We start from the raw sequence: 72,089 nt of genomic DNA, 5'->3' as shown, positions 1-72,089 counted from the left end.
TGCAGTTCTGATCAACACGTCCCTTTTCCCTCCACTTCCTTTCTTCCTTGGGAAATAAGTCCCAAATACCTGCGGTTGCTTTCTCTCCCAGCCTATGTGGTCAACATTTAATTACATTAGCATTTGTTTTCACTAAAAAAGTAATCATATTACTGTCTTTCATGTCACATTAGTGAAAATGGATACCAATATGATACATATTAATAGACTATGATGGGAAATTGCTAATACAATTAGACTTTCACATTTTATTAGTTCTGGAGTGACACCATACGCTGAGAACAGCTCACTTTAGCAGTGAGGAGGAGCAAGGTGGAAAGTGGTGGACGCCTTTCTTTCCTGCACGGACGGACAGGCTCTCTGGTCCCTGGGGCACCCATGGGGTTCCATGCTCAGTTCCTGCTCCTTCCTGTAATCTGAGCACCTTTTGGATTTGGGCTGGGAAAGGAGTTCCTCCTTCACAGCCAGGCTGTGTTGCCTGAGTTGTGGTCATTAAAGTATCATGTGACATGATCCTGCTTGGGTGGCCCCAGATCAGATAGAATTAATATTTCATTATCCCTTCTGTGGCGGGTGCTGGCAGAGAGGGACACAAGATGGGGAAAATGTCCCCAGGGGCCTTCTCAGCTCTCTGATAGGTCTCTGCCTTTGGCTGGGTGCCCCAGGAGTAACATTTGGAAGCTTTGTCTTCACAGAGGTCTCCACCTTCCATCCTTCTCTTATCACCCACTCCCTTTTCCCCCACTCACTCACATGAGAGTGGAAAACCTCTTTCCTGCATCACTAGTGACGTGCATAGGTGGAGGTGTGTTTGAGGAACTCCTGTGGTTTGTGGTCCTGGGTAATTGCTGCCACATTGGATCTTATTCCTGGGACTTTTTCTCCTTCTGTCTTCTTGAAACACTCTGTACAGATCCAGTCTGGCTTTCCAGACCTGTTTCAAGTCCACTTTCTTCCCCTTCCACCATAGGTAAACATCATCCCTGATTGTAACTCATGCTGGACACCTGCTTATGTGTTCTCATAGGACTTCCCTAATACATTACGGTGGCCTTGTTCAAAAGGAAAAACAATTCCAAACTCTGGGCATGAGGCAGACAAGACCCAGTGGAGTGACCATTAGACATGGAAGGGGATGAGGCATAGAAGTAAGATGCCATACCCGTGGGTGGCCACTGCGGATCTGCCAGTACGTGGGGCGTGGTGCAGTCTGGGAAGTAAGCACCAGGACTCAGGGACGGGCAGGGCTCCTGCTGCCTTCCCTCTGCACCTCACCTCCTTGTACTTGGTTTTATCTCTCCCTGGCACACCATCTAGAACTTGGGATCTTAGACTGAAAGTCAGTGATGCTCTAATTGGGGAGAGAAACTGTGGCAATTAGGGAAGACATCTCTTGCCTTGACAAAGATTGATTTAGGGGAGAGATGGGAAACAGAGACAAAGGTGGTATGAGGACAATCTGGCTTTTAAATAATAGGTAATTTACTTGGGAGAAAGCTATACATTGGGGGTAAAAAGAGAATTTGTAGCCGGAGTTGCCAGCCAACCTAAATCAATATGGCAGGAGGAATTTTATTGTCCAGCTCTGTCTTCTCTGCAGGGAAAGGCACCAGGGAAGCTTCAGAAAGAACAGAGAGAGACAGCAGACTGGACACTTTCCTTCTAGAAGCATATGAAGCTGCAGGGCCAGGGGCAGGATCACTGGTCATGATCCTACCCTTTGGCTTTCTCCACTGAAGAATGATGGGGGTGGGTACTGCATTAGATGAAGGGTAGGGCCCCTTCCCACTCTGAAATTCTGTAGCTCCACTGATGAGGGTGTATTCTCAGGGTTGAATGAGAGACCCTGGGCGTCAGCCTTGGTGTGGAGTTCTGGGAGGTCTGGGGTGCTGTGAGTAGGCCCTGGTGGGGTCTAGATGGATAGAGCAGGAGGGCTGAGGTGTGCTCTCAGAGCAGGCGGAAGGGTACAAGCAAAGGTAGGTGGCAGCAGGATGTGGGGGATTGTGAATAAGAGGGGTGTTTTTAGGGAGGATGAATTACAAAACTGGGGCCAGGGTGGGCAGCAGAGGATGGCAGCCTGCATGATGTGGCTTGGCCCTGTAGGTAGCAGGAAGCCAGGGAAGGCAAACTTCACCTCTCACCTGGAGCTTGCCTCACACTCAGGGCTCACTAGGCACTCCAAGGAAGGCAGCCTACTCTGTCCAGACAGACCATCCTCTGGGCCTTAGAGAGCTGACGAATGTCCCTCTGTCAAAGTCAGGGGCCCTGTGGGTGGTGGATGTGAAGGAGGCCACAGGGTGGGGGTCGGGGGAGGAAATGCTGAGTGAGAAGTTTTGCTAACAGATTTCAAAGTGAAGGGAAGGCTGAGGTCATATCAGGGATCTCTTTTAAAGTTCATATCCAGTCTGCCTCATAGAGGCACCATCTGGGTGTCTTGGTGGCTTTCACTCTGTCTCTTTCCTGAGCCCCTTCAAAACACACACACATGCATGTATCACACTTGACTTGAGGTGACTTGTAAGAGCCTGTGTGGCTCGGATGGAGTCCTGCAAGGTCCCAGGCCTGGAGAAAGTAAAACTGAGGCAGTAGTGAGTCATTTAGTGAGCCTAATGTGTCCTGACCCAGTGTTCTAGGCCAGGGAGTTCTGGCTGCAAAATGTTCCCAGGATGGAGATAGCCGTCTCAGAGCAGATGACCCAGGATCAAACATGCCACTGACCAGTGTGGTCCCTTTTATGCGTCCCCCTTCTTACCGGTGTATTTCCTAAACATACTTATAAAATGGTGTTTGTAAGCTCCGCGGATTACATATTGAAACCGTTATCACCACTCAGTCCACTGTAACAAACAATACTGATTATAGGGCAGGAGTATATTTTGTAATTATAATGTTCTTCAAACTTCTCTGATTGACATGCAGCATATTTAAACAGGAATGATCAAAAATTATGTTCCCAGTGCGGCCCTTGTCTTCCCCTGGGCAGCACAAAAGCTCTCCTCAGTAGGTAACAGCCACCAGGCTGCCTTTGAGCAGCTGCGTGGATTCAGTTTCTTGTGGGGGTGGGGTGGGGGAAGACACCCTGGCTTTTAAATCAAAGACAATTCAGTTTGGAGAAAGATGTACCTTGTGGAAATAAATAAAAGGAGGCGCAGTGTATTGTCAGCTGGCGTCTGAAATCAATAATGCAGGCAGTCCATCTTGCATGCCCCTTCTGCTGCGAGGGGGAGGAGCACCTGCCTATAGGCTGGTTCCGGAATAAAAGCCCTTATCGAGAGACGTCCAGGGGTGTGAGTGAGTCTTGCTCTGCTCTTCAAGGCCTTTCCGGAACTGGCCTGGCAGTGTGCCTGCCAGGGGTCTGAGGATGTTAATGTCCTTTACCTTCAGATCACATCAATCTGCGTCCATTATTTTGCCAAGCAGGGACACCTGGATGGGAGGCTCTATTTTCTTTCAATGGCCCCTGGCTTATAAAACAAAACCAGCAAAGAGCACGTAATCCCTTTGAGTATTCTTCTGGTGTGCCTAATGGGTTTTTTTTTGAGAGTGCCAGGTACTGTGAGAAGAGTCTTGGTTTAAAAAAAAAAAAAAAGGACGGCAGCATTTTTTAATCATCTTCTTTGTTTACTAAGTGGTGACATTCAGTCTTGAATCAAAGGGAACAGTTTCCAGGTAGAAAAGTCTTATGTTTGTTTTCTGTCAGCTACCAACTACCAGTATGTCTCTCCTCCAAACTTTGTGCAAAATCAACTTACCTTGATTTAAGCCACAAAGAAAAAGACCTGAGAGTTGGAAGGGTGGGAAAGGGGGAGGCTTTTAAAAGATTATCCTTTTGGAGTCTTGATAGATTAAGAGGGTGATCAAACCTGGCAGCATCTTAATAATAGGGCCATGTGAATTTTGGCTAGGCTAATGGAAGCTCTTTTGTCAATTTCCTGTAACCATACTTGACAGGGCTCAGGAAATGGCATGACTGGGCCACCTTTGATACCTAGAGGAGGCTTAATGAGATTTAAAGGTGTGGTACCATGACCGGAGTTTCCCACATTAGGTGTAAGTTACACACAAAGTTCTTCTCCGCACCAGTCTCTAGCTGCCTTTGTCACTTGTCTGCTGGAATTTGGAATGTGTTTTCTCTCTAGAAGTAACAGCTTAAAGCCGGGCAGCCGAGTTTCCGAACAGAAATTGTCTTTCTAAAAAGATTTTTTTTTTTTGTTTCATTCAGGACCGTGTCTCTGAAATATTATCTATCATAAAAAACATGACATGAATTTACTATGGCAGTCAGCTGCAATTTTTAAATACATTTGTTAGGTTAGCGAGTAATGTCTTCCCTTCCCAAAGAGACAGGGATGAAGGGCAGGAACATCAGACTGTCATATCTTAGGAGTGGGTGGGGAGGGGTGTGGGTGAGGCCATGCCAGGACATGTGAGCCCAGATGGGGCCTACACGTTTCTGATGGAATGTTCAAGCTGGAACTATTTAACATGAAAAATCCTGCCTGAAGTTTCCCTCTGTCAGCTGGGAAAGGGCCAGGGACTCAGGGTGAGTCACGTGTGCTCGGTATGGGGTTCAGGGTGTGGTGTGGGAGTTACAAAGTCAATCTTGCCTTATGTGCAGTGGCCTCCTTCACAAGACCTTAAGGGAGGCTCAGCGGTTTGACCTTGGCATCCATCCTGGCAATGCTGTGCTGGAATAGGACAGTTAAAGTGGGTGAGAAATGTTCTTAGACTCTTGTGTGGCCTTGTCTGGTCCGATGTGCATTCAGCCTGGTTTCCTAGATGTAGGAACTCCTCTGCTGGCCAAAAGCCTGGAGACAGTGCACCACAGCACCTACTAAGTGTGACACTACTCCCTGGGAATCTGCCAACCAACACTTGAATGTCCTCCTTGAGCTTTCCATGAATTCTGTTCCTTCATTAGGGATTGGAGGTGAACTTGACTGTACCATGCTTTCTGGTCCATGCCAAATGAAACCTGAAGTTGTTGGTCTCCTTCAGAGCTTTGGTTATCTGCACACCTCCAGTGGCTGTGGCACCCTGCCTTATGTCCAAGAAGCACATCAAGAATGCTCTTTCCAGTTTCCCAGTCAGGCAGCAGCATGTTCCTGCTCTCTGAAGAATCAAGGCCTAAGCTTCTTAGGACCCATGGATTGAAATTTAAAGGGGCAAAGCTCCCAGGAATATTTAAAACTGATCTTCAAGCTATGTAGTGTCCATATTTTAGTTTAGAACTGATCATAGACACCCTTCGGGAGTCGCTGGGAATAGGTGGGATAGATAGGTCTTGTTAGATTTCAGGTTTTTCTGTTTTACCTCATCTGCCTTATAAGAATGGATTCTGTTTCCTTTTTCCCCATCAGACCTCCCATTTGCCATTGGTGGCCTGGCATTAGCTAACCTTTCTCTCTGGGCTTTTCTTCCATGGTACTTTAGGCATCACTTGGGAGAAATCAGATATAAACTGATGTCACGACTAAGAAATAAGTTGTAATGTGGAGGTATTTTATAATTATCCATTCCCTTCCCAGTATATTGAAGGCCCAGCACCTTTATTGATTAGGATATGATAAGGTGTGCTGCACACACAAGCTCTGACATGGCTGTAGCATACCACTGTGAATGTTTCTTCTTGCTCCATAAAGTCCACTGTGGGCTGGGCAGCTTTTGAAGGCAGCTCTCTTCTGTTGAGATTCAGGTAGCTTCCATTTATCACTTTGTCATTTCCATGTGGCCTTCCCAGTTGCAACCAAAGGGAAACAAGGATGGATCATCTCATGAATGCTCTTGAGGATTAGATCTGAAAGTGGATGTGTCACCATCATTGAAACTCTGATGGCCAGAACTCAGTGACATGGTTCCAACCCAGCAGTAAGGGAGGCTGGAACATGCAGTCCTTAAGAAAACTGGAAAGAGCTCAGAGGGTAATGGCATAAACCATATAAAGGAGAATTTAGGCAGGACACAGAGTAGCAATCAAGTTAATAAAGATGGAGGATGGGTCTGATTTGGAGTATTGCTGCCTGGCCACAGTGCAACAGATTGAATTAGTGACTTCAGTGGGTCTTGTTGTGCTTTATTATAAGCCACTCTTGTGATTTTAAAGTTTCATGAACTCACTTATGGATATAGATACCGTTTTCTGTAACTAGTTTGCCTATTGCTTGATCCTGGAGCTCAGGGATGACATCCTAACAGGACAATGGAATAGGATTGAAAGTTCGATTTCAAGCTGGTGAGACCAGACTGTACTATCACTAACTGATAATGATAGTAAATATTTATTGAGTGCTTACTGTGTGCCAGTTATTGAGCTAAGCACTCCAAAGCTTTATCTCAATTCATCCTTGTCACATTATTAGACAGATTCTTAGACATCTTAGTCCCCTCCGAGATCATCTGTTCTGCTGCCCTCACTTCACAAGTGGAAAAGAGCTAAGTTCAGATACATTCAGTGATTTTTCCTGGGTTGCACAGCAAAGTAATACTTATGCTAGGATTGAAAGCCAAGGTCTTGAAATTCCTATGATGAGCAACACAAAGTTACTGGGGTCACATTGGATATTTTAGAGGCTTTAGTGAAGTGATAATTGAATCTTCAATTTCAGGATCTCCAGTTTTACCCAGGTGTATACCAGAAATATTAATTTGTGCAGGGATAGAAGGCCCCAAACTCTGTGACTACTATTAGTGTTCTAGGAATAGTTATAACTCGTCATTTCAAGCAGAAATAACCAAATTTTTCTCCATCAATTCAAGTATGGGCCAGGTTACTTACGCTGTAAGTTAGAAACACAAGTGATGATTGTAGCAAAAGCTCCTTAATCATGATTTTTACTTATTTTGCATGTAAGTCTTCATGCTGTCTACCTATTACCAAGTGGTTCTTGGTTACTCCCAGTACTGAAAAGAAAAATTAGAATTTGCCAAAAGAAAGCAAATGTGCTTCTGATAATGATAGAATAGAGGGAGCTTGTTTAACCTTTAGCTTATGAGTAATGAATGTAAGTTTTACTTACAAGGAAGAACTTCCTAGTGAAGAAGCTGTTAAGCTTTCCTACAGGTGACTGAGTAGGGTGCTAGCATGTCTCTCTTTGGAGGTTTGAAAAGGTGCTTCTCCCGGCTGGCTCAAGCCAGCCTGACCAATGGCTTTCTGAGGTTTTTCTCCTGGGTCGAGGAAGTCTATGATTTCATGAAATCAATTCTTCTACTTTTTGGTGTAAAAAAATGTCTTCATAAAAAAGTTATAGAAAATTATAATCTGTACCATGTGTGTGCATGCATATTTGTAGTTTGCCCACATATGGCCCTAATCCAAGTGTCCTTTAGAATGCCTTCTGGAGGAGGGCCACGAGGCCTGGATATTCAGAATGAGGTGTTCCTAGCCTAGCTTTGTTGGAATTTGCAGTCTTATTGTCCGTTAGCGTGCATTTGCAGCTAAGATGAGAAACTCTACCTTACCTTGCCCCCTGACTTTTGTATTTTAGGATCAAGGGAAGGGCAAAAATGTAACTAGTCTGGTAGGTGCTTCCAGCGTCCCTGCCATTCTTCCTTCCACTCTGCACACGTGGATGTTCCTCCAAGCTCACAATTCATCAAGTGTCCTGAAGGGTAGAGGGAGGTTTGCAGGTGGAGCGGCATCTCACAGCTTCACTATTAACTGGTGTTTAAAGGGGTGTGCTGCTTGGGGGTGCCCGAGCTCCTAGGGTTTACCCTGTGGTGTGCATGCGGCCAGGGAGGGCATTTTTGTGCTATGTATGTACTGATAATTTTATTAACTGGAAATCAAGTCTTTTCTGCCTCCACACGGACTGCCAGTATTCTCGCATAATGTGTTTGACATTTCTGAGAGGGTGCAGTCTGTGGAGAATGAGCACTGAATAGGGAATCAGGAGTGCTCGTTTTGTCCTGATTTGGCTGCCGACCTGCGTCTTCTCCCTGGGCAGCCCACCTAACCTCTCTGTGCCTCATTACCTTCCTTTCCCCACTTGGAAAATCAGGACCATTTCCTCTACCTGCTCTAACTCGGAGATGTCAGGTGCGTCCCGGCAATTTGCTTGGTGATGTCGACAGGGAAGTTATGCTATACATTTATGATGGTGTTTTTTGTCTTTGTTATGATCGCAGTCATTTTATTTATTTTTTAATGGCTCAGAAGAAACCGCTGTGAACCTAGTATTCGAGGACACACTCTATATTACAATGATCTACTGTTGAGATGCAATCTTTCAGAACAATGATATAATTTTCAAGTGCCACCCACCCAGCATTCTGTCCTAACTCACAAGATCCAGCTATTTGGGCCCCCAATTCTGAGAGATGTGTTCATTCTTCTTTCACCTTTTTGCTGGACAAGGAAGGCCTCATTTTTCTTTTTCATTATAAAGATTTAGAAGCTTTTTTCTTCTGCCCCAGTCCTACGGGTTTTAAATCTTTTTATGCCCTGAGTAGAGGAAAACCCCCGAGGCTCATCTTCTACAAATGTTGCTTCTGTAAAGGAGACTATTTCAGAAAGTTCTAAGCACTGAAAACGGGTGTGTAATGAATTCTGTTTTACATCTTTAATTATAGCATTTTCCACCACGCATGCTATAATCATATGCTTTCTGTAGAGCCAAAGCAATGTGCAATTCCAGGTTCATTCATTAATGAACTGGCAAATCAATCACAGGTCTTGTGAAGAACATTACTGCAGTGTGGGTGCCTTTGGATAAACCTTGATATAAAATCTATGGTGGATCCCTTTTCCCCAAAGACAATCAAAGACTTTCTTAAAGAAAGTCTTGTTCAAATGTCTGGGTTTTCTGATGTGATATCTGTCTCCCATTTTATATAGTGACTGCTGGTTTCTAGGAGAAAATGAATTGCTTCTGAAATTTGGCAAGTGAAGGATGCAAAGGGAGACTGAGGGGCAAACCTAGGAGGCAGGGACAGAGATTTATATGATCCCAGGAAAGTACCCAGAAAGCCTCTTGGTTTCAAAATAGCTTGCTTATTCAGGTTTCATGTAGTCTGAAATTCCTCCACTAGAGATAGGCTTTGGGATTAAGCATTGCTCTGGAGAGGGAGTGGGGGGATTCATTTAAAAAGCAAATACTTTCTCACTTTCTGCAGATGACATAATCTTGTATAAATATAGAATCTTAAAAGCTCCACCAAAAAACTTAGAACTGATAAATGGATTCTATAAAATTTAAGGATACAAAATCAACATACAATAATCAGTAGCTTTTCTATACACTGACAGTGAACTAGCAGAAAAAGAAATCAATAAAATAATTATATTTATAGTGGCTACAAAAAATACCCATGGATAAATTTAACCAAGGAATTTGGTTTATCTCTACAAATTGAATCTCTAAAAGGAAAACCACAAAACATTGATGAAAGAAATCGAAGGATACACACACAAAAAAATGGAAAGACAACTCATGTTCATGAATTAATATTGGGAAAATGATCATACTACCAAAAACAACTTACAGATTCAATGTAATCTCTATCAAAATACCAATAACATTCTTCACAGAAAAGCAATCCTAAAATTCATATGAAAACATAAAAGATTTTAAATAGCCAAATAATCCTGAGCAAAAAGAACAAAACTAGAGGCATCATGCTACCTGCCTTCAAAGTATACTACAAGGTTATAGAAACCAGAACAGCATGGTATTGGTATAAATGAAAATACACAGACCAATAGAACAGAAATAAGTTTACATATTTGCAACCAACTGATTTTCAACAAAGATACCAAGACATTTATCAACTCTTCAATAAATGGTGCTGGGAAAACTAGATACTCACATGCAGAAGAATGAGACCAGACCTCTATCTGTCACCATATTACAAAAAATCAATTAAAATGAAATGAAGAGTTAAATAAATGTCAGACCCACAACTATAAAACTGATATAAGAAAATAGAGGGGATACACTTCAGGACACTGCTCTGGGCATAATTTTATAAAGAAGATCTCAAAAGTACAGGCAACAAAAGCAAAAATGGACAAATGAGATTATATTAAACTAGCAAAGCTCTGTACAGCAAAGGAGATAATGAACAGAGTGAAGGGAAAGCAAGGAGAAAGGGAGAAAATATTTGCAAGCTATTCTTCCAAGTAATTAATATCCAGAATACACAAGGAAGTCAAACAAATAAATGGCAAAACCCCAATACTCTGATTAGAAAATGGGCAAATGAGCTGAATAGACATCTGTCAAGAAATGACATGCAGATGTTCCACAGGTGTATAAAAAGTGCTCAACAGTAGTCACCAGGGAAATGATAGATTTAATGAGATGTCATCTCATCCTAGATGGAATGGCTATTATCAAGAAGACAAAAAATAACAGGTTCTGGTAAAAATGTAGAGAAAGGGGAAATCTTATATGTTGTTGGTGGGAATATAAATTAGTATAATCTCTGTGGAAAACAGTGTGGAGGTTCTTCAACAAACTAAAACTGGAACCTCCATATGATCTAGTAATTCTACTACTGGGTATATATCCCAAGGAAGAGAGATATTTGCAATTTCATGTTCATTGCAGCACTATTCATAATGGCTAAGATATGAAATCCACCTAAGTGTGCATCAACAGATGAATGGTGTAGAAACTCAATGGAATGCTATGCAGCCATAAAAAGAACAATATCCTGTCATTCATGCCAACAGGGTGAACTTGGAGGGCGTTAAGTTAAGTGAAATAAGCCAGGTACTGAAAGACAAATATTGCATGTTCTCACTTATGTGCAGAAGCTAAAAAAATTGATCTCTCATGAAGTAGAGAGTAGAATCATGGTTAGTAGAGGCTGGGAAGGGTGGAGTGGAGGTGCGGAGACAGCCAGAAGTTGATTAACAGGCACAACATTTTTACAGGTAGATAGGAGGAATAAATCTAGTGTTGTATGTCACAGTAGAGTGTCTATAATTAACGACGATTTATTGTATGTTTTCAAATAGCCAGAAGAGGAGATTTTGAATGTTCTCAATATAAACAAATCAAATAATCAAATAATAAGTGATTGAGGTAATAGATATGCTAATTATACTCCTTTGATCATTACACATTATATAAAAATATACATACTGTATCCTGCAAATATGTACAATTATGTGTCCATTAAAAATAATAAAAGGCAATAAAAGGCAAACATTTGTGAGATGCAAGCCAGAGCCCTTTCAGTGGCGAGCTGTGTTTGTCAAACTGTGTTCTTCTTGACCTGAGGGGTTGGAGGGCAGGAAAGTGAGGGTCTCGCTCATGCCTGTGGGGAGATTCAGTTTTCTTGTCTTAGGAAAAGGAGGGCCTGGAGGTCAGGGAGAGTCACTCTGGCCTCCTTCCCTGTTATGCTAGATGGAGATCAGCCTCAGTGACCAGAGATTTGGGCCAAGTTCATGAGGAGGAATGAAGAGGTGATAAAATCATATGAAATGACTGGACAGTGTCAAGTTAAGTCCTGGGGTTCTCTTTAGGAAAAGTCTTGAGTTAATATGTGAGACACTAGAAGTTTCTCTAACATATTATTATTATTGTTAACATATTATTAATAAACATATTAAATATAGCACATTATCAATTATTATTTATTGTCTGCTTCCTCTCACTAGAATGTAAGCTCCCTAAGGGCAGGGTCTTTGTTTTGTTCACTGATGTATTCAAATCCCTAGAACAGTGCCTGGCACACAGTGGGTGCTCAAAAAGCATTTGTTGATAAATATGAACATGTTTGATCTTTTCCTTGGTGTATGAGAATTCGCCCTGCTCCATTTTAACCCCCAGATACCACTCACTTCTGCCCCAGGAATTCTTAGACTGCTTGGCACCATTTACCTCTCAGAACTGGGACAATTGTAAATATTCCATTTCCACCCCCCTTTCCTGAAGTGAGAAAGCTGTAAACAGTGATACGGCAGTCTCTGCTGGCTTTCTGCACGATGCCATTGGCGGTTTATTGCAAAGAGCAAGGCCTAGGATTGAATGTAAACAAACACAGCCATGAGTTTAAAATAGACTATTGAGTAGCTCACAAAATAGGGCCCTTGTTTTTAAAAGAGCAGTGGACGCTCTTGAGAAATAATAAGAAATAATAAGTCTGGAAGCTGGATAGAAAGCTCTGATGCTTTCTGGCTGCGTTTGTCCTGCGAACTTTGTGTTTGGCACGCCTGTGAGGGAGCCAGCTGCCAGCCACGGCCAGGGTCCACAGGCAATGGAAAGTTTATCTGGGCTGCTGGAGGGAAATTGAAATCTCTTTGAAAAAGCTGCAACATGCTTGTTGTGTTAATTTCTAAGAGACACAGATGCCCTTTGCAGAGGGAGTCTGGTTGTCTAAAGAGGAGGATAAGATTAGGGGATGGACAGATTAAGGCTTCGTGCTAGTGACCTGGTGACATTTTCTTAACATCATCAGACGCAAATGTTCTCATCTACAAAAATGTGGCATTAATACCTACCTCATGGAGCTGTTTTAGGACTGAATGATATGAATGCACGTTCCTGAAGTTCAGGGTTTCCCTTTTGTTCACTTCTCCACACCCAGTGCCTATGTGCTGGTATCTAATAGGAGACTGTTCAGTAACCTCCTTTGACAAAGGAGCAGAGGACAGCAGAGCTCTTTTGCCAGCAGTCTTTCCCATTCCTTCCCTCCAGAATCTTCATTCCTATATATATATATGCCACACAAATAATATATTAATTAGTACATTCTCATTGTAAAAAATGTAAACAATTAAGGAATGTATTTCCACTTTTCCTCCAAAGGATCCACTGAGGGAGCATCTCCTTTTAGATGCTCTAGAGATATCTTTGTCTCTGTCATCTTTACCTCTCATGTATTTCTATGGCTACGTGTCTGTCTGTCCGTACATCTGTCATCTGTGTCTCTGTCTGTGATGGTTCACTTTATGTGTCAACTTGATGGGTCCACAGTGCACAAACGTTTGGGGAAACATTATTCCGGATGTTTTCTTTAAAGGTGTTTTTTGGATGAGATTAAAATGTAAATCTGTAGATTTTGAACACAGCACATTACCCTCCATCATGTGAGTGGGCCTCATCCGATCAGCTGAAGCCCTAAGTAGAATTAAAACTGACCTTCCCAGAAGAGGGATTTCTGTCCGCTGAACACCTTTGGATGTAGCACTTCCCTGGGGCTTCAGATTGCTGGACTTCTGCAGATTTTGGGTTTACAAAGCCTTCACAACTGTGTAAGCCAGTTCTTTAAAATAAACCTCTTTGTCTCTATGTGTGTGTGTATATATATATATATATATATGGACAATTGTAAAAATAAACACACACACGCCATTGGTTCTGTTTCTCTGCAGAACCTTGACTAATATACTGTATTTTCTTTCTTCCTCCCTCCCTCCCTTCCTTCCTTCTCACCTATCTTATTTTACCTATCTATCATCTAACCTACTATCCTTCCATAGCAGAACAGTTTATTGAGATAGTGGATTGTGCTCCACTGTTATTCTGTTACCTTCTTCCCTTCCAGGAAGCTTTGTACTGTACAGCCAAAGCAGAAATGGTCTGCCCTCAGCCTCTTTTTCTGAAAGATGTAGCAACTTGATGGGATTATTACTTGGGGGATAATAGTAGGATTGGGGAAAGAGGCAGAAGTCTTGAAATGGGGAGAAAGGGAGATGCTCTGAGATCAAGCCCAGGTTTTGTGGGCTTGGACCTTGTCCACCATCAGGGACAAGGCCTTAAAGAAGGGGTAAATTGTTTCTTTTGCCCAGAGAGGCACTTCAGTCACTGGGCTCTTTTGGATAATGTAATATCCAGGGTAGACCAAAGGTTGGAGGGAGCCATATGGAATGTTTTGTTTTGTATGACCCTGGAACCTTGGAATGACAGGAGGGGTTGGGGTGGGGAGATATAGGCCAAAATAATGACTGATATTGCATGTACCCCTTCAGTTATGATTTATGTAAAAATGTGTATGTACTCCATATATAGTTGAGAGCATTCAAAGTGTTACTTTTTTTGAGTGTGAAAATATTTAAAGTGTGACTTATTTTTTGATTTATCATACCTAGGTTATTATTCCATAACATTGTCTTATTCTTTCAAATTTTCTGTAAAATATTCCATATTACTGATGTGCCATAATTCAGATAAACCATTTCCTATCAATAAATATTTACATAGTTTCCATTTTTCCTACTGTAAATAATACTCTCATGAAATCCTTGACTATCAGGTGATTATTTCTACTTGTCTGAAAAACTGAACATCTCATCCCAGAATCCTACGTCCCTTCCACATGCCTAAGAGCCCAGCTGCAATGGGTGTGGCGGGGAATCCAGAACAGATGGGAAACACTGTTCTCCCTCCCTGAGGCTGTGACTTTATGAGAAGAGTAAGATCGAAAGAGCTAGAGACTTCTCTCTATAGCGACAGGACATCGTGAGGCAGAAATCAGGACTGAGATGTAATTGGTGGAGTCAAAATAGATCAAGGATCTGTGTGTGGGAGGACGTTTCCTGATTAATCCCACACCTTCCTTGATGCTTTCCTGGAAGACAGACTGTGTAGCAGGGCAGGCTTCCCTCTACAGCGGTTCTCAAGCTGTGTACCTTTCCTTATTTCCCTGTAGTGTTATTATCTTTCTTAAAGAATAGAGACTTGACAAAGCTGAAGGTCCATCCGCTGAGAGGTCTGTGTGTGTGATTTCCATGTTTGCTTCGTACTTTTACTACATATAGAGGTTTTCATAAATAATGTAAACTCTTGTTTCATGTATTTAAAAATGTTGCAGATCTTTTCAGCAAGATGTAAACAGGCAAGGCCAGAGACTTGATCTTTCTTTGTAAAGCTGCTGACCTCACTGAGTTGTGTGGCATTTGCCCTTGACCAGACTAGAGAAGGTGGCAACCTGGAGCAACCTGGCCCTCTTTCCCCTGGCTTGGCCCACTCCTCTCTCTGGGTGCATCTCCCTCAGATCTCTCCACCAGGACCTGGCATTTGTTTCTGAAGGCTTTTGAAAGATTCTGGGGCAAGACCTTAGCTCACAAAAACTTAAAGCTCCACTTTCCAAGGAGCCTTTTAATAGGGAAATAACCTAAAACTGGACTTACAAAAGTTAAGAGGTGAATGCATCTCTAGGGAGTGAATTCTGTGAGTGGGCGGGAACCATTTGGGCCTGTCCTCGGAGTGCTCCAGCAGTGTAGCCACGTGATGGGATGAGGCCCTGCTACTTCTTTGACAGAGGTTGGTAACCAGATGTGACCAGAAAGGTACTTTTAGTTTGTGCCAAATCAGGAACAAGTCTCTCCTTGCTGGGACTATTTAGAAAATTCTACACTCAGTCCCCTAATGATAAAATGTGGTAAAAATGGATTATTTTCCTTTTTGGACAACCTCGTTTCTAGCCAGGGTGGCAAAGTAGAAAAGGGGGGGATGAAATAGCCAACTCCTCTGATTGCAATGGGGACTGCAGCTCCTCTGGCCTCTGATGAAGGTGCAGACTCCCACTTCCCTTCGTTCCTTCTTTCTAAATATTTGGCAAATGCGAAACTTCTTGTTTCAGATACTTGCACTTTAGGATTTGATTTGATTTTTCTTTTTAAAGATGAATACTAGTGTTGGCACCATTCTTTTTCATGTGGGTAAAAGGAAGCAACAAGAAAAGAGGTGGGAAAGTTCCCTTTTGATGTAAGAACAATTTGCCATCAGATTGCACACCAAAAACGCAGACTTGGAGAGAGTATTTTTGCCATCAGATTTGTCACTCAAAACTGTTTTTTTTTCCTCTTTTTCTTCCCTTCTTTTCTCCTCTGGCACTTTTGCATGTGTGTCAATAAAATAAAGTTGCTTTGAGCTTTTTTTTTCAATTATTCAACAACTTTCAAGTGGAGAAAAATTTGGGTCTTTTAATTTCATTTTTGTTTTTTTTTTTTGCATCTGTGTGTGTCTCCTTTCTGTTTGCTAAACAGTAATTGCGGATCTTCCTGGCCACCTTTAATACTCCCAGCTAATTATCCTGAAATAAATCTCTTTCAAGCCCACATGCCAGCAGTTCTGGGATCCGAGCGGCTCTTTCAGCTCCCGGCTGCCTGTCACTCAAATGGGCCTCAGCTGCAACTCAGAATGATGAGTATTAACCTCCCGCTGGGAAGATTCACCCAATCTCCCCACTTCCAACAGCAGCTCTCAGGGCTGCACCACGTTCCTACCTGTTAGCCTAAGCTGGGATTTTCTTTTGCTAACGCTGTGATTTTGAAAAGTGGAAGAGGATTCCTGGGAGAAAGACACTCAGTTAACCTTCTCCTAATTGCCATTCAAGATGGGAAAGGGAGAGGAAGATGGTGGCTGTCCCAGGAGGGTAGCTGGGCCGTGGAGTGGTCTGCGGCCTTTCCAGAAGCACACTGGTCTGTTGGTGAGTGTGCAAGGCTGTCTTCCAGGCCCAGGGTCTGTGTCCAAAGATTCCTGCCTGCAGGCAGTTGACAACTGGTGTCTGGGGACAGACCTTGATTACAACTTACTGTTTTCTCTGGTGTCCTCCCTGCTTCTCAGATGTCCTTCAGTGAAGTACTTTGGGTAGCTCCTGCCTCTCTCCGACCTCTGCCATTCCCTCCCACATTTCTCACGCCTTGTTCAGTGAGATTCACAGTTTCTTGCTGATCTGTAGCCTATTTGCTTCTTCAAAACTCTGTGGCTGGTCTCATTTGCTTGTCCCGAGGGAGGCAGTACTGTTCCCTCATTCTGGTTTCCCTCTAATTCCTATGCTGCCCTGCTTCCTCATTGCATCCTTCTGATGAGATGGGGAAACGGCCACTTGGGCAGGCATCATGGGGAATAGTGCAGGCTCCCAAGTGACACCACCAAACGCCTGACAGAGAGTGACAGTCTAGCTAAGTAAGTAAGTGGATGGATGAATGGTGGATGAATTAAAAAAAACTTGTACCCCAATACTCGGCGCTTTCTAGATTGATTTCTCTGAAATCTTTTCTTTCCAGGCTGGGCTAACTGAGTCATTGTTCACCAACTGCCAGTTTATTTCCCAGTAGGAAGAACTCCACTTCCGGTTGCTGGCAGATATGGCCATGTGACTTGCACTGGTCAATAAATGTTAACCAATGCTAGTTTGTGTCATTTCTAGATGGAGCCAGTATCCTCTTTTCCTTCTATCGTATTTGCTGGCAAAACTCCAGACAGTAGTTGCTCCATGAGCTTGGTGTGAACAGGAAATAATCTTTGTAGCTTTGTGCCATTGAAGTTTGGGTTTTTTTTAAGTTATTGTAGCATAATCTAACCTAACTGATAAAAAATACTAATATACTCATCTGTATCCATGTGAGGTCTCATTTTCTCAGTCTTTAAATGTGTAATTTTCACAAGTCTCTGAATAAAGATATTTTTCTGCTTAGCTGGTCTCTTACCCTTTTCAGTGTTACAAATCAGATACCAGAAACCCAAATCCTGGCCTCCCACAAAAGAAGAAAGTTTTTGTTTACATATTTCAGCTAGAGAGGTGAGTCTTACTGGATCCTTAGTAAATTGTGTAGAATACCCAATAGCTTCTACATATCGTGTCTCAAAATATCAGAACAGGGCTGCCACATATGGTTACCAGGTTGCATACTGAACAGCTAACAGGAAGGGCACTTTCACAGATCACAATGCAAATGGCTGTGATGAGCTGGGCTGGGCTTCTCTAACAGAGGGTTTGCTTATAAGCCAAGATGCTTTCACCATCAACACAAATCCAGAGCATTCCTTCTAAAGAATGCCTTAGTATTGTTAAGATCCTCCAGAAAATTATAATGGGGGAATCCCTTCCCACCTTGCTTCTCTGGTACAACTCAAGCAGAATGCGAGTGCCTGATATTCTAGGCTTCATGCTAGTTTTATCTTCCATTTGACCTCAGCTCCAGGAAGGCCCTTTGAACTTGGGCTATGTTGTGTTTTGGAGGACTGTGTTTTCTGTTATTCCCTTTTTGTGGTCTTTGCCTTTACCCGTCTAATACAGGGAGCTCCGTAGATTTCACCCAGAATCCAAGCCCTGTGGACTCTTCTCCCTTTGGTTCCTGCTCCAGATTACTTGCATTTATTAAGCACTTTGTCTTCATTGGTCATGGGTCTGCCCTAAAACATAGTGGTATTTGTTTTACTTTTGATGATGACTACTTAAACAGTGAGATGTGATGGTTTGGGGTTTTCTTTCCCTAAGTGTTCTAGTTTAAAACTATGAAATGTGGCATAGAGTTAACCTTACTAGCTATCAGAGGTATCATTTCTGCTGAATATTCTCTGCATCTGTAAATCATCCTCCTCCTGCCTACCAGGACAGTTATGTAAGTGACCTTTGGATTTCATAATTTTTTAAAAAAAATTTATGACATTCAATCACTTTATTCATGGAAATGCACCACACTGAGATTGTGAAATCATTGGAGATGCTAAAGAGTGAGTGAAAAAAATCATCAATGAAAATAAGAAAGTGTCAGTTTTACTGAAAGGCATGTTGCTGTGATGGGAAGAGATCCATTTCATTTCTGCCACTATAGCCTTGCACGGGTCACTTAACACCTTTGGATTCAGTTTTCCGATCTGTAAAACGTGAAAGAGTCCTTACCAGTTCCAGCGTTGTACAATTCTGGAAGATAATGCTGATTACTATTCAATCATAATCACTTCAAAAATGTATTTCCAGTGTGTGGTCATTTCTTAGGCACCCTGGGGCAATTCTTGCTATTGTCTTTGATAATTTTTTTATTGGGCCGAGTTTTAGCCCTTACAGAGTCTATCTCAGCAATTCTAGGAAACCAGTCAGGGCAGTTATCTTCACTTCACAATTGAGAACTATCAAGACTATGTATTTTGTCTAAAATTATAGCGGCCCTTTAGTAGTAGAAGTGGAATCAGAGCCCAGAAATCCTAACTCCCATACCCCATACACATATCACACAAAAGGAAGTTGTCTCTCCCATGCCACTAATAGAATGGTAATGACTGAGACATACTCTACCATAATAACTCAGTTTAATCAATACTAATTGAACATATTTTATATTTTTAGTTGTCGGTAAAGTGTGTTCTTTAGCCTCAAAGAAGGTATGGTCTGGTGAGGGTCAGTTATATAAACAAATAAAGGAAGTGCTATGATAATGGAATTTTCAGGTCTTCCTCTTCCAACTAGGGTGGAGTAACAGGAACAGTGTTTATCTTTCTATCTCCAAACAGCTATAAAACTGGACAAGGTTTATGAAAAAATGGCTTCCAAGTCATTGGACATAAAGGCAACAAAGGACAGTGATGCCTGTAATATGGAAAATGAGAAAGGTGAATCTTACCATCACCTCACCTTCACTGGGAAAGTTTCCAGACTATGCTACAGGGAGAGGAAACTCAGTGGATCTTGGTAGTTTCCCTGAGTTTGGAAGACAAAGCTGGAGGTGTAGAAAGGCAGTGTGGCTACAGTCTACGGTGTAAAGTAGCAGAGTGGAGAGAATTTTGTAGAGAAAGAGCCCCAGTGATCTCTAGAGGGTTCCACACTCAAATCTTTAGGATATGCATATAAGAAAGCTACTCAAGGGTAGAGAAAGAATCACCTAAAAGGATTTATAGGAAAAATATCTCTGAGGGTCACAGAGGGTAAGGAATATTTCCTATTTTTTACATCCAGAGTAGAAATCTTTGCAATTTATGGGACATTGACTAGAATATTCAAAAGAGTTATGTTTCAGTAGTGGGAAAAATCAGCCCTAGATTAAATGCTATTCCCACTTAACAAAGCTTAAAAAAATCCTGAAAGAATCAAGCTGTTTCTAAGCAACTTAATTGTGTCACAGAGGAAAGCTCAAAATATTTATAGGAATATAAATATATCTAGTCCCCAACAAGGTAAAATTCACAATGTCTAGCAACCTATAAAAAATTACAAGACATGCAAAGAAGCAGGAAAATAAATCCCATGAAGGGAAAAAGCTATCAATAGAAACTAGCCAAGAAATTACACAGTGATAGAATTTATAGACAAGGGTACTAAAACCATTATAACTGCTTTAAGTTTATAAATACAAGAAACTAGTAAAGATTGAGCATGTTAAATAAAGACATGGAAGATACAAAAACTACAATGTCTGAGTTAAAAAAATACACTGGATGAGATTAACATCAGATTAGACATTGTAGAAGAAAATATCAGTGAACTTGAAGCCACAGCAATATAAGGTATTCAAAATAGAACATACAGAGAAAAAGAGACTGAAGAAAAAAATGATCAGAGCACCAATGAACTGTGAGATGACTTTAAGTGGTTTAATATACATATAAGTGGAGTTCCTAAGGGAAAGGAGAGAGAAGCAGGATAAAAAAAAAATTTTAAGAAATAATAGATAAAACTTGCCATTAGAAATGAGAAACTTAGTGTGAAATGAAAGTGTATAGTTTTAAGGTACGTGCAATCTGTATTAAAGTTCTTCGGAGGAAAAGAACTGATGGGATAGATGCAGATATATAAGCAAAGATTGTGGGAATTAGCTGATGTGATTTTAGAGGCCAAGAAATTTCACAATATACTGTCTGCAAGCTGGAGAATCAGGAAAGCTAGTGCTGTGATTTAGTCTGAGTACAATAGCCTGAGAACTAGGGAGGCTAATGATACAAGAGGGTAGTGGGGTGTCACTAGCATAAGTCCTAGAGTCTGCAGGCTCAGGAACCAGCAAGTCTGATGTCTGAGTGCAGGAGAAAATGGATATCCCATCTCAAGAAGAGAGAGAGAATTTGTCCTTCTTCTACTTCTTTTTCTGTTTGGACTTTCAACTGATTGGATGATACACACCAGATGGGGGAGGGTGGATCTTGTTTACTCAGTCTACTGATTCAAATGCTAATCTCTTCTGAAATATCCTCACTGACACACCCAGAAATAATGTTTCCCACCTGTCTGGGCATTCCTTAGTCCAGTCAAGTTGGCACATAAAACTGACACCACATACTATATGTGAAGAAAACAGAAATGGCTATTTTAATATTTGACCAAGTAGATTTCTGAACAAAGAATTTTACCAAGGACAAGGATGTCATTTCATAGTGATAAAAGTGTCAATTCCTCAGTAGGATATTCCAGTACTAAACATATAGAAGCAACTGAGGGAACTGAAAGAAGTAGATAAATACACAATTATAGTCAGAAATGTCATCCCTCTCCTACTCTTGATAGAACAAGTAGACAGAAAATCAGTAAGGATATAGGAGACTTGGACAACACTATAAACCAACTTGTTCTAACTGACATTTATAGATCATGGTACCCAACAGCAGCAGAATACACATTCTTTTCAGATTTCCATCGAATGCCCTGTTACCAAGATAGACCATATTCTGGTCCGTAAAACAAGCCTCAATAATTTTAGTATAATTCTGTTTTCTGATCAAAAGGCAAGTAAATTGGAATTTTAATAATAGGTATTTTGAAAACCCCAAAATATTTGGAAATTAAATAGAAAACTTAAAAATATCCATGAATCAAAGAAGTAATCAAAAGGAAAATTAAAAAATATTTTGAATTGGGCGGCACCTGTGGCTCAAAGGAGTAGGGCACTGGCCCCATATGTCAAAGGTGGTGGGTTCAAACCCAGCCCCGGCCAAAAACTGCAAAAAAATTTTTTTTTGAATTGAGCAAAAATGGAAAAAATATTATATCTTAACTTGTGGGAAACAGCTAAATTAGTGTTTAATGGGAAATTTATAGTACTAAATGTTTATATCAGAAAAGAAAAAAGGTTACAGACCAAAAATCAATGAAACCCAAAGCTGATTCTTTAAGATTAATAAAACTGATTAATCACTAGCCAGACTGACGGGGGTGGGGGTGGGGGGGAAGAAGACACAAATTACTAATATCAGGAATTATTCCTTTAATAAAGAATAATTAAAAGAATTATTTCTTTTAATTGAAATAAAAGATACCATTTATGATAGCATCAAACACATGAAATGTTACACATAAATATGACAAAAGCCCCACAAGTCCTGCACTCTGAGAGGCACCAAACAGTACTAAGGGGAATTAAGGCGTTTATAAATAATTGGAGAAATAAACTGTGTTCATGATTAGAAAGTCTCACTATTATGGATTTCATAGTTATTTAAAGGGTAGTAAAGGAGAACGTTAGCCAATAAATTATACAACTTGGATTAAATAGATAAATTTCTTAAAAAATAAAATTTGTTGTAGTTAAGGAAAAATGATATCATTTCTCCAGAAAATTGAAGAGAGAGCTATTTCATAGCCTTATACTGATACCAAAAGCAGACCTAGATATTATAGGAAAATAAGACTGTATACCAATATTCCTCATATCATAGATGCAAAAATTCTTAACAAAATTTTAGTAAATCAAATCCAGCAATATATAAAGACAGTGCATCGTGACCAAGTGGTATTTGTCTCAGGAATGCAATGTTGATTTAGCATTCAAAAATTGAACAATGTAATCCACTAATGTAACAACTTAAATTTAAAAATTTAAAAATGAGGCCAACTGTGGTGGTTCACATCTATAATCCTAGCACTCTGGAAGGCTGAGGTGGGAGGAGTGTTTGAAGCCAGGAGTTCAGAACCAGCCTGAACAAGAGTGAGACCTTGTCTCTACTAAATATAGAAAAATGAAGCATTGTGGTGGGTCCATGTAGTCCAGGCTGGGGGGGAGGCTGAGGTAGAAGTTATCGCTTGAGCCCAGGAGTTTGAAGTTGCTGTGAGCTGTGATGATGCCACTGTACTCTACCCTGTGCAATGAGTAAGGTGCTGTCTTTAAAAACAAAAAATAAAACTATTACCTCAAACAATGAAAAACAAACCGAAAATATTTTGACAAAATTTAACTCCATTTCTTTCCTAAGCATCCAGCAAACCAAGAATAAAAGTAAATGTCATGACAATCACGGGCATCTATGAAGACATACAGCTAATGTCACATTTAATTGTAATAGGCTGAATGCTTTTCTCCTAATTTAAGAACTATTCAGCATTCTACTGGAGAGTTTAGGTGGTACAATATGGCAAGGAAAAGAAAAAAACAACCTCCAGATAGAAAGGAAGAAGAGAAACTTTCTTTACCTGGGCATGGCATGATTATATGTGCAGAAAATCCTGTAAAATAAAGAAGCTACTAAAACTAATAAATGGATTTAACCAAGTTGTGGGAGAAAAGATCGAGATACAAGATTCAATTACATTTCTATACGCTAGCAATGAACAGTCAGCAACTGAAATAAAAGATACCATTTATGATAGCATCAAACACATGAAATATTATAAATATGACAAAATCTCCACAAGTCCTGCACTCTCAGAGGCACCAAACAGTAGTAAGGGGAATTAAGGCGTTTATAAATAATTGGAGAAATAAACTGTGTTCATGATTGGAAAAGTCTCACTATTAAGATTCTTTTCAAATGATCATATAAATCCAATAAAAATCTTAATAGATTTTCATAGAAATTAGCAAGTTGATTCTTATATTTCTATGGACATGTAAGGGACCTTGTGTAACCATAACAACTTTGAAAAAGAAGAACAATATTGGAAGATTTATTAGAAAGCTCTAGTAATTAAGACAGTGTGGCCTTGCCATAAAGATAAATAAGTAAATGGGTGAACAGAATGCACTTGAGAAACAGACACTCGGATATGCATGTCCATTGACCTTTGACAAAGACCCAAAGACAATGCAGTGGCTAGAGAATTCTTTTCAACAAATAGTGACTTAAACATAAAACCTAGAAAGAAAACCAAAAGGGAAACATAGAAAAACGTCTTTTGACTTTGGGATAGGGAATAATTTCTTAGACATTGACACTAGAAGCTGTTTCATTAGAGAAAAACAAAGTGACAAATTGGATTTAACCAAAATTAAGAACTACTGTTCTTCAAAAGTTAGTATTCAGAAGATGAAAAGACAAGCCACAGACAAAAGGTATGTATTTGTAAATCACATATCTGATAAAGGCCTTGGATCAGAACATACAGGAAATTCAAAACTCAATGAAAAGAAAATAACCCTTTCCACCATGGGTAAAGATTTAAATAGAAATTTTGCCAAAATAGATATATTGATGATCAATAAATCTGTGAAAAAATGCTCCAGGGAAATGCAAATTAAGACATACAGGAAACGCCAATTAAAATCACAATGAGATGGCATTGTATGTTGATTGGAATGTTTAAAATAAAAATTCCTAATCATACAAAGTGTTGGCAGGGATATGCGGCAGCTGGAACGCTCACACACTGCTGATGGGAATGTAAAATGGAAAAACACTTTTTAAAACAGTTTTGGCTATTTCTTTAAAAATTAAACATACATCTACAAGATGATCCACCTGTTAGGTATATATGCAAGAGAAATGCAAACATGTATCTATATAAAAACTTGTCTGAGAATGTCCACAGCGGCTATATTTGTCATTGCCAAAAGTTCTAAACAACTCACGTGTCCACCAACAGGTGAATGCATAAACTAATTGTGGTATATCCATACAATACAGTAATACACAGCAATAAAAATAAACTATTGATTTAAACAGCATGGATGGATCTCAAAATAATTATGCTGAATAAAAGAACCCAGACAGAAAGAAGAGGAAAATTATATGACTCTATTTATAAAAAAATATGGGAAATGCAAACTAATCTCTAGTGATGGAAAACAGATCAGTGATTGCCTGGAGCGAGATGAAAGAGGGGAGGGGCGGGAGACTGGGATTAACAAGGGGCTTTTGGCAGTGATGGCTGTGTTCACTGTCTTGATTATGGTCTTGGTTTCATGCGTGTATTTTTATGTCAAGCTTTCATAATATGCATTTGAAGTATGTAGTTTATTGCATGTTAGTTATACTTAAATAAAGCTGTTAGGAAATAAAACCATATTAAAGTAAAATAGATTAAATTGTATATCTAGATTCAAATATTCAGAGTTCTTTAAAAATTGAGACTCATTAAAATAAGAGGGATTCTCAGGGTTCTGTGGGGGGCTGGAAAACTAGCACATACACAATAGGTTTTCCATTCTTACACTGTATTGTGCTAATGGTCTCACAGACAAGGATGCATTTACCAGAAAAGGTGCCTTCCGAACTCGTAGGCACATCTGGATTTAGCAGGTCCAGGTTGGAAGAAACCAGGAATCTGTGTTTTTAACAAGTCCTTCAGACAATGCTGATGCAGTGAGTCAGGGACCACACTAGAGAAATATTGGTCCAGAATCTCAGCAACACCCAACCTCCTCCATCTCTCCTCAGACATGGCTTGTGTTTGGTTCTCTTGGTTGAGGTTCATAGTTTACTTGGCTTAACCCTGTAGTTATCTTCTGTCTGGCTGAGACTTAATTGTCTACCTTTGGACAGAATTAATGCTCAGAAAAACTGTTACACGGAGTCTTGGAATACCCAGTAGTGTAACTGCAGCCCCAAGAAGAACCTCTAAGTCACCTAGTCCAGGCCTCACCCTCCCTAGGGTGAGGGATTGATCCCCTATGACCATCTCAGACAAGTGAAGGCTGGGCTGTGTGAGCCACTGGGAAGGGAGGCTCTTGTGATCTGCTTACCCACTGGCTCTGGTGCCAGTGACCCTTAGCCAGGAAGTTCTTAGGTTATACAGTCTTTCCCCTACAGCTGCCCTTTAGGGCAGTTGCTTAATGGATCAAGTCACTCTGCTACTTAAAACCTTCTGGAAGCTTTTTGTGGCTAACAAGGAAAACCCAAACTCCTGCCCATGGCCTGTGGGCTCTGCACCATCTCCAGGCTGATGGCCTTGCACTACATGGGGCTCTTAGTGTTCAGACACACTGAGAACTGCCTTCTCACTGTAGGCCTGGCTCATGCTTCCCCCTCTTGATAAAAGCCATCTCTGGCAGTTTCCTGGGTGCCGGCGACCCTTAGTCAGGAAGTTCTCTCACCTGGTTGGTTTTCGCATCCGTATACTTGTCAAGACATCACCTCCCCAGAGAGACCTTCCCTGACCACCCACTCTGGAAGCGGCCGTCTCTTCTTGGCTACTCTTTGTCCTGATGCCTCATATATCTAGTTGTAATTACTTTGTTCAACTTTTTGAGTTTTCCCAAACTAGAATGCAAACTGTGTGAGGTTGTATCTATCTTGCTCACCATTACTGACTGAATAAATGAATGATTCCTCTAAGATCTTCTAATTTCTACAGATACTGCATAAGTGGGCAACAGAACTCTCACAGCTGCAGGTCCTAGGTACCCATATTTTCAAAACTGTTACTAAAAGCTCTCTGTTAATGAGTGATAACTCTCTACCTCGCCTTCCTTCTCCCTCCCTCCTCTTAGCCCCCCAAATCGCTAAACCACTTTTAAGTACAACAAAGTAGGGCAAACATCCAGTGCAGATAGAGGATAGCAGACATGTATTTGCTACCAGTCTTACCTGGCCTGGTCTCCCAGGAGTCAACTTCCATCTGGGAAAAATGGTTCAAAAATTGAATGCAGAAGTTGAGTCACTTCATGCCACAGAAAGGTCTGACCCTGGGGGTGAAGAGCCAAGCTTCCTTGAAGTAGATGTGTTTCTGGACTCTTTATGACTTCATATTTTTTCTTTCAACACATTTTCATTTTAGTTTTTGCTGTCTTTTTACTCCCTCCTTTTTTACCATGGCTCCTATTTCATTTATTCTAGATTTTTCTTCATTTCTCTTTTTATGATCGCTACCCTCTTTCCTTTCTGTTTCTATGACTCTCCTCATCTTTTTTTTTTCTTTTCATTTTTATTCTCCTTCTTCCTCTACTTATCTTCGTTTAAGCCAGGGAGGTTCTTTTCTCACCACTTTGGACCTACTCCAATGGTGACTGGCTTTATTATATACCTGCATATAAATATAGATAATATACTTTTCTGGTCAACCAAATTTTCTTTTTAGTAGTCATTGGGAAATGTCCCTCTCCATTCAGTGAATGGTTTTTGCATTAAATTCTACTTGTTTGATATTAACTTAGCTTAATTTAGCTTCAGCAACTCTATTTTGTTTTTTTGTTTGTTTGTTTGGTTTTCTTTGCATTCTAGTTTTTATTTTTAAGACATAATTCACGTAACATAAACTAACCATTTCAAAGTGTATAATTCAGATTGAATTTCAGTATATTGTTTAGTATTTTCTTGTTTTTTTGTTTTTTTATTTTTATTAAACCATAGCTGTGTACATTAGTATGATCGTGGGGCACCATACACTTGGTTCATAGATCGTTTGACACATTTTCATCACATTAGTTAACATAGCTTTTGTAGCATTTTCTTAGTTATTTTGCTAAGATCTTTACATTCTACATTTACTAGGATTCACATATACCCTTGTAAGATGCACCACAGGTGTAATCGCATTAATCCCCCTCCTTCCCCCTCCCTCCCCCCGCCACCTTTCCCCTTTCTCCCTATTCTTAGGTTATAACTGGGATATAGCTTTCATGTGAAGGTCCTACATTAGTTTCATAATAAGGGTGAGTACATTGGGTACTTTTTCTTCCATTCTTGAGACACTTTACTAAGAAGAATAGCAACTCTATTTTGGTTAGTATTTGCATAGTATATCTTTTCTTCATGTTTTCTTTTTAGCCCCTTTGTATGATTATAGTCAATCAATGTCACTTATAGGTAGCTTCTACTTGAGGTTTTGATTTTTGATGCAGTCTGATAACCTTTTTCTTTTAATTGTTCATCTGTCTCTTAATGTATTTATGGATATATTTATGTTTAAATCTACACACTTAATATTTGCTATTTGTCTCACCTGTGGTATTTCCATTATCTCTTCTTTTTTTGCTTTCTTTTGGATTTATTATTTCTTGATTTAATTTTCTATCTCTATTAGCTTGCTAGTTATATTCTTCATGATTTTTATAGTTATATTTTTGCTAAACATTATAGTGGTTACTAAATAATTTATATATACATCCTTAATATAAACAAGTATAAAATAAATTAGAGCTTTAATCACTTACCAGATAAAGGAAGTGCCCTAGAACACTTTTTATTTGCCTGCATTTAATTAACTTATATGCTGCTATGACCATTATTTTTAATTGATAGATATTTTAAATTTTACAAGGCAATATTATTACTTTTTTTTTTTTTGCAGTTTTTGGCCTGGGCTGGGTTTGGACCCACCACCTCCGGCATATGGGGCTGGCGCCCTACTCCTTTGAGCCACAGGTGCCGCCCGGCAATATTATTACTTTTACTTTATGTAGTAAGTATTCACGTAGCTTACCTGCTTATTTACCTTTTCTATTGTTCTTCATGTCTTTTTGCATCTTTAAGCTTTCATCTTGGATTATTTTCCTTCTGTTTATAAACATTTTCTTTCATTCAGATCTGCTGATACATTCTCTCAGTTTTTGTTGTGGGAAAAGCATCTTGATTTCACTGATATTTTTTAAGGCTGTTTTAGCTGGGTATTGGATTGGGCAATGACAGTTATCTTCTCATCACTCTTAACATGCTGTTACATTATTGTTAGGTTTGTGCTATCTCTAATGGAAAGGGAGGTATGGGTTCTATTGATTCTATAATTTTTCTTTTTTCTTATTTTAAAGAACCCTCCTCTTTTGTTAATCATCAGTTTCTTTCTGATGTGTAAGTAAGATGCAAATTTTTTTTTAATCCTGCTCAAGATTTATAGTAAGTGCTTCTTGAATTTGTGCCTATTTGTCTTTTCTCAGTTTTGGGAAATGTATGTAAGTAAAAAATTAAAAAATGGTCCTCCTCCATTCCTTCTCTCCTCTTCTATGACAACAGTTATATTATTTAGACTGTCTTGTGAAATCAGTCTCGATTTATCTCATATGTTCTTTTCCCTGTTTTCCATCATTTATTTTTCAGTGCTTTGTTCTGGACATTTTCTTCTCACCTATTTTATCACCAATTAATATTGCAGTTGTGTTCAATCTGTTCTTAAAACCATCCATTGATTTTTAAATTATAGTTACTATATATTTTAGTTTTACAATTTTCATTTATTTTTAAAATAGTTTCAAGTTGATTGTCAGAATTTTCCATCTTGATTTTAAATTCCTTGAATATACTAGGCATATTTTGAAGTCTGTGCTTGTTAACTCTGTTATCTGGGTCCTTCTGTGTACCTGGTTATTTTTGAGCACTACGTATTCTATATTGTGAAAATTAGAGATTTTTTACTAAGCTTAGCATAAAGTCATCTTCCTCTAGAGAGGATTTGATTTATATCTTACTAGAAGTTAGGATCCCTTAGAAATTCAAGACCACCTCAGTATAATCAGGAATAGATTATTCAAACCTGAACTTTAGTCCCAGTGAGGACTAGTCTTGATTCTGATTCACTTTACTCCTAGGTTAAGGTTATATCCCTTTCACTTCCCAACTCAAAGCTTGGAGTTAATCAACCTCTGTATCTTGATGGGTCCTAAATATACATATTTTTCCTTATCAACAACATAGTCTGTCAAAAGGTCCATTAAGTTTTATACCTCTCACCTACCTCTATTGGAGTTGGCTGAGATCCTAGATTCTGGGGAAAAGTATCGTCCAATGCAGACTTTCTCTTTTTATCCTCCCAGTCTTGGTCCTGAAATTCTTCTCTACATAGGAACATCTCCAGTGCCCCCAGTTTTTTTTTTTTTTTTTGCATTGCTCTGAATTTTTGGTTATTCCTTGTAGGAAGTTTCATCTAAGTTACCTAGTGTCAGTGCAAGCAAGCACTGCTGTGATGTTGCTGTGTAATCCTGGACAGATCACTTACCATCTCTGGCCCTCAGTTTCCTATCTGTATGAGGAGGAGATTAGACTAGAAGACCACTCCAAATCCATCTTTCATCCAGTGTCAGTGTATTCTTATCTGTATGCTGAATGCTTTGGACATGTGGGTTAGACAGTTAATTCTTATAGGGAAGGTTCAGTTATTCCCACACAGCATTGGCTTCCTGCCCCATATGGTTAAGGTAATTAGTAGGGCTTTGGAAGGATGGTGAGGAGCACACTTGTTACTTTTGGGAGATTGAGAATATGTACTAGAACACTAGAATACAGCTAGCTTATAATGAATACCCTACAATATTGGTGTGAAATGTAGGCAGAGAAATTTCATTTTTTTCTCAATCCAGAAATAGGAAGGATTCCCCAAGGCTATTTATCACAGTCAGAAGGGAGATAAATAAAGAACAGGGATGTTGTTAATTTACTCAAACTCCGAACTCAAAGTCCCTTTGATGGAGCAGAAGCACTGGGAGAGCCCAGAAGTGGGGTTTCTGGTGAACCATCTGGAAGGTCTGCCACTCATCTCATGGTGCATGAGCTAACACCACACACACACACACACACACACACACACACACACACACCCAAACATGTGTAGCTAATGATGACCACATTATGAATGGACACATCTGGTGGAAAGAACTTCCAACAGGAATTTCAAAGCACTATCACTTTCATTCTAAGGGAATAATTTAGATGTGTTTGCCTCTGATTCATTGTTTTGAAGAGTGCTTAGAATATGTTGGTTTATAATACAATTTGGGAAGTTCCAGCTCCAAGGAAAAGTTCTGGTAGTGTTTTATTAACTCCCTTTGGGTTCAGAGCACAGGCTGTGGGGCCAAGTTGGATGGGTTCAAATCCTTGCTGTTCCACGTACTAGCCATAAAACCTTACACAAATTGTTAAATTTTCTTGTGCCTCATTTCCCACATTTATAAAATGAGGTCAGTGGCTGAATGCAGCAGTATGAGCCTATAATCAGAGTAACTCAGGAGGCCAAGGTGGGAGGATCACATGAGCGCAGGAGTTCGAGATCAGCCTGAGCAAGAGTGAGATCCTATCTTTATTAAAAATAGAAAAATTTCCCAAGCATTGTGGTATGTACCTTTAGTCCCTGCTACTCAGGGGATTGTTTGAGCCTAGGAATTTGAGGCTGCAGAGAGCTATGATGATGCCACTGCATTCCAGCCTGGGCAATAGAACAAGACCCTGTCTCAAAAAAATTCGATACAATACAATACAATAAGATAATAAATAGTACCTGCCTCATACAAATGTTGTGAAGATGCATGTGGAAATAAGTAGAAGTTGTTAATGCATATAGAGTTAAGTAGAAGAGTGAGCTGCTGGTTGGCTTGACTAGTCTTCTAGCCTCTCTGTACCCGTACTTCTTGTATGTGAGCCACAGAGGACGCAGAGGCAAGAGGTGCAGAGGGGAGTGCACAGGGTACTGAATGCAGGGTAAGGAGACTTGCTGTTGAGTCATACTGATTATTGCACTCTCTTCCCAAACTGCCAAACCTCAGTTCATCTTTTAACCTTTGCTGGTTAGATGCAGCACTCCACCTACCTCACTGGGTGGGTCTCAAAGAAAGTGAGACACGTGGAAATCCTTCGCAGAAGCAGGTGCTATATAAATGTGAGGTGCTGTCACTAAAGGTGATGAAGACCCAGGACCCCACAGGGAAAGGTGACACAGAGAGGCCACAGGAGATGTGAGGTTCTTTAGTTTCCAGACTCGTGCTGTTTCTGTGTGACTCTGCTCTTCAGTCCTCGTCCAGGATGTGAGCTCTTTTCTGGGCTGGCCCTGGTTAGACCAGCCTGTTTGTTTGGTTTGTTTGTTTTCATTTCATGACCCCTTAGGGTCAGCCTTGTATTCCATTTCTGTTCACCCAGGGTCTTGTCCTAGAAATTCTGAACTTGGTATCTGGCGACCTGACATTGGGCCTAGCAGGGAGACCCAGGCCCTTGCTCCCAGAAGTCAGAAGAATTATGAAAAGGCCCTCTGGAGTCATGAGGTGGGCAATACCCTGGCATGGGGTGGGCCAGGTGTTGGTAGTCAGGCAGGGTATGCTCAGGCAGTGTGTTCAGAGCCCCAAGGTGGGCACAGGTGAAAATAAGAATAAGTACTATTTTGGTTTCTTATGGCTTCTGTGACAGATTAGAACAATAGACCTGATTCTCTGGTGGTTCTGGAGGCCAGAATTCTCACATCAGTGTCTCTGGGCCCAAATCAGCTGTCAGGAGGGTAACGCTCCCTTTGGAGGGTCTGGGGAAGAATCTGTTCTTGCCTCTTCCAGCTTCTTGTGGCTGACCCATTCCATTCTCTGCCTTATGATCGCATTGCCTCCTCCGTGTCTGTCTGACTTTCTTTCTTCTGTCCCCTTCTTATAAGGACACTTAATGGCTTTTGAGATCTACCCAGATAATCCAGGATGGGGTCCTTGCCTTAAAATCTTTAACTCAATCATGTCTGCAAAGACTCTTTCTCCAAATAAAGTAACATTCACAGATTCCAGGGATTGGGATGTGAATATTTTGGGGGTCCATACTTCAGGCTACCACAAGCAGCAAGGGAGGACCTAGGTAAGCAGTGACAGGCCCACAGAGGGGAATGCCAATATGAAGGGAATAGGAGTCAGGGGACCTGTCCTCATGGGGCAGAGGAAATTTGACAAAGTTGGAAAGAAAACGTACATAACGCGTGTGTAACAACCCTTTATAACTGCTTGACCTGCAGTAGACAATGAAATAATGAGATTCACTGAACACCTACTAAGAGCCAGGTAAGGAAAGGAAGCTGCAGTGGAGTTTCATTTATTCAATGAAAGAGTAGATGAATGAATAACTGAGGCATTCTTTGTCTTAAGGTCTTTGTTCCTCTTTAGGTCAGGTATCAGGCTAGCAGGAGGGCTGACTGAGGCTGCACAGTTGGAATCAGCCAGCCTGCAGACGGAGTAAGGCCTGCCCTCACTCCTCATGAGGACACGTGAGGACCCGGAGGGCTTCCTTAACCAGCAAATGTGATGGGTGCTCAGCCCAGCTGCACACCAGTCACCAGGGAAGCTTTTAACAAATGCCCAGCCCCCACTCACAGGAACTCTGATTCACTAGTCCAGGAGGGCCTGGGCATCTACATATTTTAAGCTTCCCAAGTGATTCTCCTGTGTAGTCAGGGACAAGAACCAGAGTTAAGTTCTTTTTGGGCTAGTTGCCTTATTTTTTGGAGTCTCATAGACCTGGCTACAAAGTAAAATCTGTGAGTTACTGTAAGCTATGTAAGCAGAAGCCATATTGTATAACTTCTCTGAGTCTTCATTTACTCAACTGTAAAGTAGGGATAATAGTACTTATAAATCTCTGTGAGGACTAGATAATTCTTGGAAAATACTGTGATAATCTGGCATGTGGCAAATAAACCCTTACAACTCCCACTGAAGTAGAGATTATTGTGCCCATTAGATAGATTTGGGAACTGAAGCTTAGAGACATCAGGTTAACTTGTTCAAAGTCACATTTGTTCAAAGATACTTTATTTGTTAGTGAATCATTTGATATAAGATTTAGCCATGACCACTTTTCATGACCTAATCCTACATAGTGTTTTTGACAAGGGTTAGGTGCACATGCTCTGCTGTTGGAGGAGCTGGCTCATCTAGTAAGACCTTTAACACTAGGAACTTAGAATGGGAGAGACGTTCATCCCACTCTCCCTCTTCGACTCCTCTCTTATTCTGTAGAAAATGGTCATAATATTGGTATAAGGAGGTATGATAGGCAGAACAATGGCCCTCTCCAGAGACACCAGGTTCTAGAACCTGTGACTATTACCTCATATGGCAGAGTTTTTCAGATAGGGTTACATTAAGGATTTTGAGATGAGGAGAGAATCCTGGATTATTCAGGTGAGCCCTCATCACAAGTGTCCTTATAAGAGACAGGCAGATACAAGTGTCCTTATAAGAGACAGGCAGATACACTCAGGAAAAGGCAGTCTGATAAAGGAGGAAGAGGTTGGAGTGATGGTGCCATAAGCCAGGGAATGCTGGCCAGCACCTGAAGCTGAAGAAGCAAAAATCACAGTGTCTCCTAAAGCTACCAAATGGAGTGTGACCCTCCTGATACCTTGACTTAAGCCTGGTGTTACTGATTTTGGCTTTCTGGCCACCACACTGTGAAAGAAGAAACTTGTATTATTTTAAGCTACCCAGCTACAGGAAACTAATTCCTGAGGTTCTTGTGGGTACCCTCTTTGAGGTGGCACATTCAGGTCCCAGCAAAGCTCTTGGGGCTACACTTGCTTCTCCTTTGGCTATCTTACCCCAAGGCAGGAGAGCTCTGGAGGGGAGCTCTTCAGGGCAGCAGGCAGAATTTACCAGGTCATCACAACCTTGTCCTTCCCACCACCTGAGTGGGGAGCAGACAGGAGTCCGGTCCCAGACATCCAGCATGGGATGGGCTGAGCCTAGAGGCTGACAGCAGCCAGATTACCATTCCCTGCCTCCCTTTTCACATTGAAGATCCCCAGTGAGTTTACCCCCATCCTTACAGTCCCGTTGCTCAAGGGCAAGGGCTTTCTGGAACAATTTTACTCTGTGTACCAGGAACAAAGGAGAAACCAAATGCCTTGCTTGGGAGCGACCCATATGGAGGAGGCAAGGCAAGGCCCAGTGACAGGATAATTGCTTAAATATCTGCTTTAAGTATAAAGGCAGACTCTACCTCCAGCTGGAGTTCAGGTTCCCACAGGTCATGAAAACAAAGAGGGCAAAGGGAGAATTAAAGAGGAATAGAAATGGAAATGATTAGAAAAGATTGTCACTACTTACAGGGGAGGGGGGAGGGGGAAGTGGGGAATTAATCCTTTTGGGATTGTGCAAGTGGGGTATGGGCTCCCAGCCTGCCTTTTGAGACAGAGACCCTGGAGGCTCAGCCCACTGGAGAGATGCTCTGCTCTGCTCTCCCAAGCTCTGGGCCACATGCAAGGGTCTGGGCTCCCGGGCAGTGGGAGCTGGTGATGTTCTTGTGTGTTGGGAGGGAGTCTGTGGATAGCACACACAGGTTCCTTGCACTTTTATACTTCCTTTCTTTTCTGCCACTTCAGCCTGTCTTGTTTTCTGGCTGGTGCTATCTCCTCACTCTTTTTGTATCTGTCTACCTGGCACTCGGACGCCCCAGATTCCTATGGGTATCTCTGCACACTCTGTTTCTTCTTGGCAATCTTCAGTGCACTGGTGATTGTTAATAAACTGATCACAATGACCTTATCTCCTTAATTCTAAGAAGGATGAGCTTTTTTTACATTTTAACATTGCTGGAATTTTGGCCTGCCTTACAATCAATGAGTATCCTTAGTGGATGTATTAGACAGAGCTCGCCACAGAAACAGAACCAAGAGGACACACACACACATGTTCAATGCACATGTCTCCTACATATATACTGTGTGTCTATATATGTCCTGTATATATATATATGCATCATATCTGACACCTTGATTTTAAGTGAAATATAGATATTTTAAGGAATTGGTTCACACAGTTGTATGGGCTAGCAAGTTCAAACTTTGCAGGACTGGCCAGCAGCCTGGAAACTCATGTAGGATTTCAGTGTTGCAGTCGTAAGGCAGAATTCCATCTTCTTCAGCAAACCTCTTCATCCAAACTGATTGGATGAGGCCCACTCATGTACTGAAAGATACTCTGCTTTATTCCAAGTCCACTGATTTAAGTGTCAATTTCATCTAAAAAAAAAAAAAAAAAAAAACCTTCGCAGTAACATCTAGACTAGTGTTTGACCAAACAATTGGGCACCATATCCTACTCAATTTTCACTACCCCAATTGTAGGGTAGTTGTAGTTATTTGTTTATATTTATTCATTCATTTTCTCCTCCAAAATAAAAATCTATTATGAATATGTGCACCATCTTGGTGGCTGCCTTACGAATGGGAGTCTATGGCATTTCATTTAAGTCTGCCTCCTGGTGGGCCGGGAGCTGGCTGAGGGCAAGGGAACACTTACACACAGTAGGTGTTCAGTATTTGTTGATTCCTTGACCAGTTGTTTGACTAAGCAATAAATTATTAGGGTTCGAGTGCTCTTTTGCCTTTTAATTTTCTCTCTTTGGGGATGACAAAGCCTTTCCTCACTTCCTGCCTCCTCTTGTGCAGACTGCACACTCCTTTTCTTCTCTCCAGCTCCTTGTCTTTCTGGCTCCTTGTTCCCCATCCCTTTTATTTGGCTAATGCTCTGTGCCTAATCACATTAGCCAGCACTGGCAGTATAGAGATGTTTGCAATCCAACCCAGGTCTGATTATGAGCTTCTGCAGCCCCAGGCTACTTTAAGAATGTGTTGATTGGTGGGAGTGGGGAGCCGCCAGAGGGGGCAGCATTATTGGCTGGGGGAGCGGCCCACATGTGTCTGGGCTCCACAAGGGAGCCCAGGCTGGTTGGTTTTTGGTTCTCTCCTTGATCAGGCTCCTGGTGGGGTATTTATCCTGGCTGAGCGTCTAAGCCCTTCCTGATTGTATTAAGCCTCATGAAAGTGAGGCCCTGAACAATCTGGCTAGTGCGGCTGGGGCTGTAACCACAGCAAAGTGTGCCCTGTGTTTCTTGTCATTCTCTGTTCGAGCACATTTCAACTTTCTCCCAACATTGGGAGTATAGAGAAACTGCCACGTGTTTCTCTGGTTTGTAAGTATTACCTCATTTCCCTCATCTAGAATATTAATTCAGAAATATTTATTAAGTTATCTCAGGATTTGGGGCAATTTTGAAAGCATTCAGTTCAAATTCCAAGAAGGATGCCATGGGTTTAAATGAAATTGGTTACCTCTGCCTCTTTCTCCATTTTTCTCAAAAGCATCCTGTGTTTTTCTTTAGAGCACTTTCCTTTCTCGTCATTGTTCCCTAAACTATTTACAATCATTTGCTCCATGTCTGTCTTCTTCACTAGATTATAATAATCTCCACCTAGGCAGGATCCTTGAGTGCCGTCTTTACTGCTGGAACCCCATAGGGCATAATAAATTCTTGACCATTTATTGACTAGATTCTGATGGGCAAAAATATGACATCCACTTGGGAGGTGCAGTCATGTTTCTGGAAGTTTGTACTCAGCAAGGAAGAATATTCATATAGTTACACATAGTAACATGTATGAAAATGGATTGTTGGGTTTAAAACAAGAGTCTGCTTATAGCTCAAAGAGCCTTAAAGTGGTCTCTTCTTATGTTCCTTGAAAGGAGCTAAGATAAATCTGAGTTACCATCCTCAGGGAAGCCAGTGTGAAATGAAATTACTTTGGGTTGTACAATTGTAAAGACACATGTCCCCATGTGAGCATATTATAGTATATGTTGTACTTCACTAAGAATCCAGGGCTCTATGGATCAGACTTCCCCGGCTCATATCCCAGTATCTGGACATCCTACATGAGCGCTGTATGGCCATCCACATGTTATTGTACTTTAGTCTGTTTTTCTCTAAAATGGAATAATAATAGTCCTTACCTAACAGACTCTTTTGGGGATTAAGTGGGAAAATTTATGTAAAATGCTGAGACTAATGCCAGAGTAGATTTTTTTTTCTTTTTCTCTTTTTTTAAATTATTAAATCATAGCTGTGTACATTAATGCGATTATGGGGCACATATACTGGTTTTATAGACCGTTTGACACATTTTCATCACACTGGTTAACATAGCCATCCTGGCATTTTCTTAGTTATTGTGTTAGGACATTTACATTCTACATTTCCTAAGTTTCACATATACCCTTGTAAGATGCACTGCAGGTGTAATCCCACCAATCACCCTCCCTCCACCCCCCTTTCCCCTCTCTCTCCTCCCTTTCCCCCTTCCCACTATTCTTAGGTTATAACTGGGTTATAGGTTTCATGTGAAAGCCATAAATTAGTTTCATAGTAGGGCTGAGTACATTGGATACTTTTTCTTCCATTCTTGAGATACTTTACTAAGAAGAATATGTTCCAACTCCATCTATGTAAACATGAAAGAGGTAAAGTCTCCATCTTTCTTTAAGGCTGCATAATATTCCCTGGTGTACATATACCACAATTTATTAATCCATTCGTGGATTGATGGGCACTTGGGCTTTTTTCATGACATAGCAATTATGAATTGGGCTGCAGTAAACATTCTGATACAAATATCTTTGTTATGATGTGATTTTTGGTCTTCTGGGTATATACCTAGTAGAGGAATTATAGGATTGAATGGCGGATCTATTTTTAGATCTCTAAGTATTCTCCAAACATCTTTCCAAAAGGAATGTATTAATTTGCATTCCCGCCAGCAGTGTAGAAGTGTTCCCTTTTCTCCACATCCACGCCAACATCTCTGGTCTTGGGATTTTGTGATATAGGCTAATCTTACTGGAGTTAGATGATATCTCAAAGTAGTTTTGATTTGCATTTCTGTGATGATTAAAGATGATGAGCATTTTTTCATATGTCTGTATGTATGTGTCCGTGTGCCTGTGTTCTTCAGAGAAGTTTGTCTTCAAGTCCCTTGCCCAGCCTGCGATGGGATCACTTGTTCTTTTCTTGCTTATACATTTGAGTTCTCTGTGGATTCTGGGTATTAAACCTTTGTCGGAGACATAACCTGCAAATATCTTCTCCCATTCTGAGGGCTGTCTGCTTGCTTTACTTACTGTGTTCTTGGCTGTGCAGAAGCTTTTTAGTTTGATCAGGTCCCAGTAGTGTATTTTTGAAGCTGCTTCAATTGCCAGGGGGGTCCTCTTCATAAAATACTTGCCCAGACCCATTTCTTCAAGGGTTTTCCCTGCACTCTCTTTTAGTATTTTTACAGTCTTGTGTCTTAAATTTAAATCTTTAATCCAGTGAGAGTCTATCTTAGTTACTGGTGAAAGGTGTGGGTCCAGTTTCAGTCTTCTACAGGTTGCCAGCCAGTTCACCCAGCACCATTTGTTAAATAGGGAATCTTTTCCCCACTGAATGTTTTTAATTGGCTTGTCAAAGATCCGATAACGGTAAGTAGCTGGATTCATCTCTTGGTTCTCTATTCTGTTCCAGACATCTACTCTGTTTTTGTGCCAGTACCATGCTTTTTTGATCACTATCGATTTATAGTATAGTCTGAGGTCTGGTAGCGTGATTCCTCCTGCTTTGTTTTTATTTCTGAATAATGTCTTGGCCATTCGAGGTTTTTTTCTGATTCCATATAAAACGAAGTATTATTTTTTCAAGATCTTTAAAGTATGACAGTGGAGCTTTAGTAGGGATTGCATTAAAATTGTATATTGCTTTGGGTAGTATGAACATTTTAACAATGTTGATTCTTCCCAGCCATGAGCATGGTATGTTTTTCTACTTGTTGACATTTTCAGCTATTTCTTTTCTTGGAGTTTCATAATTCTCTTTATAGAGTTCTTTCACGTCCTTTGTTAGATAAACTCCCAAATATTTCATCTTCTTTGGCACTACTGTGAATGGAATAGAGTCCTTAACTGTTTTTTCAGCTTGACTATTTTTGGTATATTTAAAGGCTACCGATTTATGAATGTTGATTTTGTAACCTGAGACACTGCTGTATTCTTTGATCACTTCTAAAAGTTTTGTAGTAGAATCCCTGGTGTTTTCCAGATATACAATCATATCATCTGCGAAGAGCGAAAGGTTAGTTATATTTCCGTAAATATGTTTTGGAATATTCTTATTATTTCCATAAAGTTGTCCTTCCATACATGGAAAATTAAAAAAAAATACAGAGAGGTGGGTAAATTTTTTTATAAGGAGAGAAAATGCCAATTATTAAAAATCACATGCATGTTTGGGAAATGAAAGTAGGTTCTGATGTGAATGGGAATGAGACTTCACTGGCTCATTTGGAGTCTGGTTGCTTTTGCTTCCAACAGTGTTCATCTGGCAGTAACATCACTGGTCATTTCAATTCAAAAGTTCAGTACAACCAACATCCAGTGAGTGCTGGTGGCTTGCCTGGGTGCAGCCCAGACTCGAGTCATCATCTGGCCTACCCAGCTATTGGAACTGGGCAGTTCTGAAAGCAGCATCTGCCAAGCCTCCCATAACAGTTATTGGAGTCAGAATCTGCCTTGCTTAGCAATTACCAGCAGTGTCCAGAACATTTCTGACTTCATAGTACTTTTGTAGTAGGACAGAATTGACCAGAAAGTATATCACCTTGCCACTCAGAACAAACATAAATGACTTGCCATAGAGCCATAGGGATGCAGATTTATCATCTGGTCCCCCCCCCACTCAGTTTATTCTATAGAGTAGGATTAAAATGTACTGTTGGAAATGAAAACTGGGCTGGTACCTTCCCCTTCACATCTTCTCCTCAACTTGGCCTATGATGGATTTATGGACAACCCAGGATTGGTCCTTTTGTTTTTTTTAATTTCTTTAAAATGAAGGATTCAGTTTTAATCAATTGAGGCATAATAACAATATTATTATGATATAATATATTACAATATGTTACAAATATTAGTATGAAGTGTTTCCCATCACCAAGAAGTTTTCACATCAATTGGATTATACAATCTTTTCAACAACCTGAAAGGAAAATTGGGTGGGTAAGGGTATTACTAATTTCATTTTGTATGCAGAGACTCAAGGAGATGAAGTGATTACTTATCCAAAGACACACTATGGCTAACTGGCAACAATAATAAAGAGTTAATATGTAGCAGTTACCACTTACCAGGTGCTATTTTTTTTTTTTTTATTTAATCGTTGGGGATTCATTGAGGGTACAATAAGCCAGGTTACACTGATTGCATTTGTTAGGTAAAGTCTCTCTTTCAATCATTTCTTGCCCCCAGAAGGTGTGGCATGCACCAAGGCCCTGCCCCCCTCCCTCCTTACTAGGTACTATTTTCTATATTTAGTCTTCATAGTGATTCAGTGAGGAAGGCACTGTTACAATCCCCACTACCCAGGTGAAAAATCCCAGACATGGAAAGATAAAATAAATTGCTCAAGATTATAAACTGGTAAGTGGCAGAGCAGAGATTAGATCCCAAGTATCTTGACATCAGAGTCCAAGTAAGTAACCTATGATAGGCAGGGCAGTGTAGTGATTCTCAGGCAGTTTTTGCCTCAGTTATTTCCTGCCTTAAGGATCTTCCAGTCTTACAGGGATGAGGATTTTCTAAAATGTGACAGTAACAGGAATTAAAAAAAAATTGTCTGTTATAAAAATCTACACTTACTAGCTGGAGGAGAAAATGGGAACCACCTTCAAAGTGAGGATGAGATGGAAGATTGAAGCTCCTGAGCAGGAAAAAGGCTGCCAAAACAGTTTTCTTACTTTTTTGGTTGTTGCCAAGGCCTCCCAAATTGGCCTCCTGCTCTGTGTACTTTTACTTTGCTGAGGTGGGAGAAGTCATCAATACTGAAGTCTCACTGGATGTGTGTGTGTGGGGATGTCAGTTGCATTTTCTTTCTTTGTGTACCTCAGAGAAGTAGCCGCAGCAACCAGATTGTAGATTCTGCAGGTTAAAGGCTTTAGAGCCCCTGGATGAGTCTGTTTTTCTGGGAAGCTCCTGGTTTATGGAATGTAGAATTCTTGTGATAACTTTAAAGATTGTGAAGGAAAGATGGTGCAAAGCCTTGACTTCTTATAGCCAGGAGTCAAAGAGGCACTTCTTGGGGTTATTTTGAAACAATGAAAACACACTGAGAAGGAGGCAACTGGCTTCTATCTGAGGACCATATAGTTTTTTGTTGATTATAGCAATTCAGGTGTTACTGTCGGGGTATCGTGATATGGAGAAAATGCCATGTTCTCAGCAGCATTTCTCCCATGGAAGAGACTGCTTTGCTTTGGGTAGGAATGGGGAAGTGAGAGGGAATTTTCAGGACTCTAAAACGCTAGACAGTGTTCCTTGCCTAACTTCTCATGCAAGGAGGATAACTAACTCTGATGACTCCATGGGGGCCTCACCTGGGTTTCCAGTATGGTGTCTAATTTACTTCCTGCCCCGAGTTATTATGTAATCACATTATGTTGTCAAAACTTGGACCATGGGAGAGACTAAGGTAATAGAGAGAGACCCAAATTCCCCAGGCACCTCTGCTTAATATGATTTTTATGACCTTTGTCATAGTATTAACCCAAGAATGCCAACTTTGTCTACAAGCATGTGCGCACGGGTAGACAGGGTTAGATAGGGTGATTCTAGTGTGTGTGATGTCAAAGGAGATGATTAAATAACAGCAGTGTTTGTCAAACAAGTTTATTTGACATCTTTAGACAGATAGATTGTGTTAAGAGAATTTTGCCATTGAAAAATTAGAATTGGTAACCACATGGATTTGGTGTGCAGTAAATGTATAGTGTGACTGTGAAGATAAGGGGTATATGTTCATGTGTTGACATGTCTGAGGGTAATTATTAACACTGCCCTCTGCGCGCATTCTCTATTATATTAGTACTTATTTAATTTGTACTGATGTATAAAATTGTAAAAATAATCAATCAATGTTAAGCAAATTTGGGGAAGAAGAAAGCAAGACTTTAACAATCCTGCCATTCTGATAACGTAATTTCTTTTCACATTTGAGTTTTTCTCCTTTTGCTGTTGGCTAACATATCTCTACCCACATGGAATCCTAAGCCTTTCGATTTACCCAATAAGGTTTATAAAATGGTAGCAGCTTCTGGATCTATGGATGAGCCAGCAAGAAGGGACATTGGAGAGCACTTAGCATGATCTTGTAAGTGAGATGGTGGAAGCTCAGAGACGTGAAAGGATTTGCCCAAAGGACATGGATTGGGAGCGGCTGAGCTGGGGCTTTTCCCAACATAATGCTGTTCTGACCACTCTGGAGAGTTTCTCTAACTTTGTCCTGAGACTTGCCACCAACACCATGCACTCCTCAACTGGGCTTTTAAATATATTCTGCTTGCATATGTATATGCACGCATGCATATATATGTGTATATATGTATGGAAATATAAATTATATTTACAAACATGAATTTCTATTGCTAATACTTGAAAAAGCTCAATTAAGTCAAATCAATTTCATGAACATTTTAAAAATTGGAAAGAATTGAAAAAATAGCCATGAGAGTATGGAATTTGATATTTTCTCATATAACTTTCTTTCTTTCTTTTTTTTTTGCCAACTCCCCTAAAAATGCTTTTCCTGAGGTTTTACACTGGGTACCACTGGGTTATTTATGATGGAATGTCAGCTCTTGCCTAGCAATGTGCAAACTTCACTGGCACTGGGAAATAAAGCCTACAGGAGATGAAAAAGAGAATAAAGTTGTGTGTGGGTGAACTCATTACAATGGACAGTTGTTTTTCTCATGAACAAAACTGAAGTTTATGTAAACTCTATTAAATGGGGAAACCACTAGTTTGCTTATTTATTTAGCCCAAAGTGATAATAAAGATTGATTCCCCATGAGAAGGGAGAGTCTATTGTTTTTTTAGCCTTTAGCCAAAGTCTATAAAAATGCTCACTATTCTGGAATGTTTTGACACATCTAGATTGAAGCCTTCTCTTCTCTCTTTTAGGTGTAGTTAGCCATACTTTTACCAAGGAGTAACTACAGAGATTTAAAGAGAATGAAAACATCTAAGTGGATTGACTTGAGAGGTAGATTTGTGGATAATTTTAGGGTTTTTTTTTCTTTGTAGACAACAAATAGAATTTGGTAATTAGATATATCTTCCAAAAGCAAATACTTTTACAATTTCAAATCAGCTTCTTGAAAGAACACTGCTTATTCTTCTAATGGAAAATGCCCTTATAATTTCCCAGTTCAGGAAGAATAATGTATCTCTAGCGTGTTAGCACACCGTGTTATAAAAATAGGTACTTTAACAAATGTTTCTTAAATAATTGATTTTCTTCATTTGAGTTTGTTACTTTCTAGCCTTCTTCCCCTTGTTGCTGCTCTCCAGAAAGAGGCCATCAATGGGATTTGTATCTGTCAGGGGAACTAAGTTATGCTACAGTAACAAAATACTCCCTCAGACTCTGACTTAATGCTTATGTTGCATTTTGGATAGCCATTGTGGGTGGACAGGAAGGAGACTGTACTCATCTTAGTCACTCAAAGATTGAAGCTGATGGAGGCTCAACTTCAACATGTTTTCTCATATCTTGCCATAAAGGGAAAGGATGTAATGAGTCATGATGTCTCTTAAATTTCCTGTGCAGAAAAGACACTTAACCACCGTTTGCACTGGCAAGGCAGGACACATGGTTATATCCAAGTTCAAGTCCCACCATATTCTCTGGAAGGAGGAAAATCAGAATGAATGGGAACAGTCCTGATTATATGATATGAATGGTGGTTTGTTTGGATTTTTTTTTTTCCAGGAAGAATTTAAAATGATTTCAGTGTTTGGAACAAATCCACATTTAATAGAGACAGGTAGGTTGCTGGTACCACTGTTCCCAGAGGACGTAGAAGGACATAGGGAGAATTCGCGACCCACTTGAAACATATGTATGCCATATGTACTAACAGAAATCCTGATCCTGACTCTGATGCACAGTCTTCGGAACCACGTCCAAGGTTCTTCTTAGTCTTTTCAGGAATAACTCTCATTTCTTTCGGCATCTTGAATCCAGGTCTCTATGTGGTGATGGGTTGGGGTTTGCAGTTTAGACTTTGGAATGACTGATGTTTTCTTACCCATCAACTTTGGGAGGCTGGCTTGTGTAGGATAGAAATGAGAAAATATAATACAGATTAAAGTCAGGCGGGCGTGTGTTTAAATTTCAGTTATGTCCCTCTCTCTTTGTAACTTCTGAGAAGTTACTTAACCTCTCTGAATTTCAGTTGCTTCCTTTGAAAACTGAGAATAACATTTCTCACTTTGTAAGTTGTGAGGAGTAAAAGAAGAAAGGTTGTAAAATGCATTGCACAATGATGGTTGCCCAGGAGCAGCTCTATAAATGGGAATTGTTTGGATCTCCACATCACTCAATTCTTCAATTGTTTTGGTTTTCCACATTTGGAGCACCAGGACAGGCCTAGGAATATTGGGGCATTATTACCAAGTAAGGCTGATATTGTTTTAAGATAAAAACTTGTTTTTGTTTGTTGCAAGCTATTTAATTTATTTTGCTATAACATTATTAAGAATCACTATAATTTTAAGGTCTTTGTTTTGTTTTGCTTCTCTTTTTGTTAGAACTGTTTTCAGACAACCTAAGTGTCATGGTGTGGACAAGTCGGGACTAGGAAATTCAGGTCAAACAGCTGCTTCTATTTTATTTTATTTTTTTTTGCTGTTTTTGGCTAAGGCCAGATTTGAACCCGCCACCAGGTTTGAACCCCCCAGTGGTATATGGGGCCAGCACCCTACTCACTGAGCCACAGAAACTGCTTCATCTTACCTCTAGGAGACCTTTGGATACCGTGCCAGGGAGCCCATCTTTCTGTTATTTGTGGGGAGACTCTTCCTATGGAGAGGAGTCACAGCCCTGAAATGCCTGTCTTGTTAAAAAGCATAACTGTGCTCTAGGCAGAAGATGGTCTGCTTTTGCTTTCCTCACTGGGATAATGCTGCCTTCACCAGCATTATCTGTTGGGTTAATGTGGGCAAGAATCCCATGTTTCAGCAGTATTGCTGGGTGTGTGGTAGGTCTGACTTCGCTTGGAGTTTCCTTTCAAGGTGAATTGCAAATTGAAGCTGTTTGGACCTAACTCAGGAGGGTTTGGGGAAAAGAAAGCAAAACATCATTTTGATTCAGCAAAAGCTTAGTAAGTAGCTACTGAGTAGGAATTCCTACCACTTGTTTTGACTAATGTAAGCCAAATAAAGAAAATTCAAACTGGTTTATAAGTGTAGATACCATCTCAGTTTTTTAAGGCTCACAAAAAAATCTAATCTTTAAAAACATGTATTTCTTTGACATGTGCCTAATCTAAACTTATTAAAACCCAATTCCTTAGAATTTATTTTAGCAACACCCACCTCCCCAGTGCTAACTGGCCTCCTCCTTCCCTCTCTCTTTCTGCAGTGCTGAAATGGGCTTGCGTATTAGCAAAGTCCATTGGAAATCAGGAAGGTTGAAGCTTTTTTTTTTTGAGCAGCTTGAATAAAAAAATCACAAAACATAATCTTTGCTCACCCCTTTCTCCCAATTTTTTCTTTCTTTCTTTTTTTTTTTTTGGTAATATACAGGAGAGAAAAAAACTTTCCAAACACAGAACTTTACGGCCAGAGACAATCTGGCTGCTGGAATAAACAGTCTGCTCCCTCGTTTACCATTCCATCATGTGCGTAAGTCCTGAGAAGCCTGAGGCTGCCCACAATAGTTCTCGGTTGGCAGCAGGGAAGTCTGCCAATGTCCCATCAGGCTTGTTTCTTAAGCAAAGTTGTATAAGTTAACAGGTTTTATTGTTGGGGGTAATCTGGGGCTGTTCTTACAGGAGGAAGGGATGAGGCCCCCAGAGTGTTTGCCAGCAACAGCCCTTGGCTTTACCCATTCCCTCTCCTCATTAATTTGTGTGAGCTCAGCTTGGATAACAAACGGTGGGGCAGGGGGATCCTATTCAGCCAGACCTGGCCCCTGTTCGGCCTGTGAGCTAATTGCTCTAATTGAGTGGGAGGGACTGCTTTCCTCTCCATTCGGTCCCTTTCCTGCCTTGTTTGGAGAGGAATGAATGGAGGCCCACTTCAGCTCCTGCTGGTAACCAGTCAGCCAGCTCAGGCCTTGGGATCCACTACCGGGATCCACAGTGCAGAGGGCTCTTTCAGCCCCAGCTCTGGTCCTTCTTTGTGTGCTGGGTGCTGAGGTACCGACCATGCTCATTCAGGGCTTGGCTTGCGTTACTTTCTCTTTCCTTTTGGGTTGAGAAACATTCTGCTATAATTTATATCTGGGAAACAGCATTAGAAATGTGTTAGCGTGCCGCTCCAGATGGACAGATCATTTACAACTAGCACGATACATTATCAATGCACTGCTCTTTAGGACCTGCTATATAATAGACATGTAATGAAGCATATGAAACCTGGATTTCATTTCCAAGCCCCGAAAGGGGAAAATGATTTCGGGAGAAGAAAACTCACCCCAGGTGGGGGGCAAAGGGTAGGAGTTTGGGGAACAGGGAAAGGGCCTGTCTCTTTAAGACAGACTAGGAGGCAAACCAAAAGTCATCAACTCTGAAAGTAACAAATGAGAGCCCAGAGCTGTGCAGCTAATGTGCAAACTTGTTTCTGTCCTCTATGGCGCCATCATTTATTCAGGAGGTAGAAGCAGAAGACGGGGACTTGCATTTGCTTGATACTCAATTATACATTAGTGTACATCACTTGGCAATCTGTTCATATCAATTTAATTGGATTTTAATATTGCCTCTGATCTTGTTGTCCAATTAACAGTACTGGCTGGCAATAAAGCAGAACCACACACTATGTAACACCTTTGATCCCTGCCATATGGAGCTCTTCCATTGATTACCACATTTTCAAAAAATTTCACTCTCTCAATATGGGCTGTGATAAATGGGAGAAAAAGCACATCCCTGATGTGATAAAAATTTCACTTCAACTCGCAACTTCATTTATTTTGTTGACATTCGGCTCTGATTAAGAACAATAAAAAAATCATGCCCTGAATATCATATGCAAATACAACCCTGGGCATGAATCTAATCATGCCAGGGGAGCATTACCATGACTAGCCTGGCATCAGCTCAATTTTTTTTAAAGTGACAGCATACACTTCTGGGCTCGCTGTGTAAGTAGTTGCCACCGATAGGGCATTTAATAAACATCCGATGTTTCAGTTCCCACCAAGGCATGGAAAAAGCATTTGAATTTCTGCCTGTCATTATGGGCCTGTGTGTTCAGGTGATGCTGTGCACTGATCCTCCTCTGACCCTTGCTTGGGGACAGCCAGGCAGCTGGAAGCTGGGATGGGGTGAGGTTCTTATGTGAACCCTTGGGCTTCCTTTTCTTAGAGGGCTCCTCAGAATGGGTGGGGGGATGGAGCTTTGGTCTGGAAGGGGCTGCAGGCTGGACCTGCCTGCTCTAGGAAGCTTATGAATGTGTGTGTGCTCCAGCTTCCTGTTTGCCTCTCAAAGTTATGCAAGCAATTATGGCTTAATGCCCTGGAGACACTCCCAAATGACAGGATTAACCCCCAAGGGAAACAGGCTTCTGTTGTGAAGGATTACATCAATGTTCTAAAAAGCCCTTCCACAACTCTGAGGAATCGCTGATCCTTTTCATGCCTCAGCAAGATGGTTGCTCGTGCCCAGAGCTGGGAAATACCAGAGAGGCCCCTTTTTGGATTCCAGGGGCTCTGCTCTCCCACCCTTTCCTGCTCTGGGGGGCAGACTCATCAGGACAGCTCTGGAGCCCTGCTTCTGGATTCTCTCCAGCTGGTTCTGGGGAGTTTGGCTCCTAGCTTTAGTGAGGTGGCCATGCCCAAGGGCAGTGGGATCCCTCTGGCAGCTGGGGCTTACCTGGAATCCGGGCAACTCTGGAATGTGGGAGGAGGGCTAATGTCGGTTACACATGTCATAAATTATTTCTTGACCATTAGCAGTGTTTCTGCCTCATAACTGTTCTTTAGGCATATTAAATCAGCAAGAAGGAAGAGCATGCTAGGACATCTGGGGCTGCCAGATAATTCAGTTAATTTCTATTCCCTTGAACCTGGAGGTGTTAATTTGGAAGCACAACAGAAGAGTCTGAAGAATGCTAATACGTCATTTGAATGATTAATGCAATCAGGGGGATTGGGGAGACCTCTGTTTACTCTTTAATTTTGACATGGCACAGCAAGGAAGAGAGTGGCTAATTTTCCAAAGTTAAGGGCAAGTTGGTTCCATTTGAGTCACATGGTGTCAGCTGGGTTTTGGGGAGCTGGGGTGACTCAGGAGAGCTGTATTGGGCAATGGGGGCCAGTTTTGTTCGTATAATGGCTACATCCAGGGAAAACAGATGAAATTGTTTGTGATCTGATGAGCCGGGACCTCTCGGGTGAGGAAGCTCTCAGAAACTGCTGGGAGCAGCAAATAGAAGGATAAAAAAGAAAGAAAGGAAAATCAAGAGCTTGGAAAAACATAGCTGAAAATGGGTGATAGCCCTATAATGTACGTGTATTTTTATCTGACATTTCCAAATTGAATGGCTTTCTTTAAAAGAAGGAAAGTATTTCCACATTTATTTAAATGGAAACTTATTAGGGAAAGCTTATGACTGAGCAACTATTTAAAAATATATTCTGAGGAGAGACGTAAAGGAAGACATTTAATTCTTAGCAAACTATAGATATTTTAAAGGGAACTTATGTCTATTTATCGCCCTGCTTCTGATTAGAGGCAGTTTATGACTTGTGGTAACAGGAAATTTCAAAGGGCACTTTCCCCCCACGAGCCAGACACTGTAGTATCTCCTTTTTAAAACAAAGGAGGTATTGTGAGAGTGAACGGGATTTGGCCCCAAGCACTAAACAAATTCTAGAGAGCAGAAAAAACCCTGTAATTATGTTAATAGTAAATTAATGTTTTTGCAATTTACCCATATCACCTCAGAATAGGTGTTGTTCAAAAGTACCTTTTGGAAATATTCAGCAGACATGCTGGAGAAGAGATGAAGTCAAAATGTTTAGTTCCCTATAAAGCCTTGTGTTTAATCTACAAATGGAGCCTTCTGGTGCCAGAAATACATGTTTTCCTGAGGTGCCACCCAGACATTGCTTAGAATAGCTGGGGCTGGGGCCATGTGTCTTGAGTTATAAGTGGCTTGGAGTTTCCTTGTCTGTAAAGGACCAGGCTGCACTACCTGGTCTCTGAGGTCTTTCCCATCTCTGAATTCATTCACTCCATGATAAGCTTATTGGGTCTAGAAAGGATTGCTACCTTCTGTGGTCACTCCCTTGGCTTTTGTTCCCAGAGGACCCCATGGGGTCTTAGTTTAACAGACCTCAATTTGGATTTTCATGGAAAAGTTTCTCAGTACATGTAAAGTTCTTCGCCCAAACCCAGCACATAGATTAAATACATATTTGCCAAGGACTGATATGTATAAGCCAGGAACTGTGCTGGCCTCTTTCTGGAGCATAAAAGTTTTCAGTATTAATTCTCAAAAGAACTCAGAGGGGTTGGAATTATTACCCATATTTTCCTGATGAGGAAACTGATGCTAAGGAAGCAACTTGCCTGAAGGCCCTGCTGGGAGGGGACTTCTGTTCTCTTTTCAACCACATCATAGCTGTTCTGTGCACAACTGTCAAGTGCACAGATTCCCTGCGTATTGTAGTTTCTCTCTCGTACGTTTTCCTTCCCTCAGTGATGTTTCCTCTTCCTTTCAGGCATCTTGTAATTTTTGTTTTTCATGCTCTATACTTTCACCAACCCTGTTTTTTAAGAAAAGATCTTTCATCAGTCATACATTCCTTAGTATGAATTGAAACTCAAGTCAGAAATCCAAGTCAGAAATTGTGCTAAGCCTTTTTTTAACATATAATTTTCCTTGTTTAATTCTCAATGGATCTCAGTATTTAAAATTTTATAGCTAATAATGGAATAAAATATTCGACCTGCCTTTTAAAGTGGCCAAGGCATTAATGAGTAGGGGCAATTAAGGCAGATTTGCCTTAATCTTTCAAGTAAAGTAAATGTTGGCTTTTCCTGCCCTCTACCAGCTAGAAACATTCTAGAACCAGCATTTCTGATAAGCCTTATTATGAATAATGAATATTTTTATAAATAAAGCACTAAACTAGAAGTAAGGAAGCCTGGGTTTCAATCTTATGTTATTGAAATATGTGTTTTGGGGCATATAGGACTGGAAAATGAGGGGCTTGGATCATGGCAGTATTCATTCTATCTCTTCATCATTCGTTATTCTTGGGCCTCTATCTGAACAACTGTAGGTGCTGTTTGGGAATCTGTCTCAGCTCACCTTCCAAGCAAAGATTATTTATCATTTGCAGTTGGTACTCAATATGAAACCTATTGCTACCTCAGGGCTAAATGGTGTCCAACATTTCTTCAAAGTAAGAAACTATGAGATTTTAAAACTAAGAATGTAACTAGGTCAATGGTTTGCAAGCCTGTCTGTGCATAAACATCGAGGGCTTTTCTTTTTTATTTTTTTATTAAATTATAAACACATAGATCATGTATACATAAATGCATTTATGGAGTACAATGTACCGATTTCGTATAGAATTAGGAACATTTACATCACACTGGTTAATATATACCTCATCTTGTTTACTTAGTTCTTGTGTTAGGACATTTATGCTCTATACTAATAGATCTGACATGTACCCTTGCATTATGCATCATAGATGTGATCCCACTATTCACCCTCCCTCAATCTGACCTCCCCCCTCCCTTCCCATGCCCTCCTCCTCCTCCTCCATCTTGGGCCACAGTTGTGATCTATTCTTCATATGAAAGTGTGAGTGATTGTAAATTGGTTTCACATAGTACTGAGTACATGGGATATTTTTTCTTCCATTCTTAAGATGCTTTACTAAGTAGGATATGTTCTAGCTCCATCCATGTAAATGTAAAAGAGGTAAAGTCTCCATCTTTTTTAAAGGCTGCATAATATTCCTTGGTATACATATACCACGATTTGTTATTCCATTCATGGGTCAATGGGCACTTTGGCTTCTTCCCTGACTTGGCTATTATGAATTGACCTATAATGAACAATCTGGTGCAAATATCTTTGTTATAAAGTGATTTTTAGTCTTTTGGATATACACCTAGTAGAGGAATTGCAGGATCAAATAGCAGGTCTACTTTTAGATCCCTGAGTAGTCTCCATACTTCTTTCCAAAAGGGACGTATTAGCTTGCACTCCCAGCAGCAGTGCAGAAGTGTTCCCTTTTCTCCACATCCATGGCAATGTCCGTAGTTTTGGGATTTTGTTATGTGAGCCACTCTTATAGGAGTTAGATGATATCTCAAAGTGGTTTTGATTTGCATTTCTCTGATGATTAAAGATGATAAGCATTTTTTTTCATGTGTCTGTAGGCCATGCACCTATCATCTTCAGAGAAGCTTCTGTTCAAGTCCCTTGCCCACAGTGAAATGGGATTACTTCTTTTCTTATTAGTAAGTTTGAGTTCTCTGTGGATTCTGGTTATCAAACCTTTGTCAGAAGCATAACCTGCAAATATCCTCTCCCATTCTGAGGGCTGTCTGCTTAGTGTGTTCTTGGCTGAGCAGAAGCTTTTTAGTTTGATCAGATCCTAGTAATGCATTTTTGGTGTTGCTTCAATTGCCCAGGGAGTCCTCCTCATAAAGTATTCTCCCAGGCCAATTTCTTCAAGTATTTCTCCTGCACGCTCTCCAAGAATCTTTATAGTTTCATGTCTTAAGTTTAAATCTTTTGTCCAGTGAGAGTCAATTTTTGTTAATGGTGAAAGGTGTGGGTCCAGTTTCAGTCTTCTGCAAGTTGCCAACCAATTCTCCCCTATTGTTAAATAGGGGAATCTTTCCCCCAATTTATATTTTTGATGGGCTTATCGAAGATCAAATGATGATAAGTATCTGAGTTTATCTCTTGGTTCTTAATTCTTTTTTTTTTTTTTTTTTGTAGAGACAGAGTCTCACTTTATGGCCCTCGGTAGAGTGCCATGGCATCACAGAGCTCACAGCAACCTCCAACTCCTGGGCTTAAGCGATTCTCTTGCCTCAGCCTCCTGAGTAGCTGGGACTACAGGCGCCCGCCACAACGCCCAGCTATTTTTTGGTTGCAGTTTGGCCGGGGCAGAGTTTGAACCCACCACCCTCCGTATATGGGGCTGGAGCCTTACCAACTGAGCCACAGGCACCGCCCTATTGGTTCTTAATTCTGTTCCATACATCTACCTATTTTTGTGCCAATACCATGCTGTTTTGATCAATATAGATTTATAGTATAGTTTGAAGTCTTGTAGCATGATTCCTCCTGATTTGCTTTTATTTCTGAGTAATGTCTTGGCTATTCGAGATTTTTTCTGGTTCCATATAAAATGAAGAACTATTTTTTACAGATCTTTAAAGTGTGACGGTGGTGCTTTGATAGGGATTGCATTAAATTTGTAAATTGCTTTGGGTAATACGGACATTTTAACAATGTTGATTCTTCCTAGCCATGAGCATGATATATTTTTTTTTCTATTTATTAACATCTTCAGTTATTTCTTTTCTCAGAGTTTCATAATTCTCTTTATAGAGATCTTTCATGTTCTTTGTTAGGTAAATCCCCAAATATCTCATCTTCTTTGGCACAACTGTAAAGTGAATTGAGTTCTTGACTGTTTTTCGGCTTGAGTATTATTAGTATATATAAAAGCTATTAATTCGTGAGTATTGATTTTGTATCTTGAGATGCTACTGTATTCCTTGATCACTTCTAAGAGTTTTGTGGTTGAGTCCTGAGGGTTTTCCAGGTATAAACTCATATCATCTGAGAAGAGTGGAAGTTTGATCTCCTCTGACCCTATTTGTATATACTTGATTGCTTTCTCTTGCCTGATTGCGATGGCTAAGACTTCCATTACAATGTCAAAAAGCAGTGGAGACAATGGGCAATCTTGCCTGGTTCCTGATCTGAGTGGAAATGTTTTCAATTTTACTCCATTCAATATGATATTGGCTGTGGGTTTGCTATAGATGGCCTCTATCAGTTTAACAAGAGTCACTTCTATACCTATTTTTTTAAGTGTTCTCCTCATGAAAGGATGCTGTCTATTGTCAAAAGCTTTTTCTGCATCTGTTGAGAGAATCATATGGTCTTTGTTTTTTAGTTTGTTTATGTAATGTATTATATGTATAGATTTATGTATATTGAACCAACATTGAGACCCTGGGATAAAAACCACTTGGTCATGGTGTATAATTCGTTTGATGTGTTGCTGGATTCTGTTTGCTAGGATCTTACTGAATATTTTTGCATCTATGTTCATTAAAGATATTGGTCTATAGTTTTTCTTTTCTTGTTGGGTCTTTTGCTGGTTTGGGGATCAGAGTGATATTTGCTTCATAAAATGTGTTGGGAAATATTCCTTCTTTTTCAATGTTTTAGAAAAGGTTAAGTAATATAGGTACTAGTTCCTCTTGGTAGAATTCCAAGGTTATGTAAGATAAGTACTAATTCCTTGTGGTAGAATTCTGATGTGAAGCCATCTGGTCCCAGACTCTTCTTTTTTGTGAGATTTCGTATATGTGATTCTATTTCAGTACTTGATATAGGTCTGTTCAGCATTTCCAATTCTTTCTGATTAAGTCTAGGAAGTTGGTGTGCTTCCAAGTATTGGTCAATTTCATTCAGAATTTCATATTTCTGAAAATAAAGTATTTGTACTATTTATTAAGGATGTTTTGAATTTCTGAGGTGTCTGTTGTTATTTCACCTTTGTCATTTCTGATTGATGATACTATGGATTTTAATTTTCTGTTTTTGGTTAGGTTGGCCAATTTATCAATTTTATTGAATTTTCCAAAAAACCAACTTTTTGATTCATTGATCTTTAGAATAATTCTTTTGTTTCTGATTTTATCTAATTCTTCTCTAATTTTAGTTATTTCTTTTCTTCTGCTGGGTTTGGGGTTGGAATGTTCTTCCTTTTCCAGTTGCTTAAGATGTCCCATTACGTTATTTACTTGCTGTCTTTCCATGCTCTCGAGGAAGGCTTGAAATGCTATAAATTTCCCTCTTAGGACTACTTTTGCAGTATCCCATAGGTTCTGATAATTCGTATCTTCATTATTGTTTCGTTTTGGCAATTTCCTTCTTGATCTCATCTATGACCCAGCTATCATACAGCATAAGGTCATTTAGTTCCCACGTCTTTGTATGAGTATGCAGATACCTGTTACGGGTAAGTTCAACTTTTATTGCATGATGATTCAAGAAAATACAAGGAATAATTTCCATACTTTTAACTTTGCTGAGGTTAGACTTGTGACCTGAGATGTGATCAGTTTTGGAGGATGTTCCATGGGCTGATGAGAAGAATGTGTATTCAGTTTTGTTAGGATGAAATGTTCTGTACAGGTCAGTTAAATTCAACTTTTGTATGGTGAAGTTAAAGTCCAAAATTTCTTTTAGTTTCGTATTGGAGGATCTAGCCAACACTGCCAAAAGGGTGTTAAAAATCTCCAACCGTTATGGTGCTGGAAGATATTAAATTGCTCATGTCTGTTAGGGTCTCCCTTATAAATTGAGGAGCATTCTGGTTGGGCGCATAAATGTTAATCATTGACATCTCATTGTGTTGAGTGTTTCCCTTAACAAATATGAAGTGGCCATCCTTGTCTTTCCTTACTTTTGTGGGTTTAAAGCCTAGTGTATCTGCAAATAAAATTGCCACCCCTGCTTTTTTCTGATTTCCGTTTTCCTGGATTACAGATGTCCATCCCTTCACCCTGAATCTGTATTTATCCTTTAAGGTAAGATGAGATTCTTGTATGCAGCAGATATCTGGCCTGAGTTTTCATATCCAGTCAGCCAATCTATGCCTCTTAAGAGGACAGTTTAAGCCATTCACATTAATTGAGAGTATTGATAAGCCTTGTAGTATTTTGGGTGTTAAGTTTTTCAAATGTCCAGTGGACATTTTGAATCTTTTCACCACTTTGGAAATTAGGTTTTGGTCAAGAATTTCAGAGTGAGTTTACTTTGGTGGTAGAGTATTGTGCTGGTCATTATGGAGGATGGGTCTGAGGATATCCTGAAGAGCTGGTTTGGTTATGGCAAATTTCTTCAATGTGTGTATGTTATTAAAGTATTTAACTTCTCCATCATAAATGAAGCTCAATTTAGCAGGATACAGGATCCTGGGCTGAAAGTTGTTTTGTTTTAGGAAATTGAAGGTCAGTGACCAACCTTTGCTGGCATGAAAACTTTCAGCAGAGAGAGCTGCAGTCATTCTAATATTCTTCCCCTTGTAGCTTATGATTTTCTTACGTATGACTGCCTGGTTGCAGGATTTTCTCCTTTATATTAACTTTTGCGAAGTTAATTACAATGTGTCTAGAAGATGCTTTATTTGGGTTGAGTCATGCTGGGGTTCTGAAACTGTCTGCTATCTGAATTTCATTACCTCTTGCTGTTTTGGGGAAGTTCTCCTCAATTATGTCTTGGAGTAGAGTATCTATGCCTTCTGGACCATCTTCTTCAGGCATTCCTATGAAGCGAATATTTGTTCTTTTGGAGTGATTCCACAATTCTCTGAGCAAATGATCCATTTTTGCTCTCCACATCTCTTCCTCTTTGAGCATTTTGGAGTATTTAAAAGCTTTGTCTTCAGTGTCAGAGATCTTTTCTTCTGCCTGCTCCATTCTGTTACTGAGGGATTTTACTGTATTTCTCAGATCTTTGAGGGCTGCAAGTTCTTGCCTCAGTGTGTGAAAATCTTTGGCGATTTTGTCTTTGAATTCATTGAATTCTTGACAGAACTTTTGAATTGCTCCTTGAATTTCTAATTTCATCTTTACTTCCATTCTGTTAATGTTATTTGTAATCCAAATTCTGTATTGGATTTCTGATATCTCAGCCATTTGTTTATGAATGGGATCTTCTGTTGTGTCTCCTTTGTCATTCTTTGGGGGAGTTGATCTACTCTGATTATTCATGTTGCCAGAGTTTTTCCGCTGATTTTGCCCCATAATTATTTTTCACTGTTTGGCTAGAGATGCTAGCAAGGTAAAATTGAATTGAGGGCTCCTGGAGATGTAATTAACTAGCCCTTTACCAAAGAACTGGGACTGTTGATTGTGGCTTTTCTCTTAGAACTTTACAAAGGTCCCATTCAGAACTACTGCCTGAAACTCTGGAGACCTGCTTGGTGTGGTGGGGCTAGATGGCACTGACTGGTATTCAGCTAGTCTTTGCCCAATCCTAGTGAATCAGTGGCTTTGAGCTGAAATCTCAGCTGTGGAGATATATAAGTAACTTTGACATCCTGTCCCCCCACAGGTGACAACTGGAAGGGGAGAATTCCACCCTCCCACAATAACACAACGAAGGTACAACCTCGTTGGGTCTCCGGGCGATCGGCCGAGGTCAAGAGTTCCAAACCAATTGTCCCAATTGACACAAACACCAATCAGGTGGGAAAGTTCAAAAGGTCTTCAGCACATAGGCAGCAGGGGTCCATTGGTGGCTCAATTTGACTCCAGTGGGAGGGATCATGGAGCTGCCACCACTGTCAGGGGCTGCGCTGCCACTGTCGGGGGTAGTGCCACCCATCTGGGGTACTGCTGTGTGCAGGTCACAGGAGCCGGCAGGTGGAGTCACTGACCCCTTGCCTCGGGCCACAGGAGCTTGGCAGGAAGCCAGAGGGCTGAGTCGCTGGCCTTGGGAGCCTCAGGGGTTGTAGGAGCCAGGCAGGAGTCTCAGGCCGCAGGCCACGGGTTGCAGGTTGCAGGAGCCAGGCAGGGAGCTGAGCTGCCCACTGCGGGCTGCTGAGCTGAGGAGCCAGTGGGTTGTGGTCCTTGGTGGTGGTAGCATAAGTCCCAAGTTATGCTCTTTCCAACATGGGGCAAGTCTCTCTCCCCTTGTGACTCCCCACCTCTATTAAAGTTATAGTTTCAGCGCAGCTGCCCCACAGCTCATGAGGTGCCTCACCCTAGCAAAAATCTGCCAAATGCTCTGGATTTTGCAGGCGGTACTCTTCCAGACCACCAGGAGAGGGAGGAGGGGTGGATTGGGAGTTCAGGAGGATAGGGAGAATGTTACATTAACTTTTGGCCCAGGCAAGAGACTGCCTGGGCTTGCAGTGCTATCTCTCTGTGGAGGGAGTCCCAGCCCTCAGTCGTTCTCTCCCCTTTGGTGAAACAAAAGGTCCTCTGTTCTCTACTTACCTTAAGCTGCTCTCCAGGGGAGTGGGAGGGGGGAGGGGGAAGGATTTCCATCCTTTTTGGGATGGGTTTTATACCTGAAATTTTTTTCCTTGGAGTCCCAGCTTGTGGCAGCAGGGGTGATGTGAACCTATCCATCCTCTCTCAGCTCAGCTCCCAATCTTCTGCCTTACTGGGTTATTTCTGGCCATTATTTCTCCCGCTGGACAGGAGCCTCTGCCAAAAGCTGGCTTCAGTCAGCCATCTTGCCTCCCTCCACATTGAGGGCTTTGTATATGTACCTTTATAATCAGATTCTCTAGGAGGAGAGCTTGGGAATCTGCACTTTGATAAAGCTTCTCCAGTGATTCTGTTGTAGGCAATCTATGGACTTACATTTGGACACTGTCACTTTAGATTATGTGATTCAGTGTTTTGTTTATCTTAATAATAGGAATTTACAAGTTCAAATCGTTGTCATTTCTAGAGGCGCTGCATGGATTGAATTTTAACTGGTTAAAAATTTTTGAGAAATTTTGTCATCAAGCTTCTGAAGAGCACGAGGGAGTAGTGCCCATATGTGGTCTTGTAGAGCCCTGTTCTGACTGGGTTCAAATATTGGCGCAGGAGCTTATCAGAGAGGTGGCCTTGAGCAAGCCATTGAAAGTGGCAAGTGATTTAATCTAATCTTCTGTAAAACCAAGGTCAGAATACCAACCTACAGACTTGTTGAGACTCTAAGATTCTAATATGTCTACTTGATTTTATGCTTAACAGTTATTGAACACCTACTGTGGATAAGGTACTATAAAATTAAGTGTAGAGTCAAAATAGATAGAAAGATTCATGGTTTCTGGAAGTCATTTAAACCAGTGGCTTGCTTTTTTTGCCATAATACCAATGTTATACTTAGGCATGTGTGCGTAAAGGTACAACTGAAGTAAAAGTTTCACAAAACAATATTTGTCCTTATTGCATGTAATATACTTTAAAATGTGCACCCATTTCATTCCATTCCACAATACTGACTGTGACCCCTCATTAATTTTATGAGCATTGGTGGTTTACTATCTGCACCAGACTACTCTCTTCCTCAGTCCTCTACTGACACTACTCACTGTGACCATCCAACCCTTGTGTGTATACTTCCAACAATGGGAAACATTGAAGCCAAAATAATATCCCTCAACTCATTCTAGCTGCTATTAATCAAGCACAAATTATTAACAAAGCAATCAACTATCTTTAAACTATGTTATTTGCAAAGGCCTATAAACTGATTATTTGGAATGCTGCTTGGGTTTCCCTAAAATACTTTTGCTGGTATTTGACTTTCCAAGACCTACTCTGGCCTTGCTTTCTTATCTAGACCATAAAATTATCACCCTTATGGAAACTCAGTTTTCCTCTGACCCAGTGTTGATAAACTAGTTACTACTATGAGGTTCCTGGCTGACATAATAGAGGTTGCTTTGCATTTTAAGAGTAAATTTCCAAGGCTAAAACAAAGAAGTTTTTATTAGCCAAAGCTAGTGAAGGAAGAATTTTGATCATGACGGAGTTCTGGAACCATTTAAAACTATTTCTACTCTTGGGAACTAAGACTAAGAGCTTTGACCGAGTATGTCAGGGTGTGACTAGGCTGGGAGAGTGTCTTTTCATGGTTCTACTGAACATACTAAGGTATAAGGGATGCTCTTAGAGGCATTTTTTTTCCACTAGAGGGGAAGTTTACATATGCATTCAAAAGCATAAGACATACTCCAAAATTAAATCCTTGAAGACTGCATTAGGAACAGCCAGCCATCTACTTTATGTTTTAGGCAATGGCAATGCACTTATGTAAGAAAGCACCATGCTTACGACAAGAGATTTCTGCCAAGTGAACACCAGGGTTGGGTTTTTTAATATTGATTAAATTGATGGTTAATTGAATTAGTTATGTTGCTAGTGAAACACTGATCTCCCCCCCCCCCCCAAAAGGCCGATTTTTAAATGTCAAATATATGTATGCTGATTTGATTCGGAAGACACACAGGTGCCCTTCTTGAGTCACAGGGAGATTTGTGATGCCCTCTTCCTGGTGGTCAAGTGTAATGGTCAGCAAGATTATCTCTTTAAATCTGTAGTCATATTGCACTAATTGAGGATAATTAGGGAGAGAGAGGAAAAACACACATACATGAATATATTTTTACAACGTACAAAAGGGAATGACAGAGATTAAAAGAGAGACTAGCTGTTGACAAGGCCTTGGGAGACATGGAACCTAGCGATTCATTTGGGTTCACACAAATAAACGTGTACTAATAGTATCTATTATCATGCCCCTGTGTAATATATTTAAGTAGGAAGCTGGTCATAATAAAAGGAGCTTTGGTTTAAAGATTAGCCAGTCGTGTGACCTTAGCCAAATTATTTGACCTCTTGTAGCTAGATTCTTCATTTAGAAAATAAAAGCATTTTTAGGCTAGAAGATTTTTCTCTAAGGCTTTTCTGCAGCTTGAAAATACTATTATTCTAAGGATTTATGCAAGCTACACATCAGTGCAACATTACAATGGCTTCTAAATTCATAAATTTATCCACTCAACAAGTGCTGAATACAGACCCACCAGCAATTTAACTTCTTAGCAAAGTGATAAAGGTTCCTCAGGTGTGCTCCGTCCTATTTGCCTTCTACACTTTTCAGAGCTCAGTCAAAACCTAGAGGCCATAGGAGGCCTATGATAAATTCTGTTATAGGAAGGAGGCAGGGTAGTTTCAGAATTTAATGCTAAGTCTGCTTCAAGTCACAGACATCCTACTTCCTTTCACTTCAGAGAAACAGGAGCCAGAAAGGATCTTTCTGCCAGCTTCCATAGGGCAGCTATTGACTGGTGGGCATGAGGGGAAGAGTGGAGGAAGGCAGAGGCAAGTCAGTCTTCTCATGGGCCAACTTGCCATCATCAGAAGCAAACGATGACATCGGTACACCCTGATCTTACCAACATAGGGAAATGAGATTCTTATATTGTATGTAACTTATATTTGGGGGTCAGTAGGTCAGAGATAAAGGAAGAAGAACTCAGGGAAAAAAAACAATTATAAGACATAAAATAATATGGATCTATACTGGAGTAAATGCTGAAAAACATAAGAAAATGTGGCATGAAATACTTAACCAAAAAAGAAAGAAAGAAAAAAGATCATCTAGGGTGGTGGTGCCTGTAGCTCAAAGGAGTAGGGTGCTGGCCCCACATGCCGGAGGTGGTGGGTTCAAACCCAGCCCCAGCCAAAAACTGAAAAAAAAAAAAATAAAAAAACCAACATACAACATAAATAAATAAATAAAAGAAAAGAAAAAAGATCATCTAAGCTGAGCTTGAGGTCTTCTCACTGAATCGTGCTTGTGTATTTTGGGAGACTTCTGGCAGCCTATTGCCTTACTATTTATATTGTGTGTTGTCTCATTTTACCCACCAGCTATTACTAACAAATGAATCAACATTTTGTTTAGAACTTATTAATTATAGATTTTTCCTATAATATGAAAATAAATAAATATATAAATAAAAGGTTATCTTAATTATCATCTTGTAACAGGAAAACATAATAATAATTTTGAATTTGTTGAAAACTGGATGCTTTGTCTATTGTGGCTTATAAGTTATAGCTTATCCTGGAATCATGTATTCTATATGGTTTTAAAAACTTTTAAGAATTGCATACATAGAAAAATGCACAATCATAAGTATACATTTTAATTTTTAAAAGACTTTATTTTTTAGAATAGTTTTAGATTTATACAAAAATTCAGAGGGTAATACACAGTTTTCATACACCTCACATCTAGTTTCCCCTGTTATTAACACCTTACAAAAGAATGGTACATTTGTTGCAATAATTAAACCGAAGTTTATATGTTGTTATTAACTAAAGTCTTTATTCAGACTTTATTCATTTTTACACTATGTCCTTTGTCTGTTCCAGGATCTCTTCTATGGATTTCACCATACATTTAGTCGTTACATTTCCTTAGGCTGCTTTTGCCTGTGACCTATCAGACTTTTCCTGTTTCAGATGATATATTACTATCTCAAAACCTTGGTAGTTTTGAGAAGCACTGGTCTTACGACTATAGAATGCTCCTCAGTTTGAATTTATCTGATATTTTTATAATGATTAGACTATGGCTATAGTTTTCTTAAAAGAACACTATAGAGGTAAGCTGCCATTTTCATCATATCCTTTCAAGAATACAAATATTAAAATGATTTATCATTGTTGATGATGACCTTGATCACCTGGTTGAAGTAGTGTATGTTTCTCCATTGTGAAGTTACTTCCCCCCTCCCTTTTCATCCTATAGAAATTCCCTGTGCTCCACATCTGCAGTAGCCCTGTCTCCTTCCTCTGAACACCTTTCCTTTTCTTAGAGGAAAGTCACTATATGAAGCCTATCTATAAGGGATGAGAAGTTATGTGCTACCTGCTAGAATGGGAGTATCTATATAAATTCAACATTTCTTTGCACAGGAGAGTTATATATTATCTCCTGTTTATTTATATCAATTCAGTCTCATGGATATTTGTTTTTTACTTTGGGTTATAAACCAATACTATTTTATTTTGTTGTCCAAGTTGTTGTACTTCAGCCATTGGGAGCTTTTTCAGTTGGCTCTGTGTGCCTTTGACACCCCTCCCCTAAGGTTATTATTTTTTTTAGTACTTCCTTAATTTTTGTCACCACAAGGTACTCTAGGATCATCTCATGTATTTCCTGCTTCATTCCTAGAAGCTGGCTTTTCTCCAAGGAGCTCTATTTGCTTTTATTGGAGAATGGTATTAGAACCAAGATCTGGGTTGCAGGTATATTCATTGCTACTGTGGTGTGGATTCTAGGCTCTCTCAGTTGATAGAGCAAAGAAATATATGTGTGGATACTAATCCATATGTGTGCACATAGCTATACATATTTATATTTTTAATACTCTCTATTTTAAACTAAATATGATTTCATACTGATGATTCCAACTCTAATCCATAACCACACAAATCATTCTAGCCTTTTTTACCTACTTGTGAACTCCCACTCCAACAGTGAGAAACTTGACTCCCACCATTTAGCATCCATTTCCCTAAATGTTAATTTCAGTATACATGTATAATGAAAACTGTTAGCCTCTGTCCCTGTGAGAAACAACCTTAGCAACAAGAGTACTGTGCTTACACATAGTTTATTTTGTCTTTAGTCTTAAAAACTCTTCTCCTTTCCAAAGTTCCTTGGGTCAGCACCTTTTCTTTCAACAAAATTGTCTTTTTATTTGTAATGCAGTAAGATTCTTTTGTCATAGTCTGTATTATATCCATGGGATCACCTGGCCTCCTAAATGATTTTTTAAAACTGACAACCATTAAATTTTATTCTTTGTTCTGTAAAAGTTTGTACATTTTGACAAATGCATAATGTCACGTATCCATCATTACTGTGTTATACAAAAAGTATTATTTCCCTGTAGATTCATGGCCATAAGAAATTCCCTGTGCTCCACGTCTGCAGTAGCCCTGTCTCCTTCCTCTGAACACCTGGCATCCACTGATCTTTTACTGTCCCTATCAATTTGTCTTTTCTGGAATCTTATATAATTGGAATCACACAGTATGCAATATTTCGATACTGGCTTGTTACACTTAGGAGCATACATCTAAGGTTCATCCATGTCTTTTGTGACCCAATAGCTCATTTCTTTTTATTGATGAATAATATTCCAATAGGTGAATAAACTGCACAGTATTTTAAAACATCTTGGTTGCTTCTGTTTTTTGGTGATTATGAATAAAGCTGCTATAAACTTTTGGATGTAAGTTTGCTGTGGGCCTGTTTTCAAATCAATTAGAAAAATACCTAAAAGTAGTTGTATGATAAAACTGTGATGTCTTTCATAGAGAGAAAGTTTTACATTTTAATAAAGTCAAACTTAATCAATTCTTTTATTTCATGAATGATACTTTTCATGTTTGATGGAAAGATTTTTTTCCTAGAAATTTTCTTCTAGAAGATTTATACTTTTGAGTTTTATAGTTATGTCTGTGATCCATTTTGAATTAATTTTTGTGAAAAATGTAAGTTTTGTACACATAGTTTTTCTTTCTTCTCTTTTTCTTTTTTTTTTTTTGCATATGGATATCTAATTGTTCCATTGCTGTTTGTTAAAAATATTAGCCTTTCTCCATTTAATTTTTAAAAATTGGTCAGCAGTATTTGTTTGGGACAGTTTCTGGGCTCTCTGTTGTGTTGGATTGATACCAAGGAAGGTACCCGTTCCTTTTCCAGTACAACACAATCTTGATTATTGTAGCTCTATGGTGAATTCTCTAACTTTGTTGTTATTGTTCAGTGTGGTGTTGGCTCTTCCAAATCTTTTGCCTTTCTGTATAAAATTTAGATTCGGTTTGTCAATGTCTGAAAAAAAGCTTGCTAGAGTTTTCAGAGAGATTGCATTAAATCTATAAATCATGTTGGGAAGAACTGACATCTCAATCTATGAATGCAGAATATCTCTCCATTTATTTATATCTCCTTTGATTTATTTTATCAGAGTTTTATAGTTTTATATATATATAAATTGTACATATTTTGTTAGATTTATACTTAAGTATTTCATATTTTGGTGCCATTATGAATAGTATTGTTTTTGTTTCTTTTTTAAAATTTCAAATCTCAATTGTTTATTGTTGGTATATAAAAATGGTGCTTTTTATTTAGGGCATTACTTTTGATTCTTTCTTAGAGTTTTCAACTATTTGCTTACCTTACACACCTGTTTTTGCATGCTGTTTCCTTTTTTCATTGTTTTCCTAAAATATTAATCATAGTCATTTTAGATTCTCTATCTGATACTTCTATGATCTGTGTCATAACTGAGTATGGTTCTGATTCTTGTTTTGTTTCCTCAGATTGTGTTTTTTCTTTCTTTTTAAACATGTCTTAAATTTTTTTATTTAAAGTTAGACATGAGATATTGGGTTATAACAAGTGAGGTCACAGACCTGTACTGTGAGATTTAAAGTTAAATTAGCTTGGAGTTAGGCTAGTCTAATGTGTTCTGTAGCTTTTGATTTCAGGGGTTTCCATTTTCACTAGTGCTTTTCTGTTTGCCTCCTCTGTTTTCTTGGGGCTTCCCTAAGGATTCCTCCTTAAGTAAAGTCGCACCTTGCATTTAATTTCGGCAGTAATCTACTGTTATTATACTGGAGTCCTGTTGATGCTGTAGTAGATGTGGAGAAGAAAAATGTCCTATAATCTTCTGATAAAGTTTGGTCTTTTGGTGCACCTAAGCTGTGATACACATGTTACTTAGTTTCTTTCCCCATTAGATGAGAAAGAAAGGCTAGAGGGTGCTGGTGTTGGGTAGATGGCCTTTCCTCTATATCAGTGGTTCTCAACTAGCCTAATGTTATGACCCTTTAATAGAGTTCCTGTGGGTTGTGACCCACAGGTTGAGAACCACTGCTCTATATGGACTAAGGCTCTGGTAATGTCTTTTTCCTAGATAATAGGCCTTTGCATGGGGAATGTTCAGATGTACTTCAAGTGATTATAGCTCTCCCACAGCTATGAGAAGATCTTTCTTGGCTCTTTCCTCTGAGAGTACAGTGTAGTTCCTAGAGGTAAAGCTCATGGAAGTGTAGAGCCCTACTCAGACTGTGGCCACTAGGAGCTTTTCATTCTCCTATTCATCTGTGTTCAGCCTGTAGCTATTCATCAAAATTACTGTTTAAACGTTTTTTCCAGTTTGTGTGTCTAGAGTTTTCTGTTCTAGGTGATCATATTTTTATCAATGCTTTACATTTATCTGTATGTGTTTGTGTTTAGAGAGTTTTAGAGGTACAAAAGAATATAATATCAAAGTGAGTTTTTGGTAAATAATTTCAGTAAGAAATTTAACAGATGAAATACATTTTGTTTTTCATAAAGCCAAGTTGATAACACAATAAATAAAAAATATTGAAATATCTTCTTACAAACTCAATGAGAAAATTCAAAACACTCACAAAACTGGAACAGATTTCCAGCCACCATCCATCATGGTGTCATCTGAGTAACCAAACATTCAAACAAAAGAACATCTTTTTTTTTTTTTCCCAACTTGAGCAGTACTAGTTCCCATTGGCAACCATGTTATTACCAATAGTGGTGTTCTTGCTAAAAAGTTGTGTTCCCTAAAAAGTAATCAGTCAACTATGTCCAACTTATATTATGAAAATTTAAGACAGTGGAATTGCCTGTGTCCTATAAAATATGATAGCTATTTGTAATCCTTGGTCAAATGAAGCGGGATATGTTTAAATAAATATCTGAAGCAAATTAGAATGTAAAGTGGTATAGAATCATATAGCTTAAATGTGTAAAAGATTAACACACGTATTTATATAAAAGTTGTAACTTTGCATTGGTATCCTAGTGGACACAAAAAAGTCAATGGCATTTCCAAGCATGCTTCCCGTGGTCTCAGTGACTCCAGTTCTCACCCCCAGTTACCTTACTATTTCTCATGAATTTCCATCCTACAGCCTTAAAACTAGAAGGGAACTCATGGAATGTAAAGGGACATATTAGCATGTAAAGGCTGGTGTCTGCTCATCTGCTGATGAAAGGTCACAAAGAAGGTATTTGCAAGGAGGAACAGCAAGTTGTGACCACTCTCCAGATCTGTACTTGTCAGACAGAGGTTGACACCTGTGACAGGTACATTCTGATTTCCATATGCCTTGTGCAAAATCAGACGTGCTCACAACAGCATGGCAGCCAGATGTCAAGTGCTTCACCTCTCAGCACGGAGACATTCATAAGCTCCGGCTGGGAAAGGCCCTTGGATTCACCTCCTGAAGTGTGCACCACACGGGAGAGCCAGACCCAGCGAGGGTTCTGTTAAGCCTTGTCAGACAACAGGCTCGAGGAGTCGTGCATGGTGACACTCCTTGTCCCTGGCACTTTGTGCCCCTGCACCTGCCTGACCTGGCTCTGCTCAGGCCCAGGCTGCTGGAGGGATAGTGAGTGTGTCTCTTCATCCCCTTGTTGTTCCTGGAGGAGTGTGGCGATGTGAAAGTGAGAAGAGTGGGTGATTTCAGAGCAGAAAATGAGGCTTGTGCACAGATTTGGGACTATAAGCTTAAACCAAAAATCTAACGGCCTCATTCCTTGGGCTTCAGGATGTTGAGAAAAAAATAGAATGTCTAAAATTCTTTAAACCAGCAGATAGAACTTGATGGGCACTCAGAATTGTTTTAAGGTAGAAATTTGAGATAAACTCTTAAGAAATAGATCTGTTTTTCTAAATTATCTTTTATTTATAAATATTAGTTATCTATTTTTTGATACTTAAAAATAAGAAGTAGTTAACTGATGAATCCATACTGAATCTCAGAGTCAAAGCATTCTATATAATAGACATACTCTTATTTGACAATGTGAATGTTACTTTCTTTGCGTTATTATTATTATTGCTTAATATTTCAATGTAGCAATTGTCTGATTCCTTTTCTGAATGTTTTATGTTCATTCCTTCTTTACGAGGTTTTTGTTTCTACTCCTTTTCTTAAACATTGTTATAGTTATTAAATTTTAAGCCTTTTTAATTTTGTGAAGGCAAAAAAATGAAAACCTAATAAACACATGTATATGTAAAAATAAATAAATAAATAAAAAAGTAATAGGTTTACCTGGACCAGAGATAATCCCAAAGGAAAGAAAGGACTTTTACCTCCTTAGATGCTAGTCTGGGACCTTAGGAAGATTCCCCTCAAACCATACCTACAGGGATGACATCTAACTTCTAGACGGCAGATGTTTGTCTGCTGGAGTAGGCTTTGCAGGGATTCATGCACATTCTATTGTGACCCTTCTTGTGACTAAGACCTGGTATGAGATGTGCCCCAGAAAAGAATGTGTTGTGAGGCTTCTGCAACTGAGATGCCAGTGCAGTCTTAGCACAAAACCAAGGAGTGTGCTTAGGAGACAGCACTGCACTGGCTCTGCAGAACTGCTTTCATCAATACGTTCTGGGCGATAAGAGTTGATTTATGAAATAGCTGTATGCAAGGTGTCTTTAGACTATTGTTACAGGAATGTCGGAGACAGCATTATTATATCATCTGGTGTTTATTTTTTTACACTTTTGTGGACATAGAGAATCTGACATATCCTCCTTTCCTCTCTCCCTCCTTTCTTTCCTTCCTTCCTCCCTCATTCCTTCCCTTCTTCCTTATTTCCTTTTTTTAATTAATGCTAGAATGTTTAGAACTCCAGATCTGTAGCCTATCACACATAAAAGCATATATCAACTAGGGCATGCGGGGTTGTTTTTTTTTGGTTTCATTTCTACCTCCCTTTTTTCTTTTGAGGAGTTTTACAGAGCCTAGATAGCTAACTTTTGTGCTTTCTGGAGGAAGGCTGTTCTGAGCAAACAAATTAGCAAATGAGCTTCTTCACACAAACACTGAGTGTGGAACACAGGGTTTTCGTAATTGACTCTGGGAACCAGGCTGGAGTAGAACATAAACTTTGGTGAACTCAGAGGAAAAGGCCAAAGGGTCTGATTTATGATGACGTGAAAGGTTTGACCTGGCGAGAATCTGACCCACTGACATGGAAACACTAATTTTTCTGCTAAGTGGTGGAAAGAATATGGACTTTGATGTCTTAAAGACTTCTATTTGATTGCTGGGGCCAGTCAGCAGGCCATTGACTTTCACTGAGGCCTCTGTTTTTTCATCAGCAAAATGGGAATAGTAACACATACATGATTGCTACTAGTATTAAAGCAATAGCACTCAAAATGCTGATTCCTCATTCCCCACTATCTTCTAGAAGGTTGGGATAAATATATTTGTAACTGCTCTGCTTTTTTCAGATCTCTGGGAAGATGTTCATGCCTTCCTTTGAAACAATCCTGGCACCCTGGGGACTTATCCGGAAATTCAGCTCGTGTTGGAGCCTGTTTAAGGGGCTTTTGCTTTCATCTTCAAGGGCCAAATGCTAGTGGCTGCTTTTAATGAAACCAAATCCTTCCTAGTTCTGTGTGATTTGGGGATTTGCTTCCCCAGCCTGGGCAGCAATCGGATACATTCTGTTTTCTTTATTTTCCAAGTGACCCCAGAATACTTTGTGATTCTAAAACTGACCTACTGGGAAAAACAAAATAAACTCTTCTTCCTCCAAATGTATTGGGAACGGTCTGACTTTATACACCTATCATCAAGCTTGCTGGCTCCAGAGTGATAACAACTAACATGAGAACGTTTATCGGTTGCATATTCTGGGAGGGCCCTGCAGAGTGTCCTCGACATACTGATACCTTCTTCAGCCATGGGTGGCTCAGAAGCCAAACATAAAAGAAATAGGTCAAATTCCAGGAAAGAAAGCCCCCAAAACAAAAATATGAAGTCTTTTAGCCCCCAGAGGATGTATAACTTGTTCTCATTTCTTACCAATAATTATAATCTCTTCTCAGAAGCTGGGTGTCAGGATAACACAATAATTCCTTGAATTGGTGCTTTCCTGTGCAATTATTTTGGTGAGGAGGTGGTGTATAATGAGGAAACAGTGAGCCTTGCATAACATGTCTTAACTTTTGATGCTTCTCTTTTCCTTTCTGCTTTTCTCTTTGGGCTCTGCAGCTGACAGGTGTCTACCTAGCCTCAGGAGAGGCCCACGGTCTGTGATCCCTGCTCCCCTCAAACATCCTCTGCATTTCAGTTTGTCCATAAGTAATTTGGGCCTTAATTTTTCTGTGCTGAGCCTGAAGCCAAAGTCTCTCTCATTTGTGGCATTTCTGTCTACAAGGCCACTGTCCAGTCAATGGTCTCTAGTGTGTTCACAGTCCAGATTCCAGACTAGACTTGAACCTGGACCCTCCTAGCTGTGTGACTTTGGCTGACTGACTGACCTGCTCTGTGTCTCAGTTTTCTTGTTTACCAGACATGGTTGGCAAAAGCATCTGCTTCCAAGGGTTGATCTAAGGATTGAGTGGAGTAATGCACATGCAGGGTTACCACCTCACTGGCATATTTTTAGCATGGCCACCACTGTTCTCACATTGGTTTGTCTGTGAACATTCAGTGGATGGACTGTATTCTTCAGAGAGGATGGACATTAGAAATGATTTATCCAAGAGCTTTAAAATTAACAGAATCTTGAAGAATATTCTCAGCTATTCATGCTCCCCCAAAGAAATACGTATTCTTCAAGAGCAGGGTGAATGGGTGAAGGTCCATCCCAAGAAAGGGGGACTCTGCTTTGCATCCTTCTCCTACCAGGCCAATAATCTCCCCGGGTCTCTGGGCCTTAATTATGGCCACTCTTTAAGGCCAGAAAGCTCCTTAGGACCTGTTCTACATGCCAAATGCCTGGTTAATTTTCCCAAATCCTGCTTTAGCCTTGCTGATAGCCCTTTCTTCAGAATTGTTCCCTAAGGCCAGTTCCATCTGCACTTTTCCCCTGCAGCCAGCTTGGCCCACTTTGTTCATGCCTGCTGTGTGCTTTGCTCTTACCATCTACTCTGCGCACCCGGAGGGCCTGGACCTAGGATGTCTAAATCACACAAGTCTAGAAAGGCCCCATGCAAGTCCTACCTTTTCTGTGAACCCTTTCTCTACTATGGTGGCTCATGCTTGGCTTTCCTTCCCCTGAACCACCACAGCCATGAGCTACCTGTCATTAATTTGATGCTCACTCTAAATTCATAAGCCCAAATCATTGATTTGCCTTCAGCAATGTATAGCCTTCCTAGAAGGAGTTTCTTTTCTACTCCATCCTCTTCCATCCCCCTTTTCCTATTATCTCTCTTTCACTGGCAATGTGGTCTCAGTTCCCAAAGAGGATAAGGGAAAGCACAGGCATGCCTCCTCTGTCTACTCTGCCTGTAACTGCATCTGTAGCTGCACTCCGCACACCCACCTCTCCTAACCAAGGCCGACCTTCCCTCTGTGCTCCAGAGCTCATCACTCTGATCTCAACAACTGCATCGCTGTTTCTCCCTGTTTAAGGGATCATTCTTATTAGGACGCAACTATACCCTGGAAACTTAGCATAAAACAATACCTGCCTTTTGAGGTTATTTCTTCCACCAATTTCTCTGCTCTCTTTCACAGCAAATCAAGAAAAATCTGTCCATAATTCCATCTGTTTATTATTCCTCTTTGCACTTTTCTTCTCTACTCACCTCAACTGGGCTCCAATCTGTTTAAGCCAAACGGCTCTTTTCAAGTTCACCACTGATCTAAGTATTACCTTTCTGTCCTCATTTGACTCAATTTCTTGCAAACATTCCAGACAGTTGATCATACCCTCTCTTCTGAACACCTTCACCTCTGGGCTTCTATGACACCTCGTTCTCTGTTTTTTTTTTTTTTTCCTACCTGTTGTCCACTTCTTCCTGAAATCCTTTTCTGGCTTTTCCTTCTTTGGCAGTATATTAATTAGGGTTCTCCAGAAGAACAGAACCAATAGGCCTTGCAAGTACTGCCCAGGAGCCCCTGCCCCTGGAATATGAGTCTTCCAGTGCCATGGGCAACACCATTCCTGCTGTGAGACCAGAGCATTTAGCTAATGCAGTTAAGTATTTAGTTGCTCAGACTCCCTTTCTCAGAGACCATGTGTACTATGTAACCTTGTCATTATGTTTGGCCTCTTCTATAGGCCTACCTAAATGGGTGGGGTGTGCTGGCCACATGTACTTTAAATACCCAGTCCTTCCTTGGAGCATAATTTACTAAAATGGCATCCTCTTTAGTACTTCATCCTGATGAGGTTAGTGTTATACCATCCTCCTCTGAGGAACTAATTTGTCTTATGGGTTCTGGTTTTTGGTACATTCATTAGGTAACAAAGGTCCTTTCATGAAACTCTTGGGAAACAGACTGGTAACTCAGGAGGACTGCATCCACTTAAAAATAATTATTTTTCTACTTCAAGGTCACTTATTCAACAAACATATTTTGGACCTTACTATGTGCTAGGTTCTTTTCTAGGCCCTGGGGTATAGCTATAAACCCTGACAAAGTTTCTGTGGCCTTGGAATTTGGAGTTTAATGGGAAAGATGAACTGTTCACAAGTAAACACATTAATGAACAAGGTAATTTCAGATAGTGTTAAGTGCTAAGAAAAAAGAAAATGGGCAATGTGATGGGGGTGGGTGCATGCTGGCATTAGAGTCCAGAGTCAGCAAAGATGTCTGTGAGGAGGTAACTTTGGGCTTGACCTTTAATGGGAACCATGGGAAAGGAATTCCCAGAAAACAACAGGAAGGAGCTTTCCTTCTTGCCTCCTTACCTGGAATGTCAGATTTTGGCTGAAGACTGGGTGAAAAGACCTGTGTGAATCATAATTACCATATATATTTTCTGAACCTAGAGTTGAAATACTGTCTGTTATGGACTAAATTGTGTTCTCCTTAAAATTCATATGATGAAAGCCTAATCCCAGTACCCTAGAATGTAACTATATTTGGAGATAGGGTCTTTAAAGAGGTAATTAAGTAAAAATGAGGTCACTGGGGTG

The sequence above is a fragment of the Nycticebus coucang genome, chromosome 4 (genome assembly GCF_027406575.1).
Source record: "Nycticebus coucang isolate mNycCou1 chromosome 4, mNycCou1.pri, whole genome shotgun sequence".
Lineage (NCBI taxonomy): Eukaryota > Metazoa > Chordata > Mammalia > Primates > Lorisidae > Nycticebus > Nycticebus coucang.
This window is presented reverse-complemented; position numbering follows the sequence as displayed.